This window comes from Arachis hypogaea, chromosome 8, assembly GCF_003086295.3.
Source record: "Arachis hypogaea cultivar Tifrunner chromosome 8, arahy.Tifrunner.gnm2.J5K5, whole genome shotgun sequence".
Lineage (NCBI taxonomy): Eukaryota > Viridiplantae > Streptophyta > Magnoliopsida > Fabales > Fabaceae > Arachis > Arachis hypogaea.
The window spans coordinates 6,877,699-6,949,787 of NC_092043.1; the positions used below are offsets into that span (position 1 = coordinate 6,877,699).

At 36.9% G+C, this 72,089-nt stretch overlaps 3 protein-coding genes and 1 pseudogene across 4 annotated transcripts; 1 reads left to right on the forward strand and 3 right to left on the reverse strand.

Annotated features, from left to right (window-relative positions):
• Nucleotides 1-40,250: 40,250 nt before the first annotated feature.
• Nucleotides 40,251-43,468, reverse strand: LOC112704934 (uncharacterized; annotated as a pseudogene).
• Nucleotides 43,417-47,667, forward strand: LOC112705874 (uncharacterized). 2 transcript variants are annotated; one of them, XM_025756870.3, is made up of 8 exons: nt 43,417-43,803; nt 44,662-44,806; nt 44,899-45,067; nt 45,464-45,734; nt 46,214-46,479; nt 46,566-46,781; nt 46,885-46,987; nt 47,122-47,667. In XM_025756870.3, the coding sequence occupies exons 1-8, from the start codon at nt 43,653-43,655 to the stop codon at nt 47,178-47,180; spliced, it is 1,380 nt and encodes a 459-aa protein (XP_025612655.1). In that variant the 5' UTR covers nt 43,417-43,652; the 3' UTR covers nt 47,181-47,667. The 2 variants fall into 2 exon arrangements, with proteins under 2 accessions (XP_025612655.1, XP_025612656.1); XM_025756871.3 differs by having other exon boundaries at nt 43,419-44,065.
• A 904-nt stretch (nt 47,668-48,571) lies between these two features.
• Nucleotides 48,572-50,231, reverse strand: LOC112705875 (uncharacterized). The gene is made up of 3 exons (XM_025756872.2): nt 49,871-50,231; nt 49,235-49,394; nt 48,572-49,028 (listed from the first exon to the last, which is right to left on the reverse strand). Exons 1-3 carry the CDS (start codon nt 49,947-49,949, stop codon nt 48,770-48,772), a joined length of 498 nt encoding a protein of 165 aa, XP_025612657.1. The 5' UTR covers nt 49,950-50,231; the 3' UTR covers nt 48,572-48,769.
• Nucleotides 50,232-51,250: 1,019 nt separating this feature from the next.
• On the reverse strand, nt 51,251-53,873 carry LOC112705876 (uncharacterized). Its single transcript, XM_025756874.3, has 3 exons — nt 53,366-53,873; nt 52,259-52,478; nt 51,251-51,741 (listed from the first exon to the last, which is right to left on the reverse strand). The coding sequence occupies exons 2-3, from the start codon at nt 52,379-52,381 to the stop codon at nt 51,289-51,291; spliced, it is 576 nt and encodes a 191-aa protein (XP_025612659.1). The 5' UTR covers nt 52,382-52,478; nt 53,366-53,873; the 3' UTR covers nt 51,251-51,288.
• Nucleotides 53,874-72,089: the final 18,216 nt, after the last annotated feature.

Consider the following 72,089-nt stretch of genomic DNA (forward strand, 5'->3'; position numbering starts at 1 on the left):
GAATTGATTTCAAGATGTAATTCTAATGATATAACTTTTTCAAAATTTAAATAGAATTCAAGTTAAATTAGAATTATTTCTCAATAATCACTAATTCTTAAGATGAAGAACGAAACCAATTCTTAAACAATAATCAAAACATTAATCAAGAGTAGAAAAAGAAATAATTATTAATCCATCAAAGTAAATAGAGCTCTTAACCTTAACAATGGAGGCTTAGTTTCTCATGGAGAAAATAAACCCTAGTAGAAAAAAGTATGAAAGTGTGGAAAACTAAAATTAGGAGGAGAGCCTAGGTCCAGATCTTTTCTCCTTTTATATCTAATCCTAATTAATGTAAAATATATTTTCTAAAATTAAATAATATCTTTTTCTATTTGTTAATAAAATAAAAGTTTTTATTAAAAATTAAATAAAATCTCCGTGCCAATGCTTGATGGATGTGGGGACCAGCATTTCTCTTTGAACTGGCGCCTAACTTCAAGAAAGTGAAGTTAGGTGCTGCCTTGACCGAATGGAACTTGAAGCTTCTCTTTTCATATGGCGCCTAACTTGGGAAATTCCAAGTTAGGCGCCACCTTGGTTGAATGAACTTTGAGCATTTTATGATCATGGTGCCTAACTTGGGAAATTCCAAGTTAGGTGCCACCTTGTCCATGTGTCCTTAAAGAAAGTATAAATTATTATATATTTTTGGAAAGCTCTGAAAGTTAGCTTTTCAATGCCACTAGAACCACATCAATTGGACCTCTATAGATCAAGTTATTTCTATTGGAGTGCAAGGAGGTCAGGGTTGACAGCATCATTCGCTTTCTTTCTTTTCTGCTACACAAAGTTGTCAAATCTACCCGAATGCTACCTGAAATAAATAAAATTGCACACAACTCAAAGTAGCATTTATAGTGGCTTAAATGTACTTAAATCTTGATTAAACTTACAAATTCAAATGCAAATTCATTAGGAAAAGATAGGAAAGATGCTCACACATCACTTCTCCAGAATTTTCGTTGATTTTGATTTTCTACGGAGGTAGAAAGTTCGTTTTAAAGTTAAAAGTTTTTAATTCATGAATTCTCAAAAGCTTAATGAGTAATTACAAATAATTTCTGACTGTCTAGACTAGTTGAATGGAGAATTTATGTTGGATTTGTGACTGTGAAAATAACTGAATTTGACGAATATGTGCTTGGTTCCTTGAATGTTTGAGGATGCTAAAAATTCTGATTTCTAGTTGATTGTGGTGAGAATTGTCAAAATTGTGGTTGTGAATAAATTATGTGTATGCTTTGGTAAAATGATGTATGAATTGAGAATAGTGTATTGATCGGAATTGTGTGGGACGGATGAAATGGCTGACTTGACTTATTTAGTAATTAATTTGATTGATTCTGAATTGAGTACTAGTTTGGAATGAGATAAGTTAAGGAATGATGGAAGTGAGGGAGTCGTGAGGGTGGTGAAGTCTATTTTTAAGAGGAGGCTCTGTCCGAATTCTTGTAAAAATATACGAAAAAAATGATTTTATTTTGGAAACCTGATTTACAAACTTATTTTGAGAAATAACTCTATGTTAGAAAAAGATTTGGTTTATATATTTACTCATAATGGAGAAAAGGGTTTTTGTATTAAAAATTTGATTTATTGGAAGTGATCTTTGAGAATTGAAAATGAAATGATGATAATATTGAATTTGATTTGTTTGAGTTATCAAGAAGGGTTTTTGAGAATTGAAAATGATTTGGTAACGACCCTTAAAGGGTGGTAAAGCCCAAATTTTAGAGGAAATGATGTAGAAATTTTTTTATAAAACTCCAAGGCTTGTTTAAAACGTTATTTAAAAGAAAATTTAATTTAATAATCATATTAATTGATTTTGATTTATTAAGAAAAGATTCTTATACAGTTCGATTTATTAAGAACAGTATAATATTTTAAGTTAAATCTATTGAAAAAATTTTTTGTTTCAGGTTAGGAATTAAGTTCGGTTTATTAAGAAAAATGACTTTTATCTTGATTAAATGTTAAAGAAATTTGGGTATTTGGAAGTTAAAGATTTTAATGCTAAGATTGAAAGTATACCTATAAGGTGATGTGGAGGTAAGAGTGATTGATTATTTGGTGATGTGTAGGTATGCTTGGTAACATGGTGATGCGAAAGTATGACAAAAAGAAAAGGAATGAGAAACTAGGAATGAAAGGATAATTGAATATTGTATGTTTGAATGAGCCTTTATGCCAAATTGCTAATGTGAAAGTGCCCGCCTGACTGATAGTCTAAGATTGCTAATGCAGGAATGTTCGCCTGACTAATAGACTATTTCTTACAGTGATGCCAAGATATCTTGACTGACATGGGTTAGCCCATGATAATAATTGTGCCTAACTAACACGGTAAAGAGACCATATTTGGGGTTCGCCCCTAGTAACGTCGAGTTGCGAGTAGACAACCGACGCATGAGCTCATGGTCTTCTTAGGACAGACATGCATCATATTGTTTGCGCATTTGTATTTGGTTGTGTTTTGCTTGTTGTATTTACCTTGTGATTGTGCTAATTGTCTTATTCTGCCTTGCTTGTGTGTTCAATTAGATCTTTAGTACTATTAGTTTATGTATTGAAGTGATTAAGAATTAATGTTGTAAATGAGTTTTGTTTTAACTTTAGAAATTTTAAAGAAAGAAATTAATTATCTAAAGTAAAATTAAAAAGTATTTTCAAAAGTTTGATAAAAGAACAGTTTTACCGAGTAAAGTTAATTATTCGCATTTCGTTCATTACTTTTACGGCATTTACTTACCCTGTTGAGAACATGTGAGGACGATGTTTTCACCCCCTATAGATTTTTCTTTCAGCAACAGGTTTAGAAATCCTTAGCGTGGAGCCGTGACTAAACATCAGAGCCTTATGTACATATGTATCCGTATCTTCTGTATTTGGTTTAGCCTTGGATTTTTCCCTCGCCATTTATTGTTTTTGATTTTTAGAGAGGTAGGGCTTGTATTTGAGAATCTTGGTATAATTCTAAGTATATAATGCTACGTGAATATATGTGTGAGTCATTTTGATTAAGTGGTTAAAAATGAAGACTCTACGTTTTCTTTATTAAAATTCTAGTTTGTATTCACAAAGACTCGATATTAAATAAAAATAGTATAAAATAAAAAGATTTAGAGATAAGTAATGCCTAAATTTTTATTACGATCATAAGGTGATAAAAGTTAAGGTGTTACAACTGCCAAGGCACAACTGTTGTCATTCTATTTCTGCCTTTACCATGGTATTAGAGAAGGAGGCAGTGATGGCAGTGATGGTGGTAATGACGACAATAATAGTCGTAGTTGGAGATGAGAGTGGTGGTGAGGAAGGATTTGAATGGTGATAGAATTTGGGATTGGAGGCGTGGTGATATAGAGTAAAAAGAGAAATTAAAGTTAGGTTATATTAGAAAATATTTTTAAAATTTTAAGTAACTTTTTATGGTTCGAGTAGTTTTATTATTAAAAGTCTATTTTTTATGAATAAAATTAATAATTTTATTTATTCGTAGATAAATTTATCAATATTATAAATTTTTATAAATAAAATTATGTTTAATTATTCTGTTGGTTCATATAGTTTCGCAAAATTTTTAATTAGTTTTCTATACTTTTTTTTCCTTTTAATTGGGTCCTTGTACTAATTTTTTATTTCAATTAGGTCCCTATTAATAATAATTAACTTAATTATATAGGGACCTAACTAAAAAAAATTAATGCAAGGACTCAAATAAAAAAAATATAAAAATTCAATTAAAAAAATTAATACAAAGACCTAATTAAAAAAAATTATAAGAACCTAATTAAAAATTTTATGAAACAGAATAATTAAACTATAAAAATAATAATTTACTTCTTAATTAATTATCAGCAATTAATATCATATATTAGTATATTGAACCGTGGATGTAGAGTGAATGAGGGTGGAAAGAATGGGATTTGAGGGAAAGAGTGGGCAAATTCCAAAACCTCGCATAAACGTGAGTGGTGTCAACTGTCAAGCATAGTCCACTTTCCACTTTGTGGGCAACCATAGACATACATCATCTATGGTTGGAAAAGAAAACAAATGGAAACGTTTATGGGCTAATAATGTCAATGTCTGCCATGATTTTTTATTTTCGGTCAAACTTTCAAGGCATCACAAACACTGACACACTAGCCATTCACAGGCAATAAATAATTTCATCCACTATTTATTAAATTTGGATTCTTTAAATTTTAAATTTTATTTTAAAAAATAAAATTTGATCTTTTATCATAGATAAAATTAAAAAAATATATAAAAAAATTATTTAAAAATAAAAAATCAAATTTTACTTTCTAAAATAAAATTTAAAATTTAGAGTATTCAAATTTCTATTTATTTATTGTCAAGTTTAAAATCCAAATATAACAACATTCAAAAACCATTCAACTAAAATCTAAACTGTTCTGCCATAAATTCATGACTATGATATATTGGTACATGACCACACTCGCACATTTAAAAGTACGGTTCCAGATCCATTTTGTGAGAATAGCCATACTACCGACATGTTATATAATTAATTAGTCAATATTAAGCAACTCTTCCAACAAAAATGTTAAAATCATTTTGTATAAAAATATTTATTTAATCATACTTAAACTTAATAAAGATAAAAATAAAGTTTTTAAACATATCAAAATTAAATTCAATAATTTACCATTCAAAAATTTAAAAAATATTTTTATATAAATAATTATAAAACTTTTGTTAGAATATTTATATATTATTATTATTTGGAAAAGGCTACCCACCCTATCATAGTCCGTTGTTAATAATACATGGAAAATTTAAAAATATCTTTAGTTGCCTCAACGTACATTGTATTGTATTAAGTCTCCAAAAAAAAAAAAAACGTACATTGTATTAAATGATCAACAGGAGAATTAGTATTTAAGTAAACATATTGTCTTCGACTCTTATATATGTCAAAAATTAATTCATCGCATATGAGTTATTATATGTTTTAGATGAAATTTAAATTCTAATACTTATTTAAATAAATAAATTAATTATTTAATTAATATAATATAATTTTTATTTTTTAATTTTAAAAAATACTAGATATATCATTTTTATTTGTATTTAAATATATATTATTATTTCTAATATATATTTTATATAAATAACTAATTTAATAAGTAATTTTAATATATCTGATTAATTTTCTTTTTGTTAAGCATGGTCAACAAGCATTATTATATTTAATTCAATAAAACTAGTGTAGTAGGCACTTTTCCATTGTAGGAATATTCATTTCATTGTCGTTATTTTTAATTAATCTGTTTAGTTAACTAACACCGCAAAGGATAATCTACCTTCTGTATCTCTAAATATCCAAAATAAAAGTGTGCCAACACTGCAGTTTCAACAAATAAGCAATCGACAAAAATTAAAATAAATAAATAAATATATATATATAGGGACCAATTACATGTATAAGTCAATTTGAATAATTTTATAAAAAAATAAAAAATTTTGATTTTAAAAATTTTAAATATTAGGACTAGGTTTAAAAACACACTCCATCTACATTCAACCCCAAACATAATATTTTTCTTTGTTTTTTCTTCTCACAGCGTGCGCCTCCACTTCTCCTTTCTCAATATTTTATCTCTACAGCACTGACCCCTCTCTATCCAACCCTAATCGCATGCAATACTTCATAAATTACGTTGCGCTGCGCCGTGCTGTTGGCACTTCCACGATCCGTGGACTCTTTCCGGGGCGCGCGCCTCCGTGTCCTTCCTCCACATCTTTTCTTGACAACGCCAGTCCCTTTCCATCCAATTCTGATCGTGCGCGACACTCCATACAACATGTCGAGCCGCACCACCGGCCCTTCCACGGCCCGTGATCACCACGACGAAAAGCTTATCCTTGCAACACGTCTTACCGCGCCGCTAGCCCTGCTTCTCGTTCTTCTTCTCCTTCTTCTTCTTCTTCTTCTTCTCCTTCACCTTCTCTTTCTCCTTTTCCTCTTTCTTCTTCTTGGTTTTGGATAATTCTTTTTATTAGTTCTAGATTTATTTTCTCTAATGATTTAGATTTTCTTCTTTTATTGATTTTGGATGACTTTTGTAATAGTTTTATATATTTCTTTTCTTAGTTTTCGAACGTTCTTTTTTCAATATTTTATTGGATGTCTCGTTTTGTTATATTTTGGAATTTTAAAAAGATTTTAAATATCTCATTTTTTTAGGTTTTGAATGTTTCTTTTTGTTACCTTTCAGATGTTTCTTTTTATTTTTTAAAATGATTTAAAAACTTTTAAAATAATTTTACAATGATTTTGGATGTTGTTATTTTTCAATGTTTCTTTCTCTTAAGTTTTGAATGTTTCTTTTTCTTATATTTGAATGTTTCTTCTTTTTGTATTACTGTTTTAATAGTTTTAGATGTTTCTTTTCTTAGTTTTTAGATGTTTTTCTCCAATATTTTGTGGATGTTTTATTTTGTTAGATTTTGAAATTTCAAAAAATTTTCGGATATATTATTTTTGTTAAATTTTAGATGTTTCTTTTTGTTACGCTTCGAATAATTTTTTATTAGAAATTTTTAAAATGATTTTAAAATTTTTAAAAGATTTTTTTATGTTTGTTATTATTTGGTTTTAGAAGTTTTTTTATTTTAGATATTATTTTTATTAGATTTTGGATGTTTCTTATGATAATTTGAATTCACGTAATCTTCGACAAAATAATTGAAAAAAAATTGTTACATGGTTGTACTCCTTGTTTGTTACCTAACGGATTGAATTACAAATATACAAAGCAAATTAATTTCTAGTAAATTGTCACGGTAAATTTTAGAATGTTAGATTTAACAGTATTTGTATAGTTTTTTAGAGTGTTTGAGAATGTTCTAGATGGTTTCGGATAGGGCTGGCAAACGAAGCGAAACCCATAGGGTCGGCCCACGAAATCCACCAAAAAAGACGGATTGGGCTGAAAATTTGAAATCGCCAAACTTAAAATGTCTGACTAACCCGCACCGCCTAATCCGCGGGTTTTGGCGGGACGGGACAGGCTTCCCTGGTGAGCTAGACTTTTTTTTGTTAATGCCATTTTTTACAAATTTTTATGATGTTATTGATCTACAAGAGGATAAAGATGATAACTGAAGATGTTCTAAGTTATATTTTAGATTATGTTTTATGTTTGATTGATTATTGTTACGGTGGGTAACCGGAGATTGTCTGAATGGATAGCGCTAGCTGGCCCGTATGTGTGAAGGAGGAGGTTTCCGTGTGAGTGTGCAACTCGGGAGACTCCGCCCGACTTGTGCTCGTGAGTGAATGGGGGGTGGTACCTGCAAAGACACTCCGATGCCTAAGTTAGCAAGAGTGTGAGCAGGTCTTAGAGTATTGGGCTTAGAGATACCTGAGGGGTGTCAGTGTATTTATAGTGGTGAGCCAATAACCACCGTTGGAGTAGTGCCGTATCTTTTGGGTGTTAACCACCCCTCTATCTTAGGGAGGTTAAGATATGGCTTGATGAAGCGGTTAGAGAGATTTTAGGGGCGGTTACTCATTCAAATGAGTGTTATCCGCCAGCTAACCTCATGTCCGACTTCTTCGAAGTAAGTCGTGGTCGACACCGACTTCTTATATGAAGGTCGGCGCTTAGCTGGGCTTAGCTCTTCGGATTGGGCCTTTCTATTTGGACCTGGGCCTTTATCATTGGGCCAGGGTATGAACAGTGCCCCTACTTGAGCCCAAGATCTCTTTAGGGCTTGGGTTCAAGTATTTTAACTCGGGTTCGTAGCCGACTTTCTTGGAGGAAACACGGGGTTTTTAAATCGACGTGATTTTCGCGACCTTTTATTTCTGACAGTTACGTCTATTCAAGCGTCGTGTCTGTTAGGGATGCACTTTGGGATTGATGGCTTTGGTAACGGTGCATTCTCATTAATGACTGCTCCGTTTTTACCATTATGCCCCTTAGCATGTTTATAAGTACTTTCCCTCTCTTTCCTTTTTCCGTTTCTGCAATCTTTCAAACTTCTTCTTTCTTTGTTCGTGCTGTATTCACTCGTACTACATTCTCGTGCTCCGGAGACTTTTACTTCTTCCTACCTTCATTTCCAGAAGGTTAGTTTCTTTCTCCTTCTTCGCACTTTCCGTACGACTTTACTTTGTAGAGAAATAGGTTTGTAGACTCTTGCTCGGTTCCTTTTTCTCCTCTCTAGAGACCTTTGTTTTTGATTTTGCCTTTTCTTTTTCCTTTTGTAGGTTTCCTCATTTTTCTTAAAAAAAGAAAATGGCCTCCGTAGATTGGGTCGATGTTACTGTTCTAGGGGAGGAGCCGTTGGTTGATGCGGAGTTTATTACTCACCTTCGCACCCACCATCGGCTCTGTGCTTCGGATGAAGATGAGCCTAAATACGAGTTACTTGTTCCCGGTTTAGAGGACCGGGTTTGTCATGGGAGAGCCGACGAAATGGCCCCCCATTTTTTCTTCATGTATGAGTGTATGATCACCCGTCTGGGCGTCTTTCTGCCCTTTTCAGATTTTGAGATGTCTGTTTTGCAGCACTGTCGTGTTGCCCCTACCCAGCTTCATCCCAACTCCTGGGGTTTCTTGAAAATTTACCAATTTATTAGCCATGCTCTGGATTTCCCGACTACTTTGAAAATCTTTTTCCATCTTTTTCATATGACCAAACCTTTTAGTGGGCTGAATAATAAACAACAATGGGTTTCCTTCCGAGCCATACAAGGTCAGAGGATTTTTACCCTTTTTGATGAATCTTTTCATGACTTTAAAAATTTCTTTTTCAAAGTGCAAGCGGTAGAGGGTCATCATCCCTTTTTCCTGGATGATAATTCTTTTCCTCGCTTTCCTTTATACTGGCTGGAGGCCTCCCCTTGTGAGAAATATGGTTTGGATGACCTGGATGAGGTAGAGGCTGCCGTCGTGGGGTTCCTCCGAGAAGTGTGGGGGAGGGCCCCCTATTTGAATACTAAAAAATTTCTCCAAGGATCTCTGACCTTTGTCCAATCACAGCTAGGTAGTTTTTTCTAGTATGCTGATTTTCTGACTTGTTAACCCGATATTCCGACTTGTTTGATTCTTTAGCTTATTGTTTTCTTTTTCAGAAATGGCAAAGACAAACGCTCAAGAATCTTTTCAGAGGGTCCAGGAGGCTAAAGCTAAGTCTCGCGCTCGGTCTGGTGGTGCCAGGGTTATCTCTCCTCCTCCTCCTCCTCGTAATGTTGGAACTCTTTCCAATCCTATGGTGATTTCTTCTTCAGCTCCCTCTCAGCCGCCACCCGTCGTCCGACCTTCTCCTGATCCTAAGAAGCGCAAGCTCTTAGAATCTGGCTCTTCTGGGGAGGTTAAGGCGGACGCTCTTGCATTCGTCCGAAAGAATATCTATCCTTATGCCCGTATAGGCATGGATGATATGTCTGTTCGGGGCCACCTTACTACTATGGTCGAGGAGAGCCTTAAGGCGGCGGGGGTCTGCGGTAAGCTTTTAGATATTTTTGATAGGGCTCCTCTCAGCTCTTTAGGGGCGACCTCGAGGGTCGAGGAGCTAGAAGGGAGGCTCCGTGTATATCAAGAGCATGAGGGAGAGTTGAGGAAGGAAATTGCCAAGATAAAGGAGGAGAGAGATACCCTTCGGGAAAAAGGGAAGGCTTTGCAGGCCCAATGCAACATGGAGATGGAATTGAGGAAAACGGCACAGGCCAGCTATCAAAGCCTATTCAAGGATCTTGTGTCTGTAAAAACTGACCTGTTGAATTCTCGGAAAGCATATGAGGAGTTAGAGGACTCTATTGCTGATGGCGCCGAGGAGTCTTGGAGGATTTTCCTGGAGCAGGTCAGAGTCATTGCTCCTGACTTGGATCTTTCTCCTTTACATCCTGACAAAGTTGTCATCGACGGTGCCATTGTAGATCCTCCTGTCCCCGTAATTGTTTCTGAATCAGAGTTGAAGACTCGGGGGCAGAGGATCATCGAGTCTCCTCCTCGCTCCAAAGATGCTCCGAGTACTTCGGTTATTCCTCCGACTTCCTCTTCTTCTCCTGTGGGTGCTTCTCTTCCTGGTCCCGGCGGTGCTCCTCCTGATTCTGGTGGTGGTTTGTTTACTTCTGCTGCGAAAAAATGATCTAATGACCTTTGGCTATTTGGGGGTCCGGCTTGTGGTCCCCCCCCCATTTTTGAACTCTTTATTTATTTTGTTCTTGGTTGTGCAGTTTGAACAATTTCTTTTGGCCTTTTAAGGCCGTAAACAAAATATTTCAGTAAGTGCCCTTTGAATAAGGGTTTAGATTATCACAGTAAATGCCCTTTTTTGGATAAGGGTTTAAGTTACCTTATGCGTGTATGCTTTTCTAATTTTGATATTTCAAAACCCTCTTGATCTTTCCCTGAAAACCTTTTTATTGGCTTGTCTTGTTTTTCCGAGCCTTTTAGTTTAAGGGCTTTTATGCAGCCTTTAAACCTAGGTTTTCCAATCTCTTTTTGTTATCCTTTATACTCAACTTTGCTTTAGTGAGTTTTTATGACTTAGGTTATTTTTGTGATGCGTTTTTGATCTACTCGGAGTATTTCTGAGTTTGTTTTACTCGGGTTCTCATTTCGACTTAGGAGTCGGATTGTTCCCGAGTTTTTTACGATCAACTCATATAACCTCTTTACACCGACTTGTACCTCGTCGTTTTACTGTACATGCGGTATTATAAAATCACACGCTGCCATTTAAGCTTGATTATTGCAATTACCTCAATCTTACTGCCGCAATCGGCCCGCATCCTGACTCTCTCCCTGTTGGCAATTTCTTGATACATGCCCTGGTAACCCGCACTTGTAACATACGCCTAACCCCAATCGGCATGGCCTATTTGGGTGATGACTTCCACACCTCTGACAGCTCAGAGCATTAGAAGCAGCCGCTGCCCGTTTTCCCTTACCATTCCTTTGGGACTCCTCACTCGTCGCAAGGTCATTTCGCCTTTGAGGAAAACGTTGTGGGTATCCTCTTCTCTTAAACTCTTGACCCCTTGGTGCGAATCCTTGGTTGTGCTCTCTATGACTTCCTGCCTCTGCAACCCTCCTTTTCACACACTCTTCAGCAAGTCTGCTCTTATTCACCAACTCTGAAAAAGTTCGGACCTCCATTGGTCCCACTGAACTCAAGATGTCGCTCCGGAGCCCTCCTTCATACTTAATGCATTTCCATTCCTCAAAGTCTCCCGGAGCTCCCTGACATATGCGGAAAAACCTAAATAGCTCCTCAAATTTGTCTGTATACTCAGATACAGACATAGCACCTTGCTTCAGCTGTAGTAACTCCAATTCCTTGGCTGTCCTGGCGGAATTTGGAAAGTACTTCTTATAGAATTCCACCTGGAAGGCATCCCAAGTGATAGGATCATTCCCCTGTTGTAGGAGACGTCGAGCCCCTTGCCACCAATGCGATGCTTCCTCTGTGAGCAGATAGGTAGCAAATTCAACACACTGCTCTTCAGGCACCAACTGCGTTTGTAGTGCTCGCTCCATGGCCTGAAACCAAGTATCAGCTTCAGTCGAATTGGTGGTTCCCTTGAACTTAGGTGGATTAACCTTTAAAAAAGTTGCCAGTGTCATCGGGCCCCGAGCTTCCCTTCCGCCATTGCCATTATTGTTTATCTGTTGCCCAAGAGCCTCTGCAGTGGCTTGCATAGCAGCAGCCATATTCTCCAACGCCGTCATAAGGTTTACCGGGTTATTCAGGTTGACTTCCGGTTCCTGCGTGCTAGTACGATCTCTCTCACGTCCCCGACTGGGTCCACGAGGCGCCATCTGGTTCCTATACACACCAAACAATCGATATCAAGTTGATCAGTCTCAATATCGGAAGTATAGTGCTTCAAAGTACCAAAGGTACACTCATGGACTTCATGCTAGATGTATCGGTTAGATACCCTAACTAGCACAGGCACAGACTCAGAGTATGCATTGAAGCATAAGCAGTTCCATCCCTCAGGCTCACGAGGACGAACTGCTCTGATACCGTAATGTAACACCCTAATATTCAAATCCTTATGCTCGAGTCATAAGTCAATGATATTACGGTGGTACGACTCTCAGGTGGATTTTTAAATATATAAACATAGGTAATTTCGAAAGGAGTATTAATCGAGAAGCCTGAAAAGAGTAGAAATAAAATCGCGAAGACGTATCACTCACGTTTCGACAACGAAAAGATAAAACGTGAAGCCGAAAGTGATATACGGACAAGGCATAAAGGAGATTAAGAGATAGATAACAGATAGATATATATAACATAAGTAAATAGCCACTAGTCGCGACCCGCGAAGTTTAGGCCGGCTAGAGTTCAATACATAATATAATTATTTCAAAACAAAGGTGGAGAGATTCTAAGCAAAACACAAGGTAGAGAAAATAAATATCTTCGTCGTCTCTCAGACGAACCACAGCTCACTTCTGAGCACCTGGACCTGTATCTGAAAAACAAGAGATATATACGGAATGAGAACCCTGGGCCCATGGGTTCCCAGTACGGTAAAAGTGCCAAATAAATACAATGCACTGCAATAAAAACTCACTAAGCATCCTAAACTCCTTTTCACCAAGTATCCAGCCTAGATTCTCACTAATCCATAAATAGGCATCTGTCGTAAGGGGATACTAAATCTAGTTCATGTTACACATGTTTCCCAACTCGCTGATTCTTCCACGAATCAGACTCAGAATCATAAGCAAAACCATCACCAGTTGTTCTACCTCAGCAACTCTATATCAATACATCATACCCTCGCCTGGAGCTAGTGAAATCACATCACTGCGTCTACCCAGGGGGCACATATTATCTCATTCAAAAATCATCATCATCATGCAATCGCATTATCAATTCATCTCATCAAGAACAGCCACCAACATCCACCGACACCAACATGAGGGATCTCTCAGTTGTACAAACACAAGCAATACAGACAAGTAATACACAAATAAGGTACAAGTAGAACAAGTAGCACGTAATCAGGTAACATAGCATATATGATATAGAAATCCAAAACAAATAGGCAAACCCAAACAATTCAAACATATGCAAATGATGTATGCCTGTCCTATGGCTGATGATATCATCTGTCGGTTATATAGCCAACCCGACATATCCTGGTAGCTAACCATTGGACAGAAACACCCCTTGCGGAGCAAGTAGGTTTGAGCTACAACCCCCTTGCTACTACCCGCTCAGCCCAGAGCCAGTGGAATAACCACTACTGCGGCTACTACCCAGGCAGGTGTTTAAAAGCTCAACCTGGAGCGAGTGAATTCACCACTACTGCCGCTACTACCCAGGCGTCACAATCTCTGACCTGGAGCAAGTGGGACGAACCACAACCCTTGCTACTGCCCAGGTATCTTAAGCATTGACCCGGAACAAGCGGGACGAACCACAACCCTTGCTACTGCCCAGGTATCTCAAGCATATATTCATTCAATCTCAATTCATATTATCAATCCTCATTGTTATCAAATCTCAAACATTAACCTGGAGCAAGTGGGACGAACCACAACCCTTACTACTACCCAGGTATCAGAGCTACATTCATTCAAAACTCCATAATTAACTCATTTATCATAAACATCCTTTTCCGTCTCATACCCGGAGCAAGTGGACAATGCCACTGCCTACTACCCGGGGTTACACATCACATTTCAACATTTTCCATTATTATCCATTTAACACATTCATTCATTAATCATATATGTATTTATACTCAGCCATAATCAGTAATGGCTTTGCCGTAACCCGACAATAACTCAGCCATCCGGCTCATGGTTCAATCAAGAACCAGCCATTTATCAATAAATATAGCCCTTCGACTCATGGCATACACGGTACTTCCACCGTCATCCTCCATATCTCATATAATCATCATTGATCATCATTGATCATAACTCTTCCCCTTGCTTCACTCGCAAGTTACCACATCCCCTAGCTCCTTTCTCATTGCTAGGCATATCATAATGATTTAATACATAAAGGGTGAGATCGGAGGCTTAGAAGTATGAGATTTGGCTTTTAAAACTCAAAAATCAACTTGGGCATGAAAGCAGAGCCACGCGTACGCGTACTCCACGCGCACGCGTGGATGCCCACAAAGCTAATCGATGCGTATGCGTCATACACGCGGACGCACGGATTGAAACACAGCCAGACAACGCGTAAGCGTCAGCCACGCGTACCCGTGGGTGCATTTGCGCCCCAGGCACAAAACTGGCACAATTCTGGCACAACTCTCGAGAAAATGGCTGGGCATTGGGTGCAGCGCATTGACGCGCACGCGCACGCGTGGATGGTGCCTTCTGGAAGAACGACGCGTACGCGCCAAGTGTGCCTACGCGTGGAGGGTCATTCTGCTAAAAATTTTCTAAGTTAAAAGCTGCAGAATTCACAGATTCAATCCCCAATCTTCCGACGGACATAACTTTCTCATTTTAAATCGTTTTTCGCCCGTTCTTCGAACGGCATGGACATCCCGGATCCAATTTCACTTCTAAATAAGTTTGGCACAAAACGAAGATCCAGAGTCCAAGTTATGTCCCATCAAAGTATGACCAAAACCATGTTTTTATACAAAACCACAAGGTGCCCTTTTCAAAACAAGCCATTTTCAACCCTTTTTAAAATCAACCAAAACATGCTAGTTTCAACCCTTTTTGAAATCAATCAAGATATACCAAAATCAACATCAAGCCTCCTCAACTCATACATTAACGCTTTGCCACGATTCACAAAACCGCCATATAACCATTTTTACCCATTTCAAACAAATGGCTAAATTACAAACACATTAACATGTCATACATCTTTCCTCATCCCAATTTCCAACAATAATATTTCCAATCAATCATCATTACACATAATCAATATTGTACTCACTGTCACATGATTTCACCCACAAATCAACCTTAATCATTTCTCAAATATATATCACAACATACATATCTCTTATGCACCATCATACCATCAAGGCATCAATAATCATGATCACATATATGACCACATAACATACCTCAACCAAAATCAAACATACCTCATCTATACAATTTCACCCAAAATTACCAATTTCCACACTTCTACTCCTCAAACCTCATCATTCAATAACCAACCCAATCATTCATATATTCATTATCTAAAATCCATCCAATCACTTGTGTCATCATACAATGCACACATCAACTTACCTTCCTTACCTCTTACCGGCCTCCTACCCAAAATTTACGGCCTCTGGCCTAATTTCACAATTTAGATGCATAAACCACAAATCAATACTCATTATCCAATACATCAAATTTTCAATACACCAAACATACAAGGCCACACAATTCTCAATCCAATCATTAATTTCACATTACATACCAACTATGCATATTAGCACCAACCATTTACACAATCCAAACTTAATTCTAGGGGCATCTAGCCTAGGAATTCTCATCACACCACACGGTACTTAAATGAAACTTAAACCGTACCTCTTGTAGCCAAACCAATTGAGCCTCTTCTTTAGAAGTCTCCACCAACCTTAGTCCCAAGCCTCACTAAAGTTCCTCAAGCAACACCAATCTCCCAATTGTGCACCAAGATCATCAAATGCACTAACATAACCAATATCACATACATACATCAACCTAGGGCTCATAAAAATGACAAATTACAAGGGTTTGAGCACTTCTTACCTCAGCCCATATGAAGTAGGGATAGAACCCACTTGGAATCCATGTTGGAGTATCCCTAAATACCCAAAATCACAAGATTTCAACACTAACTACCCAAAAACGTATAACAGTGGGGAATTTCGAAAACTGGGCAGAGATGAATGGAATACTCACCACAAAACTTAAATAGAATTGTAGAGGATGAAAAGAGCGACGCGTGGCCGCAAACGGCTCGTCAATCGGAGCTCCGTAGCTCAAGTTATGGTAATTTGAAAATCAAAGAGAGTTAGGTTTTCTCTCTTCTCTTCTCTCTTCTCTATTTCAGCGCCCCAACCTCTCTTTTAGGGTAAAATGAGCTGAAATGCTCATAACTAATATTTATATATGTTGGGTCTTGGGCCCACTTAGACCCAGTTCACTTATTTTTGTCCGTTGGTCCAATTTTGGACCAAAACCTTTAAGATTAGCGCTCTAAATCGCACTTCAAATATTTCTACCTCCCCTAATTATAATTCCTCATTTCTTAATCTTATTTACTCATAATCAATTTTCTCAGCTGCAGTACCAGACAGGTCTCAGCCGGTACTGCCGGTCAAAATTCCACTGCACGCTTTTACGCAGAAAACTATGTCTTCCGACTCGGAAAAATTCACTGAATCCAAATATCACATTGAAATCATCAAATTCCAATCGCCAAATCTTCCAACCATATTCACTCCTACTTAACTCATTATTTAATTAATTTCGGTTAGACCGGGTATTACAGATTTCTATTGGAATCATGGCTTCTACACCATAGACTAATCGGAAAGGTGTTTCTCCTGTGGCGGATTGGGGGGTTGTCCTATAAGCCCATAACACCTGAGGGAGCTCTTCAGCCCAAGCTCCCTTTGCTTCCTGTAGTCTTTTCTTTAGTCCTGCTAGTATGACTTTGTTGGCTGCCTCGGCTTGCCCATTGGCTTGTGGGTGTTCTACCGAGGTGAACTGATGTTTGATTTTCATACTGGCTACTAAGCTTCTGAAGGTAGCGTCGGTGAATTGGGTTCCATTATCCGTAGTAATGGAATAAGGTATCCCATATCTTGTGATGATATTTTTGTAGAGGAACCTGCGACTTCTTTGAGCCGTGATAGTGGCTAATGGTTCTGCTTCTATCCACTTTGTGAAGTAATCTATTCCCACGATCAAGTATTTGACTTGTCCTGGTGCTTGGGGAAAAGGACCTAACAAATCCATTCCCCATTTTGCAAAAGGCCATGGAGAAGTGATATTAATGAGCTCTTCTGGGGGAGCCACGTGGAAATTTGCATGCATCTGGCACGGTTGACACTTTTTCAAAAATTCTGTGGCATCTTTTTGCAAGGTCGGCCAGTAGAATCCAGCTCGGATTACTTTTCTGGCTAGTGATCTTGCTCCGAGATGATTTCCGCAGATCCCGCTATGTACTTCCTCCAATACCTCGGTGGTTCTTGAGGTCGGTACGTATTTTAACAATGGTGTTGATATCCCTCTTCTGTAGAGGACATTTCTCACCAAGGTGTAATGCTGTGCTTCCCTTCGGATCTTTTTAGCTTCTTTCTCCTCCTTAGGGAGGATGTCGAATTTCAAGTATTCGACTAAGGGATTCATCCATCCGAGGTTTAAACCGACTACCTCAAGTACTTCTTGCTTATCTTCTGTTTTTGCTACCGAGGGCTCTTGGAGGGTTTCTTGAATCAGGCTTCTGTTGTTTCCTCCTGGTTTGGTACTTGCTAACTTGGATAGGGCATCCGCTCTGCTGTTTAGATCCCGAGTTATGTGTTTGACCTCGGTTTCTGCAAAGCGCCCAAGGTGTTCCAAAGTTTTTTCCAAATACCTCTTCATATTAGGGTCCTTTGCCTGATATTCTCCACTTATTTGGGAGGTCACCACTTGTGAGTCGCTGTATATCATCACTTTTGTAGCACCGACTTCTTCTGCCAATTTTAGTCCGGCTATCAAGGCTTCATATTCTGCCTGATTATTTGAAGTCGGAAATTCAAATTTTAAGGAAACCTCTATCTGGGTTCCTCTTTCATCTACTAGTATTATGCCTGCGCCGCTTCCCGTTTTGTTGGAGGATCCGTCTACATAGAGTTCCTATGTAGTCGGTTTTTCCTCTTGGTCCCCTGCGTATTCTGCCACGAAGTCGGCAAGGCATTGGGCTTTAATTGCTGTCCGAGTTTCATATCTCAGATCGAACTCGGAGAGCTCTATTGCCCATTGAACCATTCTCCCTGCAACATCCGTCTTTTGAAGGATTTGCTTCATGGGTTGGTTTGTACGGACTCTTATTGTATGAGCTTGAAAATAAGGTCGTAGCCTTCGTGAGGCTATTACCAAGGAGTAGGCAAACTTTTCTAGTTTGTGGTACCTTAGTTCAGGGCCTTGTAGGACCTTACTGATGAAGTAGACTGGGTGTTGTCCGACCTCGTCTTCTTTTATCAGGGCCGACGAGACAGCCCTGTTTGCTACGGATAAGTACAGAACGAGGTCTTTTCCTGGTACTGGTCGGGTTAGGATAGGAGGTTGGCTTAAAAACCTTTTGAACTCTTGGAACGCCTCCTCGCATTCCGGAGTCCATTCGAATGGGCATCCATTTCTTAATAAGGAAAATAGTGGAAGGGATTTTAGTGTCGACCCTGCCAAAAATCTGGAGAGGGCTGCAAGTCGGCCATTGAGCTGCTGGACCTCTCTCAAATAAGTCGGACTTTTCATCTCTAGGATGGCTCTACATTTATCGGGATTGGCCTCAATCCCTCTTTGTGTTAGCATAAATCCTAGAAATTTTCCTGCTTCAACCACGAAGGCGCACTTTGCAGGATTTAGTCTCATCCCATGCAACCTTATGGTGTCAAAGACTTGTGAGAGTCGGATAAGAGGTCGACTTCTTCCTTGGTTTTTACTAGCATGTCGTCGACGTATACTTCCATTAGGCTCCCCAGGTGGGGGGAAAACACTTTATTCATCAACCTTTGATATGTGGCTCCTGCATTCTTTAATCCGAATGGCATGACCACGTAGCAATAGTTGGCTCTGGGTGTGATGAATGATGTTTTCTCCTGGTCGGGCTCATACATCGGGATTTGGTTATATCCCGAGTAGGCGTCCATGAATGATAAGTATTGGTACCCCGAGCTGGAGTCCACTAGGGTATCAATACTTGGTAAGGGATAAGGGTCCTTAGGGCATGCCTTATTTAAGTCGGTATAGTCGACGCACATTCTCCATTTACCATTCTATTTTTTGACTAGCACTACATTGGCTAGCCATGTTGGGTACTTGACCTCTCTAATAAAGCCGGCTTCCAGGAGCGCCTGTACTTGCTCTTCTACTATTAGGGCTCGTTCCGTGCCGAGCTTGCGTCTTCTTTGTTGTACAGGTCGGGACCCTGGGTAAACCGAGAGCCTGTGGGACATGAGCTCGGGATCAATCCCGGGCATGTCAGAGGCTTTCCAGGCAAAGAGGTCGGAATTGTCTTTTAGGAGTTTAGCCAGCCCTTGTTTTAGAGTTTCCCCTAGGTTGGCTCCTATGTAAGTGTTTTTTCCTTCCTCTTTACCAATCTGTATCTCCTCGGTCTTTCCTCCCGGTTGTGGTCGCAGCTCTTCTCTGGCCCTTGTGCCGCCGAGCTCTATAGTGTGGACTTCTTTGCCCTTTCCTCTCAGATTTAGGCTTTCGTTGTAGCATTTTCTTGCCAACTTTTGATCTCCCCTCACCGTTGCTATTCCCGCTGGGGTCGGGAATTTCATGCAGAGGTGGGGAGTGGATACCACTGCTCCGAGGCGATTAAGGGTAGTCCTGCCAATTAAGGTATTATAGGCTGACCCTTCATCAATGACTATGAAGTCTATACTCAGAGTCCTTGATCTTTCCCCTTTTCCAAAAGTGGTGTGAAGGGGCAAAAATCCCAGTGGTTTTATTGGCGTGTCCCCTAATCCGTATAGGGTATCGGGGTAGGCTCTTAACTCTTTTTCATCTAACCCTAGCTTGTCGAAAGCGGGCTTGAAAAGGATGTCCGCCGAGCTTCCTTGGTCTACTAGGGTTCTGTGGAGATGGGCATTGGCTAGGATCATAGTTATCACCACTGGATCGTCGTGCCCGGGGATTATCCCTTGCCCATCTTCTTTTGTGAACGAAATAGTGGGGAGGTCGGTTGACTCTTCTCCGACTTGATAGACTCTTTTGAGATGTCTTTTGCGAGAGGATTTAGTGAGCCCCCCTCCCGCAAATCCTCTTGAGATCATATGGATATGTCTCTCTGGAGTCTGCGGCGGTGGGTCTCTTCTATCCATATCATCTCGCTTTCTCTTTCCGTGACTGTCCGACCTTTCCATGAGATATCTATCAAGCCGACCTTCTCTAGCCAGCTTTTCTATCACGTTCTTGAGGTCGTAACAGTCGTTAGTGGAGTGACCATATATTTTATGGTACTCGCAATAATCGCTGCGGCTCCCCCCTTTTTTATTTTTAATGGGTCTAGGGGTGGCAGCCTTTCAGTGTGGCAAATCTCTCTGTATACATCCACTATAGAAGTTTTTAGAGGAGTATAAGAGTGATATTTCCTGGGCCTCTCGAGACCGAGTTCTTCCTTTTTCTTGGCTTCCCTTTCCCTCTCTTTAGTTGAGGGAGGGGGTCCAGGTCGCCAACTCAGGTCCCTTAATTTGGCATTCTCTTCCATATTGATGTACTTTTCAGCCCTTTCTTGTACATCACTTAGAGAAATGGGGTGTCTTTTAGATATGGACTGTGAGAAGGGACCTTCTCTAAGTCCATTGACTAACCCCATTATGACTGCCTCTGTGGGCAAGTCTTGGATCTCCAGACATGCTTTGTTGAACCTTTCCATGTAGGCTCGTAACGACTCTCCGACCTCCTGTTTTATTCCAAGGAGGCTCGGTGCATGTTTTACCTTGTCTTTCTGAATTGAGAACCTCATCAAGAACTTCCTTGAGAGGTCTTCAAAGCTGGTGATCGACCTCGGGGGAAGGCCATCGAACCACTTCATCGCTGCTTTCGACAAAGTGGTCGGGAAGGCTTTGCATCGCGTCGCGTCGGAGGCATCAGCTAGGTACATCCGACTTTTGAAGTTGCTCAAATGATGCTTAGGATCCGTGGTTCCATCGTAGAGGTCCATGTCTGGGCTTTTGAAGTTTCTCGGAACCTTTGCCCTCATTATGTCCTCGCTAAAAGGATCCTCTCCGCCCGAGAGTTGTTCTTCTTGTTCGTCGCGGGAGTTGTGACTCTTGAGGGAAGATTCTAGCTTTAAGAGTTTTCTTTCTAACTCTTTTCGCCGCTCCATCTCCTCTTTGAGGTACTTTTCAGTTTCCTTTTGCTTCTCCCGCTCCTGCTCTAATTGTTCCAGGCGGCTGTGGACTAATCCCATTAGTTCAGCTACGTGGGATGGTCCGCCTTTTTCTGATTCGCGCCCATCTGAGGAATTTACCTTCGGGTTTTTTACCCCGAAAGTGCCCTCTCTGTGTTGATTGTTAACTTCCTGGTGTAGGGCTAGATCCGCATCGTTATTACTCATGTCCAGATTCTCTTGTTCGGAATCTGTTTCCACATGGCCTTCTTCGCGGGATCTGTCCGCCATCAAGGGATGATCTCAGGTTCTCCGGCAACGGCGCCAATGTTACGGTGGGTAACCGGAGATTGTCTGAATGGATAGCGCTGGCCGGCCCGTATGTGTGAAGGAGGAGGTTTCCGTGTGAGTGTGCAACTCGGGAGACTCCGCCCGACTTGTGCTCGTGAGTGAATGGGGGGTGGTACCTGCAAAGACACTCCGATGCCTAAGTTAGCAAGAGTGTGAGCAGGTCTATAGAGTATTGGGCTTAGAGATACCTGAGGGGTGTCCGTGTATTTATAGTGGTGAGCCAATAACCACCGTTGGAGTAGTGCCGTATCTTTTGGGTGTTAACCGCCCCTCTATCTTAGGGAGGTTAAGATATGGCTTGATGAAGTGGTTAGAGAGATTTTAGGGGCGGTTACTCATTCAAATGAGTGTTTATCCGCCAGCTAACCTCATGTCCGACTTCTTCGAAGTAAGTCGTGGTCGACACCGACTTCTTATATGAAGGTCGGCGCTTAGCTGGGCTTAGCTCTTCGAATTGGGCCTTTCTATTTGGACCTGGGCCTTTATCATTGGGCCAGGGTATGAACAATTATAAACTTGAATAGATGTTTAATTAAATTTGGACAATGTTTGTTTTGCTTTGGATAATGTTGGTTTTATTATTTTATTTTAAAAAATTTGGTTTATGATTATATTTATTATATATTTATAATTATAAAGACTATCATGTTTGTAAATTTAAAAATTATAATTTGTTATTTTTTTTAGAAATTATAAATTTATTAAAATGGTTGTGAAATTATATATATTGTTTAATATTTAATGGTTCATAAAAAAAGAGAAAAATTTGATAGGTTTGGCCTGCCAGCCCGCCGTTAGGTAAAGCAGTGGAGGAATTCAGGACTGCCTCACTAGGCAGGACGGACAGCTTTTAGCAGGATTGGGCGGGCTTTCCCGTTTGCCACTCTTAGTTTCAGAACATTTTAGAATGTCCTAGAAGGTCCCGAAATATTCTAAAAGGTTCTAGAAGACTCTAGAAGGTCATAGAGTATTTTAGAAGAGTGTGGATGTATATAGAAGTATGAAGAGTAGTATGGAATAATCTAGAAGTATTTCAAAAAATGTGGTATAATAGATATTTGTAGTGAATGTTCTAGATGATCAATATGGACCGTTGATTAGATTTAATCCTAACCATCTATTGAGGAAGTGGATAACTATAAATAGGGGGATTGAGTTTGGGTGTGTAAGTCATTTGTAACAAACACTTGAAAAATAAAGCGTTCTTTTCACTAAAACTTTATTTCTCTTGTGTTTTTAGCTTTTTTACTAAGTATTGAGAGTTATGATGATTTGGTCTTAACTTAGGAGGTTGAGTAAGTTCGAATAACAACACAGTAGCATTGGAATGTGTCCAAAAGCGTGTTAAAATATATATAAAAATATTTAGTAGAAGAATAGAAAATAAAAAAAATAAAAATAATTGTTATATAGATGTCGAATTAACCTATTTGGATGTGTAAATTCATCAACCAAGCAGAAATGGATCCCTTCAAGAGAAGTCTAAAGCTTGGTGGGAGGAAGATACGATATGGTGAAAGTTAAGTTTATTATCAATTATCATGAAGTATTGTTTATTTTGATTATGCCTATCTTTCTGTGTTTATTATACTGAATAAATAGTAATTTTTAACGCGCTAATAAAATTAACCACTAAAAATTAAAATTGACTTTATATCTATAAAAGATAAGTTTTTACAAATAAAATTATTTAAATTCTAAAAAAATAAATAAAATTTTTAAACTATTCTTTTAATAGAACTTAATCCTAATTTCTGATTTTATTCTATATTATCATTCTTCCAATTTCAAATTCTACTATTCTCATTTTCAATTACTACCATCACTATAACCATTAACATCCTTCCTCCTCCACCTGAGTAGGCTTTATTTTTAAGACTCCGAATTGAACCATTTAAAAAAAATAAATCATGTTTTTGCTTTTATTGCAGGACAAAGAAAATGAATGGTGGCTATTGCAAGTGATAGATGCAGGAACAATATGCTATCAATGCATAACTTAACATAAAATGCCATTGTGTCAATCATTTTGTTTTGCTTTGTCTTCATAATAATTCGTCAAGTTTATTTGGTATAAACTATAAACGTAACATAACCTCAGACATTTCATTTCAGAAAAGACTAAAACATTCTCCCCAATTCCGTTCTTCACAATTTCATGTTGCCGTGCTTGAAGTGGGGGAGTCAGCGCTACCTATGCTGCATGAAGGTGTCTTCCACCAATGCTGCCAAAGATCGTCGATCTCCGGCGCCACTCACACCGAAGAAGAGGCAGTTTCGTGTGTCAGTTAGCATTGAGGTCGCCAGGGGTTTGGAGAAGAGGATATGGCTGGCGGCAGCAACGTTGAAGCATTCCCCGCCGTGGTCGGGGACGATGGGATCCATGCAGTGAGAGGAGAAGCTGATGCTTGATCGGAAGACTGGGGCTGATAGGATGAAAGATGCAATTTTGAGGAAGGAGACGGGGCGGTGGTGCGAAGACGACGATGTCGACGTAGTGGTGGAGCAAAGAGCGTGGAAATTCGTGCTGACGATAGTAGTTACTGTGACGGCGACAGTGATGGAATGGTGGTTGAAATAAGGTCGTGGAATCTGAGGACGAGAAGGGTTGTATATTAGGTTCCGGTGGTTGTCTGTGGTAAGGAGGAAGGGTGGTGATGGTGATAATGCAGTGATGGTAGTAATTGGAGATAAGAGGGATAGTAGGATTTAGAATTGGAGAAGTGAGGACGTGGAATAAAATCAGAAATTAAGGTTAGATTCATAGTTGTAAAAAATCGAATTGGACCGGATAGTCGATCGAAAAATCGATAAATCGGACCATAAAATTGATTCGGTTTGTTTTTTAGACCGTTCAAAGATAAAAACTGACATGAACTAATGAGAATCGACAAAAATCGGTTAAATTTAGTGGGAACCGAAAAAATTGGTCCAACTAACTCGGTTTGGTAACTGTGCACTCTGTGGTGCTTTATAGCACCGCATTTTCACCTGTGATCCAGTGTGGCCTACGGTCCTCCAACGTGCCACTTGTTCACTTGTGATTTAGTGTGTGTTATTTTGGAAAATTCCAAAATGGTAGAGCCAGGGTTCAAACAAGGAACCTCCTAGTTGCAGTGTCTTCTAATTGTATAGTAAATCCTTGAATTAAATAATTTTATACATATCTAATTTAATTTTAATTTTAATTTTATATTCTCTATTTTTTGAATTAATTATATTTTTAATTATGTACCATTATTGATAAAAATATAAACTTTACTAAAAACTTATTAATCTACTTTATCTATTTCAATATTAGTGTTGTGATTAAAGTTATCTAATTTGATATTAGTATTGAAATTTATTGATTTTATATATTGCTATTCTTATTGTGTTAAATTAAGATACTATTATAGTAGTACTAACTAATTTTTGTCTATCTTTGTATTAGTTGTCTTTAAAATTTGAGACTTAGTTATTTTTAAAATATTGGTGAAATTTTTTAAATTTCTTACTATTTTATATTTTTATTTACATGGGACCAATTTTATCGGTTCAACCAGTAATTTATCGGTTGAACTAATAAACTAGTAGTTCGACTGGTTTGATCATCGAGTTGGTTCTTATAATTATGGTTATATTATATTATATGGTAGTTTAGGAATTTTATTTAATTTTTTCGGATTTGTTAGATAATTTTATTTGCCAAAATTCATCTTTCATGAATATAAAGTCAATTTCATTTTTTTGTGGTTAGTTTTATCAGCACTCATCACATTTTTTTTGTTGTTAATTATTTTAGATCATTACATAACTAAAAATAATCTGATCTATAATATATATTAACATACGAAATAAATATTAAAAATATATAAAATAAATATTTATGAATATATAAAAATATATGATAATTATTTTTTTTTTGGTAAAAAAGAAGGGTCAAAGACTCCAAAAGCAAAAAAAAAAAATAAAGCAAAATAAGCAATATAAAAAAGACACTTAACAAAGAGAAACCAAGACTAACCTCACCCTCTTAGTCTAAAACTTCTTATTCCATCCAGACGCAACGCTAATTTTATATCAGAAGTGGGATAGTCAAACACATGAAGGCCATGAATAAGTTCCTGGCCTTTCTTTGCAAGGATGCCAGCTACTGAGTTGGCTTCACGCAAAGTATGTCTCCAGTCGATATGTTGAACACGACTCACTAGGATTTGACTATCTTCTATGAGGAGGGCAAAAAGGTGGGAGTTGGGGCACCTTTCTCTTACAAAATTCAAAGCCATCAGTGATCAGATTCAACTAGAATATTCTGCAGACCATTAGTTATAGTAAGTTGTAGCCCTTTGACAATAGCCTAAAGTTCTGATTGCATAATAGAACAACTCTCCAAATTATAAGCAAAGACTTTAACAAATTTATTCAGATAATTCCAAAGCATTTCTCCACAAACAGCATTATTGTTATGGCTAAAGAATGAGCTATCCACACTCATTTTAATTATTATTTCTGGCGAGAGAAGCCACCGAAACAAAACATCAGTAAACAAACCCACCTCCAATTTTTAGATAAATTAGTATTAATACACTCTTTTATATTAGTAGTCAAGAATTTGTCTTTATAGATATAAAGGTTTAACAGCTGCCAAGTTCTTTTAGCTACATAACAATCACAAAAGATATGATAATTAATTTAATATCTAATTTTAGTGTCTAATAATTATTTTTTTCAATTACTTTGCGTTGTTATAATGACAGCAAATATGCTAATTTTTTTATTTTGATATTTTAATGCCCGGAAATTGCTTCAAAGATCATGAATGAACAACACAACATATAACAATACTTTATAAATTTTTCATATAAGAAGATTCATTCTAAATAGGAAAAGTATATGGAACCAAAAGGTTACCAGCCAAAAACAAAACAAAACCACATTAATTTATATTAATAATTAATTAATTTTAAATTTTTTAAATTCAAAATTTAAAAAATTTAAAATTGATTAAGTAAACCTAATTAAAATCTATAAAAACCTTTCTCTTCTCTCTCACATTAACCTACTCACCTCTAACAATCACACACACAGACCCCTCTTTCTCACCGTCAGGCCCTCTCCGCTTTTTCACCGCGACCCATTCTTCTTCTATCACCGACATCTGGAGCCGCCGTTGCAGTTGGAGTTGAACTTGAGCTCGATCCCTATTGTCGGTGGCGCATCGCACGGCGGCAGATTCGTTGCCGCAGTTATCGCAAATCTGAGAGCGCACGTGCTTGAGTGACGGTAGGTGATTCTATCTGAGCCTATTAAAGCTATGACTTGATGACCGAGATCGTCTTGAACATCGGCGGCGATGATATAGGCTCCGTTTTTGATGAAGAGTTTTACCATTTATTCTTCGATTTCACTGGCTGCTCCCATGATTAAAGCCACCTTACCCTCCAACTTATTTCAAGGTCAAAAAGTCAACGAAACAGACAGAACAGAACCAAGAAAGATTTGTGGGGTTTATTATTAATTACCTTTGTTTCTGCATTTGGACTGTCAGTTTCCTGGTTTGATGGAAGAGCTTTTCGTGTCCCCAAACTGGAAAGAAAGCTATTAGCTCTTGTGATATATGTTGCTCTCTGCATTTTAGGTGTCGTTTTGATGATTAAAGAGACTGCAAACTACACATTTGATCTTAGCCAAAAGGAGTCTTTGAACAATTATAAAAATATAAAAAAAATATTTATTTAATATGAAAAAAAACATCCTAATACTTAACAAAAGAAACATCCAGTTATATTTTAGCAAAAATAATTAAATATCTATAAAATTTAAAAAAAATTATGAAATTTTTAAAGAAATAGAAACATTCACATTTGTAATACAGAAAAATTTGAAAAATATATAAAAGAACATCTATTTAGTATGAAAAAGAAACATTCTGATACTTAGTAGAAAAAACATCCACATATATTAACTCGTAAAGATTTTAAATTCACATAAAAGTATTTGGCTGATTTTTAATTAATATCCTTTTGATTTTCTAGCGTTGCTCTTCTAAATATTGAGTAATGAAATATCAATTTTACTTTCGTTGTAGATATAGTGGTCATTTAACTACTTATAATTAGAATTTAGAAGAGAACATCATTAAAAGAGTTCTAGTAAAGGCATTTGTTTATGATAAGTTAAAGTATACATTAGTTAAGTTACAAATTTGAAATGGTCTCCTCCTAATAACTTATAAAATATTCATTAACAAAACTCTCATTAAAAATATTTATAATGCGTATACTATATGTATACATGCTCGTTGATGTAAAGAATTCGTAGTAAGAGAATACTCAAGTTTTATTAAAAAAGAAAAAATACCAAAACCAATCATCATGATATATAATCAATCATTCATCAGTTAATGCATAGAAAATTAGAAATGTTTGATTTTTTTTGGTGACTAGAAATGTTTGATTGATATTCATCAAAGAATCTGATTATTTTTCTGTAAAATTAAATGTTTGATTATTCTATTGTAATTAATTACTTTATTAAAAATTTACAAAATAATATGTATAAATTTATATAAATACGTTATGTCTAATTTAATAGATAATTTTAAATATTTATAAAACATTTATATAAAAAAATATTAATAAATAAGGAAGAACTAATTAAATAAAATTAAATACTCAAATAAAGATACCATTTTCCTTAAATATTAGTAAACAATAAAACTTATTTTATTAATATTAAAATTAATAACTAAATTAATTATCATGTACATAACTACATATATATTGAGATATGTATGTAGGGGAAAGTAGAAATTTAGAATGGGTCCAGGCAACTAGTTTTTCAGGAATTTTTTTTCTAAAATAAATTAAAAAAATATTATTTTAAAAACAAATTATTTTAATTTTAAATACTAGAATATGTTTTTTTTTATTATAATTAAAGGTAAGTTCGTCGCACCCACAACGAATTTCATTATATTCATAGAGTTCGTCGCATCTCCAACAAATTTCACTCTGAGTTCGCCGCAGTATATAAACCCGGCCTGTGGACTTTTATTTGTCGCTTTTAGAATTTTTTCTCTTTCAAATTTTGTTTTTTCCTTCTTTATTTGTTGCTTTCATACTATCTTTTTTTTTTGAGATTCTTTGTCTTTCAATATTTGTAAAATCTTTTATCTGCTCTATCGTCAGTTTTAGGTGAGTATGTTCTTTTGTTATATAATTTTCAATTTGAGTTATTATTGATAACATATTATCTATAGTAGAAAGAGCTCAACACAATACAGTAGAGCAGTCAAATAGAACTAAAAACCAATTTAAAGAACATAGTAACAATAAAAGAAGCCCCCTTGTCATCTCCGGCATTGCCATCAACAACTAAAGGAGTCTACACCACTCCACTCGTTGTGGCTCAACACCGTCATCTGAGTGATATCTTCAACACCTTTGCTTCTGTTCTGAAATATCCTTCTATTTCTCTCCAACCAGATGTTCCAAACGATCGCACAGAAGCATCTCTGTCGTTGCTCTCTATACTCCCTCCTCCTTGGCCCCTCTGTCCAACTCAGAAAGTGTTCTCTCATTGATCCTGAAATAGACCATTGTTGTCCAATTATCGCTAACCAAGCACTCCACACCTGCTAAGTAAATTCATAATATAGAAACAAGTGGTGCACGTGCTCCGCACACTTATTACATAGAACACAGATGTTATCGTCCTGGTTAATGATCCCCAAACAGCTTAACCGTTCTTTTGTATTCACCCTACCTAGTAGGACAAACCAAGCAAATAGTTCTACTCTAGGTGGAACTAACCCTTTCCAGATGGTCTTTGTAAAGCTGTAGCTTGTCACCTTCTCCGGGAGTATCGCCTTCTGCAAAACTTGAACAAATGAGTTAGTTGTATAAACTCCTTGTCTATCATATTTCCATACTATCCTATCCTCTCTGTTAACTACAAGTTACACAGGTCTCAATGTCTCATGTAATTGACCCAGTAGTCCCAACTCCCATTGAAAGAGCTCTCTCCTCCATTGGAAGTTCCAAATCCATTCTAACCCGTCCCAAAACCCACAATCCCCTATAACAGATCCACATTGGTTTGAAACAGAGAAAAGTCTGGGAAATTGCTCTTTTAGAGACCCACAAAGTAACCAAATATCTTTCCAAAACCGTGTATGGCACCCATCACCAATCTCCATAGACAAGCCTGTAACCATCTTATCCCTTATCTGGTCATTCGTTATATGTAGCTGGCAGATATCCTTCCACGGTCCCCCTCTAGTAGGTAGCACTTGAGTTGACAGCATCTCATGAGGATTCAGATTATAGCAGGAACAAACTACCTTCTTCCACAATGAACAATCCTCCTTAGCAAACCTCCACCACCACTTAAACAACATAGCTGTGTTCCGAACCATAGCATCCCCAACTCCCAACCTGCTTAGTTTTTTCGGGGCCTGCACCACTTCCCATTTGACTAATGCCATTCCATTACTACCATCCTCTTTACTCCACAAGAACCTTCTTTGCAGTGAAATTAATTTCTCAGCAACAGCTTTCGACAGCTTGAACAAACTCAAATAATACACAGGTAGACTATTTAAGACTGATTTAATCAGAACTAACTTTCCAGCCTTATTCAGAAGTTTAGCTTTTTACAGACTGAGCTTCTCCTCGATTTTGTCTATTATAGACTTTCAGGTCTTCACTAACCTCGGGTTTGCACCTAAGGGAATACCTAGGTATTTGACTGGAAGGGTCTCACCTTTACACTCCAACAACTGGCACATATTCTAGATCCACCGTTCTTCACAATTAATCAGAATCAAGCTCGACTTGTTAAAATTAATGCTGAGGCCTGACATCAACTCAAAGCATCTCAATAGCCGCTTGTAATTCTTGATAGTGTCCTCCTCTGGTGTGCAAAATAGAATCGTATCATCAGCAAACTGAAGATGTGACAGTGCTACACTATCTTTGCCTATCGACAAAGGTAATATACGCCCACTCCTGATTGTCTCTCCCACCAACCGATGTAGAACATCCACAACCAGTACAAATAAGAACGGAGAAAGTGGGTCACCTTGTCTCAGACCTCTTTCCATCTTGAACGGCTTGGAAGGCGACCCATTTATCAAAACCGACGTAGATGCTGTGGAGACACACTCCATAACCCACAATCTTCATCTATGGCCAAACCCCAATTTTTGTAATACTATATCCACAAAGCTCCACTTGACTCTATCATATGCCTTCTAAAAATCTAGCTTGATTAGTGCCGCCTCCTTTTTTTCTCAGTTTAAGCCAGTTTACCGTTTCACATGTGATAAGTGCCCCATCATGTATCTTCCTGCCCCTTGCAAATGCACTTTGAGTTTCCCCTACTAATGCTGGCATCACTAGTCTCATCCTCCTAATCAACACCTTGGAGATCATCTTGTAAACACATCCTACCATGCTGATAGGTCGCAGATCTTTAATCTCCTTTGCCCCTATGAACTTTGGTGCTAACGCCACCCAAGTGATGTTAGAGTCTGTCGGCAACCATGACGTCTGAAAGAACCCCAGCACTGCAGCCGTGAATTCAGGCCTAATCTCACCCCAACATCTCTTGACAAAATTCATGTTGTACCGGTCGCACCCTGGTGCCTTAGATGACTCACAATCCCACACAGCTTCTCTGATCTCCTCAGTTGTCGGCATCGCCTCCAAATTTACAGAATATTCCTACTCTATCTTATTTACCAGACCATCTCTGAAGCTCAGCATAGGAGAATTATCCTGGTGATATAAATCTTTGTAGTATTCCTTAATAGCAAATTTTATTCTAGCTTGGTTCCTGACCAGTCTACCGTCGATTACTAATGTATCAATCCTATTGTTCCTCCGTCTTGCTGAAGCTATGTTGTGAAAGTATCTTGTATTTTTGTCCATCTCCTTTGCCTGACGAGACCGGGACATCTGTTTCCAATAGATTTTTTTTTTGACATACCACTTCTCACAGCAAGTAACCAACACCTTTGTTCTAGCCTCCATCGTTCCATCATACACCCCATTACTTACCAAGTCATCAATCTTCTTGATTTCTTCCTCAAACTTCGTAATCTTCTTGTCGATATCCCCAAATTTAGTCTTATGCCAATTCCCTAACGGGACCATCAAAGCCTTCAACTTGTCAGTAAACTGCATCTCCCCCAAACCTCTCCACTCCTCCTTCACGAAGCTAAGAAAGCCTGCATGTGTAAACCATGAATCTAGGCTTCGGAACGACCTTGGACCTCCTCCCCGCTTCATGTACTCTAAGATGATAGGACAGTGATCTGACAAATCCCTTGGTCCACGCGTATCCGAGTCTCAGGAAACTCTTCTAACTACTCCACGCTAACCAGCGCTCTATCTATACGACTGCAAGAACGTCTCCGGAACCATGTGAACTTACGATCTGTAAGCGGCAGGTCCACTAGATGCATGTCTTGTATCCAGCTCCTGAAGTCTTCTGTCATCCTAGGTAGAACATCAGTACCTTACCTTTCTTCCACATGCACAATTTCATTAAAATCACCCATGTAGCAACTAGGGACCTGACGTAAACCAGCCATATAACTCAACTCTTCCCACACCTCAATCTTCGCATCTCTATTATGTGCACTATAAACCAAGAAAATAGCACAGTTGTAATTATTCATTACCAGGACCCCTTCAACACACAACCATCTCTCCCCGTTAAAACAATTATTCCTTTTAAACACTGAATTATCCCATATTAACAAGAGTCCCTCCGCTGCACCATCAGAGCCTACAAACTCCCACCCAGTACTATCTTGCCCCCAAACTCTTGTAACATCAAATCTTGTCACAACTTGTTTTTAGTCTCAATCAAGCCCAACATATCTAATTTATGTTTTTTCTTCAATTTCTTCACCATTCTTATCTTACCATCACCCCGTAACCCCGTAACATTCTAAGAGCTAAAAATCATTTAAAATTCTTTTTACACACCTGTTTTTGTTTTTGGACATGCATCGCCGCAATTTTTCCTTATGCTTCACCAGTTTTCTTTTGCGTTCAATTTCTTCGTTCTCAGATTGGAGTATTGTCATAATGTCATCTTCCTCGTTGACCAGTATAACGCCCGACTCCTTTGCTAACTCCCAGGTCCTACGGTTCTCCAGCATCTGCTCATCCAGCTTTAAGGCCTTTGGGTCACTGTCCTCTGCCACATTCCTACCTTCATCAAACCCAAGCTCATTCCCTTCAAGGCTCCCCTCACTCTGTCCGGAGTTCCTTTTCAGACCGCTTTGAACAAGCACCTGACCTCCACCCATATTCGAATCAGGACAAGCACTAGTTACTTCGGCAAAAATTGGTCCTGCATTAACCACTTTAGAGATATGAACAGCAACATTATCTTCTTCCGTTGCTTCCGCGCCGTTAAATATGACAGTCTCACTGATCCCCTTCCGCACCGGCCCAATCGCACCATTACACCTAGGGCAGAAACTCGTACCAAGGTTCGCTGCCCTGTCATCAATCGCAGCGTAAGCGCCGTGCCCAGCAGTCCCGATCTGCTCGCTTGCCACCCCGTCATCAATCGCAGGTAGAGAGTCGTTTCCAGCACTCCTGCCCTGGTCACAGTCGCCGGTCCGTGCAGAGTCAGTGTCGTGCCCAGCAGTCACGATCTACTCTCTAGCCACCCGGTCATCAATCGCAGGTACAACGCCGTTTCCAGTATACCTGCCCTGGTCACGGTCCCTGGTCCGCGTGCATGCGGCCTTGCCAAAACGCAGTCCTCTTCGTTTGCCCCGGTCAGCCTCAACGAGCGCGTCGCTCACATCCTGGAGGAGGATCACGCTGTTGTGACACACTCGGTCATCCTTTTTCCTCAGTGGACCGCACCGACCCGGCTTCTCCAGCACAGGCCCAGTTGTGAGTTAGATGTTAATTAATTGAATATGTAGTTAGATTGGAATATGTATCGCTAGTTAGTTAAATTAAATTTTCAGTTAATTATTAATTAGTATGTTTATAAAGTTAGGTTATGTGATCATGTAGTTAGTTTACATGTTAAGTAAATTTATAAACTGATTAAGATGTAAGATAGACAATTAGTTTGAATGTGTCTAACAAAAATTTATATATGTGAAAGAAACTAAATTTAATTTATTTTGTTTTATTATAGTGTAGTTAGATGGAGCAGCAGCTGTTGGGCTACGAGCATATCTTTTATAGACAGGATTAGGCTGACAATATAGTAGGCAGACTTGATCAAGTGGTACGTTTTTTATCATTCTTGTTTATTATATTGTAATGAAATGTGAATTTGTAATTTTATGTGTTGACCCTCTTTTTTTTAATTTATTTATTTTGTTTGGCAGGCCCCTCGGATCTTACACACTAGACGTAATTCGATAAGACGCCCGCCTGAGCAGATTAGACCATATCTTAGATGAGTTGGGTTTGAGCATGTCGCTTATATGGTGGAGTTTGAGCATTATTGGTTATTGGCATCAGCGTTGATTAAGAGATGGAGACTTGAGTCTCATACATTTTGTCTGCTATGGGGAGAGATGACTATTATCTTACATGACATGGCGTACAAGTTGGAACTCAGGATTGATGGTGATCCAGTCAGTGGCTGCATTGATGGGTGGGAGCAGCACCATGACGGACGGTCCATTGAGGACTTCTACCAGCAGCTACTAGGTGCTGTTTTGGGCCTCCAAAAAAGACAGTCACAGACAAAGTGGACTGTTAAACTTAGTTAGTTTCAGAATACCGTTTGTAGAGATCTGGAGGAGGACGCGACTGAGGAGTGCCTATTGTGCTTTGGGGTGGAAACATGCCAAGTTAGGCCAGACTTTGCTTTTAACATATCTAACCTGTCATGTAGTTAATTGGCTTGAGTCTAGCCTGTAGCCTGCTATAGGCTTTTTTAAAGTACTAAGTCTGACTTGTTATTCAGCCTGGCCTGGCCTGAAACTTGTTAAAAAGTCTGATAATATTTTTTACAAAAATAAAAATGTTATTTAAAAAAAACTATTTTTAATAAAATTATTTATGTATAATATGTCATATTTAATATTTATAAGAATTTTTAAACTTTTAAAGTATTTTAAATATATGAAAATATTTATAATAAGATATAATAAATTTAAGATATCTAATAATTTTGTTAATAATAAAAAATTATTTATATATTTAATTATGCGTTAATAGTCTTAGACAGTCCTACACAGGCCAATAAAGCTAATTAGTGAGTTTGGACCTGACCTATTAATATATTAAGCCTTTTACAAGAGTCTAAGCCTGTGTTTATTTTATAACAGGGCATGCTAGGCCAGACTAAACACATGTCAGGCTGCAGGCCTCTGGCAGGCTGCCTAACCTTTTTCCATCCCTAGTTATACTACACCAAAGGGTATATCATGCAGGTGGTCAGGAGCATCTTATTCCCAGCACATTAGGTGGCTGCCATTGTAGAGGACCTTGACACATGTGGCAGGTTATCATGGGGCTCGGCTGTGTTGGCATGGCTGTACCGCCAGATGTATCGTGCCACGGAGCGTAGTCAGCGCAATTTGGGCGATTACGTCAGTTTGCTGCTCTCTTAGGCCTATCATCATATTCCACTACTATGGCCAGATAGATTTGAGACTCGTTGATTTTCGCTAGTTGGGAGGTATTATTCGTTCATACACTTTTCTTCTTTAGTTACTGAAATGAATTTGTGATGTGTAATCATTCGCGGTATATTAGATGGGTCGAGTACCGTCAAGATAATAGCATAGGCGAAAACGTGCTTAGATATTACAGGCGTACGCTGAATGGGATCGGCGTCCTTTACGTAAGTGATAAAGATATAAGAATTATAATTTTATATTAATTAACTTTCAAACTTGTATATGATGCCTCTTGCGTTTTGTGAACAGGTTAACTGGACGGCCTATGCTAACCTGCATCTGTAGGGAGTAGGGTGTAGTTCCACTAGGGATAGCTGAGTTGAAGCCTTTGCGGGGGGCTGTATGTCCGCTCCTTTACTTCATTATCGTCGAGTGGCATCAGGTTGACCGGGTAGTGCGTCAGTTTGGTGGCCTATAACATATTTCGACCAGACCACTGAATATCGACAAGATGCATCATCACAATGGGAGATTCAGGCGAGACGAGTGGTTTTCGTATTGTTTGGGTGGCTAGCATGAGATGTGGGATGCTCATGCAGACCATCAACTCTATATATACCATCATATCGACTTGTGTCCATCACGCCCATGGATGTGTCACAAATTGAACCCAACCTATGATGCTCTTGGCCCATGGATGTTTGCATACAAGTATGAGAACCATTGTATCTCCTAACCTCCCATTTTTCTTACTTTCAGCGATATGCTCTGTGTATGTTCCAAGTACAACTGGGGCCGAACCGGATACATTGTACATCATACTTCAACTAGTCACTCTCTAGTATTTTATACTCCACAGCCCTCCTGATGTTGTACCTCTTAACTGTCAACATGACTTCCTTCTTGTTTTCAAATTGTTATCCAATCTCAAACTCATTGATTGGATCCTCTTCGGGGCCACCGTGGGTAAATGACCAATCCAAAGTCATTGCATCGAGATTCAACCTAGAGAAGTGATCCAGCCAGTCATATGGTCGAGAAATAGCAGGCTATGTCAGAGAGATTTAGGTATCACCAAAATAGTTCATCTCTTCTTCATCATCACCCTCATCAGGAATTTTCGTTGGTTCATCATCAGCATCGTCTCCGTCATCCGGGTTAATTTCAAAAGAATCTATCATCAGATCCCTGATAGCAAAACCCTCGTGACTTTCAACATTATTTTGCATCATGTTAGCATTAGGAAGTTCAACATTTTCCTCTTAACTACCTTCAGGTGGCATATTTATATCAACTATTGTCCTTCTAATATTTCTCCTAACAGCTCCACTTAATAGACTATCATCAATAGTATCCGCATATGATCCTCGTCCACCCAACTTAATTAGAAATACGAATAATTTCAACAGATGAACATTTGTCCATCGGTTGTGCCACGACCTTATAAGACGTACGTTCTCGTCGTCACGTAACCGATACCTAATTCAAAAAAAAAAATTTAAAACTGTGGTCCAATAAACATAATAACAACATAACAAAGACAATTGTAATATATCTTTTATAAAACAAATTGTCATCTATTTCGGTCGGATATCTGTAATAAATTTTTTCACTCTTTTCATCTATGGTTGTCTAACGGAATGCAATATCAAATTTTTCAACGATGTTAGATTGTTAACTTCTGGTGCCATGTACATAATTATTGGTTGCCCAGACTTACAAACGATAAAATCTTTTTCATCATACACTATTTTATCAACATAATAAATGGATAACAACGAATTTGTTGATATTGTAAAAAAAATGCTAAGATGAGAACAAAAAAGAAGAATAAACTGATAGTATTGAGTTCGATTCTCTACTAGCCATATTTTTATTTAGAGAGTTTAGAGTAAAGTTTGTCAAAAATACAATAAACTCTATAAACATAATGAAGTTTATCGGAGATGTGGTAAATTTGTCTTAAATTAAAAAAAAAACATATCCTAATATTTAAAATTAAAATGATTTTTTTTAAAATAATATTTTTATATTTTAGAAAAAATTCAGTATTGCAGTGTTAGTAGTAGAGACTAGGGAGTACACTACAAGTCTACAAGATCCGAGACTTCGCCGCTAAAAGCATCTCTCTCTCTCTTTTTATTTGCGCTAATTTGCCATTAACCACCGACACCACAGGACCACCCCCACCTCCATCTGTCAACCACGTGTCAACCCCATCTAAATCCAAACGACGATTACCGCGTTGTCGTCACACTCCCACCTCAATGATCCTCTAGAACGCCACCTTCCCTTCACCGTGTTTGTACGTTACTAGCTTCTTTTGTAGCTTTTAGCTTTCAGTTCCAAGTCGTTCGCACTTCGCACTGTCGGTGCTGTGAATTTTCAATTTTCCGTTGTCTTTTAAACATAATATTAATAATATAAAATATATATTTATTATAATTATAATAAATTTTATTTATTTAATATTTATCATATAATATGTAATATTTTTATTTGTTATAAAAATATTTAATCTGAAATTTTTATATCAATAAAATATTATACAAAAATATATTTTATTACATTAATAATAGATATACATTTTATATTATAATTATTTGATCAATTAAAAAATCATTACTAAATATATATAATTATATTATAATAATTATTAAAAGATATTTTAGTCAAATAAATTAAAAATATATTATTTTAATCTTAACAAAGTTACATTTTATAATTAAGATAAAAGAAAACATGATTTAAACATCTCTTATAAATATTTAAATATCACGTCATCTCTCGCGCTTTCTCTCTCAAAATTTAAATACTACTACTGTTGCTCTTTTTAGATTATTCATTATTGCAATTGAAACCTACTCTTATCAACACTATAAAATCGACGAAAGAAAAATAAATGAGATGCCACAGTTTAATGACTAGATGTTTCCATGATAGGCGTTAATGCCTTAAATGTAACATGTAAGTCAGATTAATTAACTAAAATACTTGCGGCAAGACTTTAGGGGCCAAAGTTATTAAGATTATTATAAGTGGGAGGTTTTTTTTTTTAATTTTTCTTTCAACAATACATAATACATACATTAAAATTTATATATTTTGTATTTTTATAATTTTAACTTAGAATATATATTAGCTGAATTCAATTATTTTTTATTGGTTTCTGCTTGAATTTATTATTTTTTTATTAAAGATAGAGAGACTTAAATCCGCGATCTCTTAAATGATTATGGGGAGATTATGTCATTTGAGCAATAATTCATTGGCGCTTGAATTTATTACTTATCGCAAAAAATACAATATTATATATAATAAATATATAATTATAAATATTACATGCGTAAAATTATAAATATTGAATTAAATAAAAAATTTTCAGAATGAGCTTGTCGAAAATGAAGATGCCTACATACATGGACATGTATCAGAACTTTTTAAGGTAAAATATACCTCGAACGGGAATTGGCTAAAGGGCTGTACAAGAATTTTTCTTTTATCCAATGTGTTTTGCATTGGGATGCGAATAGTTTGCAATATGGAGATATTGAATTATTGATTTTGGTTTGGGGAAGTGGTTACCGTGAAATTGTGTGTAAGAAGGACAACTTAAAAAGCTTTCCTTATTTTACAACTTTTTAGACCTTATAGGCAAGCTGCATATATGGACTTAACTCAAATGATTCATGAAGTATTACAATGGAAAGGCTGGCTGATGAGGTGAAAAAAATAAGTAGCAGATGCAGTGGCCAAGCACGTTGTTCTTAACGTGCTGATGAATTATACATAATGGTTGAAGTCTTGGGTTTAGGGCTCAAAATGAGTCAAGTCAGCTCATGAGTCTATTCGAGTTCGATTCGTTAATAGTTCGATAAACTGAATTCGTGAGTTGATGAATCGAATTTGAGCTTGAAATTAAACTCATAAATTAAATGAGTCGAATTTGAGTTTAAATAAGCTCAACTCATTAGCTCTTGAGCTGATTCAATTATATATATATATTTATATATATATATATATATATATATATATATATATAATATTAAAAATATAAATTAAATGTATATAATATATGAGTATTAATAATTTAATATATATATATATATTAATATTTTTATTTTTTTATTTATAGTTATTTTTTATATATAATTTTAATGAAGATATAAATAAAAAATTTATGATTAATAAATAGATAATATATAAAATTTATCTTTTATTAAATTTATCTTTTTTAATTATATATATATATATATAAGATAATTTATTAATATAGTTTATATTCTTATTATTTGAGTCAGCTTATGAGTTTGAGTCAGTTTGTGATCTTTCATTGAGTCGAATTTAAACTTACGAAATATACTCAATAATTAATAAGTGGAACTATGAGTTTAGCTTAATTTTCATGAGTCAAATTTAAATTTAGTCTACCTCAACTTGATTCGATTCACTTTCAGTCTTACTTAAAATATCTAGTAAGTAGCAACAATTCTCGACATCCCTTTTCTCCCTTAAGCTCGTTTCTCTTCTGTTTTGATTTTTCTTTTTTTTTTTCTTTTTTAGACACCAAAAAAAATATTATTACTAGCCCGTAATTATTTTTTTTTTAAAGAAAGATATTCATCTAGAATATTAAATTTTGTTATAACTAATAGTTTGATATCATGACATTGGTTTTAACAAAATGTAATTTTACAAAAGCTAACATGATTTGTCATAGTGTTACATCGGTAATATATTGATAATGAAAATTAATTTATATATTCAGTTAATTAAATTATTTTATTTTATTTTATCTACTATATATAATAAAATTGGAGAAGAGTTTGGCATATATTTTTTTCTAATACTCTCCATATTATATATAAATAAAAAATATATGAGTTAATTTTTAAAGTGGTCTCTGAAGTTGAACTCGAATTTCATAGTAGTTCATGAACTTAAAAATTATCCATATTCTTTTTTGAAATTGCATTCTGGGACTCAGACTCGTCCTTCCAGTACATTTGTCCATCTAGCACTACCGAAAAGTTGAGTTGGCCTTCTTCGTAACATGTTGGCAAAGAAACGGCTAGCTAACGTGTTAGAATAAATTTTTCTGACTCAATTTGGTCCCTCAATTCAGGTTAAAAATTCTAATCCCCAATTTTAAAGAATCATATCCATAGTGCTCACACTCTTCTCTTCTCTTCACTTTTCTTCTCTTGTCTTCTCCAACTTCAAAGGTAGACGATTATGGCCAGCGCGACCAACGCAGTTGAGAGCTCGAACAACCTACGATGGACACCCCATGCTTAATAGCTGCCTCTCGAAATAACCAAGTAGCACGCATCTGTTTCTTGACTAATCGCTCACCATAATCTGAAACTTTATTTTGTCTCTATGAGAGATCAGGATCATTTGATTGTGAGCATTCATTAATAAATAGAAAGGCATCCAATAAACTCTCTTTTGCTAACCCAAGCATGTCATAAGCTTGTGCTCTTCTCCAAAGGCTTTTGGCATGACGGTTGAGAGGTTTATAAATGCACAGTGCACGGATAGCATCACTGATGGCAGCCAAATGTTACTGTAGTAAAAGATGGCATTGACCTCAATTACTATGTAGAACAACTCTCTCCTTCTTGGATCTCATTGGACATAATGACAATGCTTCTGAGTATTTTGATGTAGCTCTAAAAATATTTTCAGATGAGAATAGAGAATTTTCTTCAAACTTGACCTCCAGAACTACAGCTTGCTTAATATGTAGATCTTCCTTAGGCATATTCTTTTTCCATTTTAACCTTTGCTTTGAATTTAATAGGTCCTCAATTTGTTCACTAGTGCGACCACTAATTGAGCTTCTTTCTGATCTCTACGACTGGATGTAGTCCTGAAGAACACCAAGAATAGAATCATCAAATTTTTTGTGATCACCAAGAGTTGTAATTTCGACAAGGTCAACTAATGTAGGAACCACTTTATCAATCATCTACATAATACACGGAAAACTTTTAAGTCCAACATGAAAATCCACTTCTAATACTCAAATTATATAAACAGATAACTGATGCTTGAATAAATAAAAGCATTAGGCATATAAGGAGAAATTGCGTAAAAAAAATCCAGTAGACAAAGATTATTGTGATTATGCATTTGGCTTATAAATTTATTGGTATCCTGACAACTTGACAAGGACCAGGCACCTGCCAATGCTACACTGAAAATTTTTACCTTGTGACATGTATTGGGATCTTGAAGAAGCTATAGGAGACAATCAACTGCCATATACTGCCAATCATTCGAAGACTGTGCAATATTACACAAAGCTTCAATAATACTGGGACAAATAGCAATAGGTCCCCTACCAATATTGCAACTGACTAGCCCATTTCTCAGCCTTCTTGGACTCCATTTCAACACCACTCATGTCACGTGTAAGCAAATCACAGTGATAACTTAGCCTTCCATCAACATATTGATAAAAGTGCGAATAAACTATTTTCAGGAACTCATTGCTAACTGAATAGAGAGCTCAAGAATTTCACCATAATTTTCTACAGTAAAAAAAGTGCTGGCATGTGTAGCTAAATGTCCTAAAGTTCATACTGCTACTCTCTGCTCAACCCAAGTTAATCTACTTCTTAAAAACTCAACCAGAGCAGGAATGACCCCAGCATGCACATCACTTTCAGCAAATTCTTCCATATTCATTATGTAGGAACCAAGTATATGAGCTGCATAATAAGGAATGTAAATATTTTGGTCGTGAGAAAGCCAGCACCAATTCTTCAGTCCCTTCCATATTAGAGCAGCCATGCATTCAAAAATTCCTAGCTCTATGAATTCTGGGTCACTTGGATGTGCCATTGTCGTGTTCCACAAGCCACTGATAGGGAGCACCTGACCATCATCATCCTAAGATGGAAGTTTTTGAAAAAATTTCAGTATACTTGCTCTATATTTGCTTGGATTCCCTTCCTTCATAACATAAAAGAAACACTCTAGGTATGGACAGTCTGATGAAATCCATGCTTGGTAAACTTAAAACAAAAATTTATAAATCAGCAACTTGCAAAATCAGCTCCTCATAAGGTGGCTGAACAAGAAAATTAATTTAATACTGCACCAAAAGTGAAATACAGGATCAGTATATTTAGTTAACATCTGATAAGAACAAAATCACATAATGCCAAAGACTAATAGGCAAGCCTACTCATGGATTTACATATAACAAGTAATACCAAACTAATTGGCAGTTGCTTATTTGTAGTTCTCTAAATGACATTAGATTATCAGCAAAAAAAGGGTAAAAATGTCAGACTTTGAAGATGGAGAAGACAAGAAAAGAGAACCGAAGAGAAGAGAAGAGTGTGAGCACTGTGGAGATGGTTCTTTAAAATTGGGGATTAGGATTTTTAATTTGAATTGATGGATCAAATTGAATTAGAAAAGTTTCTCTGCCACATCAGCTAGCTGTTTCTTTGCCAACGTGTTACGAAGGAGGCCAACTCAACTTTTCGGTAGCGTCATATGGACGGAATGTGCCGGAAAGACTAGTTTGAGTCTCGAAGTGCAACTTTAGAGATAAATATGGAGTAACTTTTAAGTTTAGAGACTACTATAAGACTCAAATGTAATTTCAGATATTAATTTAAAGTTTAACTCAAAATATATTTATGATTTATAAGTTTAAATTTAAAAATTTCTAGGTTAAAGAGTAAAATATTTATTATATTTATTATAACTTTATATATTTAATAACTAAACTATGAACATGATGTCTACAAATACAATATAATTAGTCAAGATTTAGAACAAATTTTATATTACAGCCATGCTATTTATAAAAAATACTTAATTGACTCATCATGCAAAACTATTTTACATTAATATAATTCACATCGCTCAATAGAAAAATAAATTGTATTATATATCGAGAGTTAATATGCATTTGTTTTATTTTATTTTTTAAATAGATATCATGAACCGTGAGTGAAACTTGACTATTATAATCGAGAACAAATATAAGAGAGGAATAAAATTGAAAGAATTTAATTTTAATATATTATTAGTATAAAATAATTTTATATGTATATTTAATTATATAATATTAAATTAATAAAAATAATTTTTTTATATTAATTATATAAATAATTATTTAAAAATAAATATAAATACATAATTATATAAATTTTATAATTTCGGTATATCAAAATTAAACCCAAATTAAAAAGACTCATATTTATTTGCCATTTGCCACAGTCGGAGTCAAAGAATGAATAAAACATAACATTAATAATTGAATACTACTTTATTAGTTTTATTAACAAGTAAATCAACCTGAGATTAATTAAATATGGCAATATTTTAATTGAATAAATAAATAAATATTAGTAACGTACAAGGCATGGTGCGAGGGCGAGGGAGTAGCAGGATTAGTATAGCAGCAGCGTAACACAGGATCATAGCTCCCTCACTGAGGCAGAAACACTATTATAAGTATATATATATAATCTCACCTCCCATTGTTTCTCTCTCTCTCTCTCAACTCTCACAGAACAAGAAAGAAAATCGTCCGTACTCTGCTTACTGCTTCCCCTGGGCGTGTTCTCATTCTCATTCCTTTGTTCCTTTTTCTTCTTGTTCGAAAATGGAGGTGTTCTACTACATGGTCTTTGGTGTATTGGCCGCGGTGGTGGCGGCACTGGAGCTGAGCAAGAGCAACAAGGACAGAATCAACACATCTTCCGCCTTCAATTCCTTCAAGAACAATTACCTTATCGTCTATTCCCTCATGATGGGTACGCTTTTACCTTAGATCTGCTTTCTCTCTTCCTTCTTCTCTCAGATCGAGAGGGATCTCGCGCCATTGCGCCATTTCTCCTTCTCGATCTGTACGTCCTGTCATTTTCCTTCCTTGATCTGTCTTGAGGTTTTCGTATTCACTTTTGATCTGGACGTGCTTTTTCCGCAACACTGTCTGGATTCTTAGTTTCGTTCCTGAAATTGAAATTGAAATTCGATCGAACGGGGACAGGAAGAGAAAGAGAATGAGTGAGTTAGGTAGTGTTTTCTTCGCCATTTAATTGTTCTAGGAAAATAAATAACTAATGCTTATCCAGTGTCTCATATTTAATTATTTATTTATTTCCTTTTTGTTTTCTTTCACGATGGCAGAATATTAATTATTATTATTTTATAGATCTTTACAAAGCAATTGTGTTTTTGCTACTCGACTTACCGTCAATTTCATTGTGAAATTGTAAGGGAGGAATCAAACATTTCTCTGAGACGGATCTTAATTATATCTGAGCGAGTTTGGTTCCTGCTGATAGTAGTGATGTATCTCGTGATTGTGGCAACTGTGATTTGTATTTATGTTTTAATTCTACTTCTTTTTTTTTTCTTTTTTTTTATGTGAAAACTGAAAAGGATGTGGAATTGTAGATACTACAATTCGCTTATACACTGTGCTTAATTATTTTTTCTTTTACTAAGATTGTTAAGTTTTGCCACTCTATTTATGGATAGATAAATCAAACTATAGTAATGTTTGGTGAGGGATGAGGGGGATGCTTAAATTGAAATTCTTCAAGTACCCGAGTTACCATTGTAAGTGTTTTTGGTAATCTAACAGGTTGCTGTTTGTATGGTTACAGCTGGAGATTGGTTGCAAGGTCCATATGTGTACTACCTTTACAGTACATATGGCTACGGGAAAGGAGAGATAGGACAGCTTTTCATTGCTGGTTTTGGGTCTTCCATGCTCTTTGGAACAATTGTGGGATCTCTAGCTGACAAACAGTGAGTTTTTTTCTTTTATCCCGAGTGCATCTTCTTGTGGAAATGTCATAGCACTTTTTCGGGGTATCTCATGCTTCTTACTCGAAAATCAGGGGGCGTAAGAGGGCCTGTGTGACCTATTGCATAACCTACATCCTGAGTTGCATCACCAAGCATTCTCCACAATACAAAGTACTCATGTTGGGCCGTGTTTTGGGAGGTATTGCCACTTCACTTCTGTTTTCAGCATTTGAATCGTGGCTTGTTGCTGAGCACAACAAGGTGAGGAATAAATGTTTTTAACGGTTGCCGGGTGCTTCTTTGATAATATTTTTCCTCCAGATAATTTTGACTCACAAATAGTTCCTTGTAATCTGAATGCAGCAGATATGAAAATATAATTTGTATGTGGAGGCTGTATATGATTTGAATAATGCATTGCACATGAGTGGGTTTTATATCCGCAAAATAACAATTTTGATTTGATTGTTTTGGCTGGCACACCAAATTGGATTGATATAGTTTTTTGTATATTTGTCAATACATATTTACAATCAAAATATGTGGCTGATAAACCATTTCTGCAATGTTCTCAATTATTATAGTATATCCATGATGCATGTAAACATCTTGCATTTGTGAGCCTCAATTCAGCTTTTTGTTAATATTATCTTTCAGAGGGGCTTTGATCAACAGTGGCTATCATTGACGTTTTCAAAAGCTATATTTCTTGGAAACGGTCTTGTTGCTATTGTCTCTGGGCTGTTTGGAAATGTTCTTGTTGATACGTTGTCTCTTGGACCTGTCGCTCCCTTTGATGCTGCTTCATGTTTTCTTGCAATTGGTATGGCCATCATCTTATCTACGTGGACTGAAAATTTTGGGGATCCTTCTGAGAACAAGGACTTGCTTACCCAATTCAGGGGTGCTGCTGTGGCCATTGCATCAGGTAGATTCTTAATTTTTGATAATTTTTTTCTTGGTATGTTTATACAGTAGTTCCATGTAAATGCTTGAAATTTGAAACTGCACATTACACTGTCCACTATAGTACTGCAATGGTTGCATTGCATTTGATCACATCCTAGCAGTGAAGTGTGTAAATGATTAACCATAGGAGCCAACTCTGCTGTTAAACACGAGGCAGTTGCTTGGAATATTTGGTATCAGAGTTGTGTCTTGTCCCTGGTGTTTAACATGCAGTTAGAAGCTGGTCCTAACTAACATGGAATCTATATTTACTATGCAAATCTAGAAGAGAAATACTAACTTCTCTGTAACCGTAAGGCAGTTGTTATTAAACATACCTCAATAATTATGCAAGCAGATGTTTTATCTGGTTCTACTTTTTATGCTGTTATCATTGTACTTTGTTCATCTCTTGCTAGTTTCCCATGTTCATCTATTAATATATATTGTGTGTTTCAGATGAAAAAATTGCCTTGTTGGGTGCCATACAATCTCTCTTTGAAGGTTCAATGTATACCTTTGTGTTCCTATGGACTCCTGCATTGAGTCCAAATGATGAAGAAATTCCACATGGTTTTATTTTTGCAACATTCATGTTATCTTCAATGTTGGGAAGCTCACTGGCATCTAGGTTGATGGCTCGAGCATCACTCCGAGTAGAGGGCTACATGCAGATTGTTTTTGCAGTTTCTGCTGCTTCTCTAATACTTCCCATTTTGACCACTGTATGCTAGTCTTCTCTGCTCTATTTAGTATTGTTATTTGCATTGCATACTATTCTGCTATAAATTGACTGGTTTGTTGGGAACAGTTCGTTGTGTCTCCTACAAAGGAGAAAGGTGGAGGCATCTCATTTGCTGGTTCCATTCAGCTTCTTGGCTTCTGTACTTTCGAGAGTTGTGTTGGCATATTCTGGCCATCTATTATGAAGATGAGATCTCAATACATTCCGGAGGAGGCTAGGAGCACAATCATGAACTTCTTCCGCATTCCTCTAAACATTTTTGTGTGTGTTGTGCTGTACAACGTAAGTTGCTAATTTTGCCACTTTCTTTTATATATATATATATATATATATTCAAAACCTTTGGTTCAAGGTAATTTGACTATTGTGTATTTTGTCTGTGCAGGTTGATGCATTCCCTATCACTGTGATGTTTGGCATGTGCTCAATTTTCCTGATGGTTGCCTGTATCTTACAAAGGCGACTGATGGTCATTGCAGAAAAGCCAAGTAAGATCCTCACACTAAGATACCCACCCTTTGGCAACTTTATTTTAACCTTGAAATGATTTTATCCATAGCCCTTTCTCTTTTGGTGGAAGAAAAGCTTTCTCACTTGGGGATGGGATTTGTGTTTGAAACAGAAGCAGGAGAATGGCAAATGAAGGAAAGGGACACTGAATCAGAGCCATTGAACATCTAACTGGTGTTATCTTAAGTTTTCTGTGGAGGCACTGAACGCGGTTGCTTCAACATTTACTTACATAAGGCAGTTTTCTGTCTAATTGGCATAAAGATGCGATCTAAGTGTGAAGATAAACCTGTTGTCCACCAACCAAGGCAAAAAGGGAATTCAAGCAGAAAAAAGATTAGTGGAGCTATTTCTTTTCTTTTTGTTTTTTTAAGTGTTTTTGGTATCCATACCGTAGTGCATTAGATTCCTATTGACTATTAATATTACTTGGAGGAGAAATCTCCGTTTTGGTAGTTCTCATGTTATTCTTTTGAGGGCGGGATCCACGCTTTGTCCCGTTGGGAATAGTATATGTTACCTAATGTGCCATACTATCTCTCTCTCTCTCTCTCTCTCTCTCTCTCTCTCTCTCTCTCTCTCTCTCTCTCTCTCTCTCTCTCTCTCTGCTTTTGTAATGAAAAATTGCACTCCATTCAATTGATGCATCCTTTATATAGCCTTTACTTTCGCCAAGTACTTATATGATAGTGGAATTTGTTCACTTAATACGTAATATTTTATTGTTGATTCGATGAAACTTGCTGTTTAAAGTTCCAATGCGTTTTCTCCCAGTAATAGGCCAAGATTAACCATTAACAGTAAGCCACTATTCGTTGATGAAAAATGGTTTGTGCGGTGAAGGAAGGAAGTTGGTTGTGGTATTGAACATGAGTGTGACAGGATGCATGTTATCATCCGAAGGTGCATTAACGACTGGATGTAGTGTTAGCCCTGAGCGATGGTTCTTGGTGGCTTTGAAACCTTTTTGAGGTGGACACTTTGCCACAAGAAGTTCTAAGTTCTTCCGATGGTTGTATACCCTTTATTATTGTTTTGATCCAGGCTTCTATTCTCTTCAAAGTTCCAACTAACTAATCAACTAATCCCTACCAAAGAAAAAAAAAAAAACCGTTAACTAGAGGTTTCTAACTTCTATCATACATTCCAATATAGTGGGGGGATACATGGTATATCATTTAATAGATAGTATAATATAAGCTTAAGCTTAAGGGGAAATTTGGTAATTGTCATTTATAAATTGAAGAATGTTAGAAAGACCATCAGAATTTATTTTTTTATTAACAGTTAATTATTAATATTTAAAAATATAGGAATAAAATATGATATTAGATTATTAGACTAAAGAAATTGAATTGATAATTAGATGATAGCAAAAAACAATAAATATTGATGACTCCTAGCATTCCTCTAAATTTAGACGAGTACAATAATACAAAATTATACGAGAAAGGTATATAGATATCGTCAAATACTTAATGATACCAATATTACAAGAAATGGCTTTTTAAGGAGATGGCAATTTAAACTAACTAATAAAATTATACAATACTATAATGTTCTGCGCATGTATAGTAGCATTAGCTATCATTTATCATTAGTGTGCTTATTATCTGAAAAAGCTACAAATTAAAATTCTTCACAAGAACTGAATACATTTTTTATCGTACAAATAATAAGTGCATAAATATATATACATAAAATTAATGGTTACATATAGAATAGTTTTACAGTGAAATTGAATATTGCAATGAAGATATTCAGAGTGGACGCCTGCGTTTTGCACCAGCAGAAGCAACTTCCAAATCCCCAATGAAGAATAGGATCTTGTCCAGAATTCCGCGGCGAGATCTCTCTTGAATCAGAGAACCTTCTCCAATGAAGTCATTTTCTGAACAAAAAGTGTGGCTGCTGCGTCCATTAACATGTTCTTGATTCTTTCTTGAACCCAGATGTCGCTGGATCTCACCTTGGTGAACAAGATAGTAGTCGCTACCTTCTCTAATAATCTTCAAACCCCTAATTTTATGGGGAGAAAAAAAAAAAAAAAACAGAAAGAAATCACTCCCTTTGCATAAGACTTCAATAATTTTCCAAATTCATTTTAGTACTGCAGTATCAAACTCACGAATTAACTCTGTGATCTCTTACGACTTACGGGTTTACAAATTGAGCATTATGATTCAAGTTTACCTAAGTTGTACGAGTTTGATTAAACCACTTACACTCCAACTCGATCGCAGCGGTCTTGAACCTCATATACATCCTTCCAAGATTTTGAACCGATTGGAGCATAGAAAGCAGCATGATCTCCTCCCCATCTTTCCTTAAAAAGATTAGACCATAGATCGTTGTCGGAGGCGATGAACTTCCACTTCCTGCACACTGCGGGAACAAATTGCAACATTCCAGCAGTTATATTTTACTTCCCAAATTATGAAAACCACACTACAACCAAATCATGTTGCTGTTTTGCATTAACAGTTAATATCAGAAGCCAGAATATTCAATTCCAATTAGCGAGATCCAAACATACATCGTAAACGATTTTTCTTTCACTGATAATAAAATGGTATTAATTCTACGGTTAAGAGAAAGGCAGAGTAAAAGTCAATGGCATATTCATATTCATTTTTAATTTCCAAGCAACTTTCCTATCTGATTCAATTCCAATTCCAATACCATAGAAAAGCGGAATAGATAATCCAAGGCAAACAATGTACAGAAACGAACAAAACCAAATTCAGATCCATCCTATTCCATTGTGAATTTCAGACGTTAATTTCAAGAAAAAAATTGAAAGAGAAAAGGATGTAAAATCGAAGAGGAAGAAGAGGGTAATGAATGAGTGAGTAACTGACCTAATTGAGCAAGAGCAAGATGTTGGTGATCCAGAAAACAGAATACCTTGAGACAGATTTCGGGAGGTAAAGTCTCCATCTCTCTCTCTCTCTCTCTGGGTTTTGTTTCAACTTTTCACTTTCATCACAGCCACAAAGAGTTGGTTGAAACTGAAACTCATCTATCTATCCATGTCTCTTGTGTAATCTTACTTCTAAGTTCTAAGTTCTAAGTAAGAAAGAAACAAACAAGAAGAGGCATCAACCGCTCAAATCAGACGTTCGCGCGTATCGCCTACTCGCTCTCTCATCTCTTCATCATTTTTTCGTTTAAAAAAATTATATCAAAATGTTAGACTTAATTCTTATTTCTTTTTTAAGTGTTACAAATAGAATTATTTGATACGACTATATAAAAATCTTATAGACAAACAATGTACAAAAACTAATATCTTAATTCAAAACCAAACACATAATTAAGATTTATTAAAATCATTATATAAAAAAATTAAATGAATTGGCACCTTTATGTTGCCAATAAAATTTTGAATTAATAACTTCTTGACATTAATTATTAGATAAACCAACATTTCCATAATTATAAAGCTTTAAACTTTATGAAAGCTAGTTATATGGATTACTATGTGAAATTAATTCCGTAATGTGCAATTATTCATGTTTTTTTTTTAAATTCATTTACATGTTTAACAACCTCACAATTTACAGAAATGAATTCTCTTAATTTTTTTAAATTTTTTTGTAAGCATGATCTCTTATTATTTATCATTTTTTTACATATTTTTTTGGTTCTATTTAAAGTGTATAATAAAAAATCACATTTTACAAAAAAATTAAAAGAATCTCAATTTTACCTGTAAATTACCATAACATATGAATTACATCAATTGAGATAAATTCATATAACTCAAATTCATATTAATAAAAACTCAATTTCAAGATATGTATTTTGATAAGTAACTATAATCTCAATAATGATATATAGACATATTATGAAAGCTTAAAACACATAAGAAGGTTATTTTCTTATTTGATAACGTTTTTACTTTTTAAAAATGATAACATTTGTTTGATAAACAAAATTAAAAATACTTTTCAATAAACACAAATAACAATGATTATATTTGATAAAATAACTTTTAAAATTTAAAAAAATTATATAGACATAAATATAAAAACAAATTTAAATATTTATCAATATATAAAATTATATTATATTTTTAATTTTAATGAACATCGACAACTTTAAAAAACTTCCTCTTACATGCTTTCAGAGATGCTTGATCTTTTTTATTTTCCAAACACAACAAAAAAATATATATTTATATTTTTTTAAAAAACTTTACCAAACCAAGCCTACATCCCTAACTAAAATCTCAATAATTTAGTAGGCAAGTTTTGCTCAAATAGATGTTAATAACTCAATCAAGATAAACCTTGACATCAATCCCATTATCAATAAGTGATTGAACTACAGCTCTGATTTTCCCTTCAAATTTATCCCTATCCCTTGGAGTATAAGAGGCAGTGTAAACATCAGCTTCTCTTGCTCTTTCGGCCAAAATCCTTCCAATTGCTATGCAAGCTGGTATGTCTGAACGAGATTTAAGAACAGCTTTTATGTCCTTGGAGTTGGTGCCAGAAACTGCAACCTGTTTGCTTGTCACTCTATGGGTGAGCGAAGCCGACACAAAACGCTTTGAGATGAACACATCAAGGGTAAAAGGCTCCATGTATGCAACAGTTCTTTGTTTGAACGATACATGTTTATGTGGATTCTTTGATTTCTTCCCTTTCTGGTAAGTGTAAGGTTTGCTGTTGTCATCATCAAGGAAATCCTCAACACCGAAAAAGCTTCTAGGTGCTGTATGAGCCTGGGAAAAACAAGTGAACTGAAATGAGGATTTTTTTTTTTTTTTTTTACTGCATATATTTTCTTAGTTCATAATTTTAAGAACTATATCTTCATCAGAGAGCTATTGATTTCCAATTTCATCTTTTTGAGTTTTGATTTCAACTTCAAATATGATTAAAACCAAATCATCTGACTGGTATGGTAACTATTCATTTAGAGTGTAAAAGTCACTAGACAAATAGACTTACATGTAGAATGAATGAACTTGTGAAACAAGTGCTTTACATGAAGTATACAAATTACAGAAATAATCGAGGAAACAAACTGAGTTAACCACAATTAATCATGCCCTTGTGAGTTCACACTATCGATAGTATCTCTATTTGCCAAGAACGATGCAAGAACACTGAAATTCCTATTTTGATTATACAACTGAGATCTCCCTAACATCGTGATAGGCAATACACCACAGCCAGCAAATATTTCCCCCAGAAAGAAAACAAAAAAGAAGTTATGATAGGCAGCAGAGAGTTTACTTGTGTATTGTGGAAATAGATCGAAGGAACATAACTCCAAGCCAAAATTTTTGTTCCTCCTTCTAAAGCATAACCACTGCTGCTTTTCCAAATTCTTCCGACTGCTTGCTTCAACATATTCATCAAACTTGACTCTTTTTTTTTTATCTCCTTAAAATCCAGGATTGAGCTACATGTGTCACTATATCCTTCTTCTTGATGCTTGTTTGCTTTCCTGTAACTATAGGAATTGGCCTCATTTGTCAGCATGTGCTTTAAATATTCGCATTGAAAAGACACCAAATGTGATGAAATCATAGTTGTCAGAACTGACCCAGTGATCGAACCAGTCAGGCTACTGAGTCTTTTGTTCAACCAATAGGTCACTAATTGAGACCCAGTCTTATTTAAATAAAAATATAAAATAGTAAAAAACTTAAAGTTAATTGAAATACATGTCTTCACTAACATTTTAACAACAATTAAGTTTCAACTTCTAAAAATAACTAATACGAAAATAGGCATAAAATTAGTCAGTACTACTACAATAGTATCTTAATTTGACACAATAAGAATAACAATCCATAAACTATGTCCAAGGAGATTGCACACAATAGTATCTTAATGCTAAAAATAACTATGTTTCTGATGGTGTTTCTGACGAAGCCATCTTACAATCCCATAAAAGAAAAAAAAAATCAATCAACTAAATAACTAACAGCAAAACCAATCAGAATCGTTACAGCAGCAACAATCAACAATCAACAAAAAACCACTACATATTCATAATCAAACATATACATATTCATAAACCAGTTCAACAATCAACAAAACCTCATCACATTCATAATCAGCAAAACCACTGCATATTCACATTCATAAACAAATTCATAAACTAATTCAACAATCAACAAAACCTCAGCATCTTCATAATCAGCAAAATCACTGCATATTCATAAACAAATTCATAAACCAATTCAATATTTCAACCACTGCCATATTCTAATCAGCATCATAAACCAACCAACAATAAAATTAACGGCAATAACATCAATAAATCAACTACTTTAAATTAATATAGCATATAAAATATTAGAATAAATGGAAAAAAAAAATTAAAATGGTTACCTCTTGTTGCAGAGGCAAAATCAATTCCAGAAGGTGGACGACACACGGCAGCGTGCAGGCAGCAACAACCACGGATGCACGGACGACGAGGGACGAGCAGCAACAACCGCCCACAGAGACGGAGGAGAGGCGGAGGGAGGCGCGGTGAGACTCGAGCAGGAAGCAAAGTCGAGCAGAGACGTGAGGAGGGAGAGAGGCGAGGTTGGCGCGGCGGCGATACGAGCAGGAAGCACAGCTCGAGCAGACGCGGAGGCGAGAGACGCGCGAGCAGCCGAGCTCAGACGGAGGAGAGAGGAGCATACGACGCGGAGGATCCGGCAAGAGGCGCAGCGACGTCGGCGAGCATGCAGTGTCGGTGAACCGAGGCGAGCTCCCAGCTCTGCCTGTCTGTGAGGTGTGCCGTTAGAGACGAGAGTGTGAGAGCGAGCTGGGGGTGTGGTGGGGCTTCAGATTCAGCTAGGTTTTTTCTTAAAAAAAAAGAAATTTAAAACGTCAACATGATGTCGTTTGAGGTGGGGGGTTAAGAATAAATAAATACTAAGCCGATTCGGATTTCTCAAACCTGCCGGTTTACTGATCTTTTCAAAATCAGGCCAGGATAAATCGATTCTCACGAAGGTTTTGAAAATCGAACCGGTTATCGAACCGTTTTAGTCATTAGTTTATTGGTTTATTAGTCTAACCAATTGAAAATTCAATTATGGTCCAACCAAAAAAATTGTTATAATAAAATAATAAATAATTATAAATAAATATTTTAAAACATAATTTTAGTCTAATATAAATTTTAAGATGTCTTCTAAATTTAAAACACTATACAAATATCATCAACCAAAGTCTTATAAACTTATTTAAATACAAACTCAAAATTGAAACACACAAAAATAAAACAGCAGCAATTTAATTTCTAGCAGCACATCACTAAGTAAAGAATCACAAAACACTATATAACTAAAATCAATTAATCATGAAGATAATCACCATGTAAGCATAAATAAGTCACAAAAATAGTAAAACACAAACACAAAACAGCAGCAATCCAGTCTCTAGCAGCACATCACTATGCAAAAAAACACAAAATCCTACATAATTAAAATCAATAAATCATGAAGACAGTCACCATCTAGGTATAATTAAGTCTCGAAATAGTAAAACACAAATACAAAATAGCAGCAATTCAATCTCTAGCAGCACATCAGTATGCAAAAAAATCACAAAATCCTATATAGTTAAAATAAATAATCATGAAGACAGTCACCATCAAAGCATAATTAAATCACAAAACAGTAAAACAAACACAAACACACAAAATAACAGTAATTCAGTTTCCGGCAGCACATCACTTCACAAAGAAATCACAAAACACAAAACATAAGCACAACAACAACAAAACAGAACATATGCTAAATTAACTAACTTAACAATCTAAGCACAATTAAGCCCAAAACATAGTTTTGATTGACTTAATAAAACACAAAAATGATCATCAGTGAACAACAGAGAGCCAAAAAATACAACACAGCAACGAAGAAGACACAAACCAGAGTACAACACAGCATAGCAGTAGTGAGCAGAGCCATTCAGTAATCAATATTAATTTGATCATTTATGAACTAAAAAACAAACACGAACAGCAGGCACTAGTAGTGAGCTATGTGATGCAAGTATTCCTTTATGCAATGAGCACAAAACTTATCATCAAGAAACTTTAACAAAATTTAACAATAGAAAAAAATAAAAGCATGTACAAACCAGTAACAATTTATCGGTATCAATTTATCATCAATCAGTAGGAGGATTGGCGTTGAGGGTGCCTTCGAGCACAACGAAACAGGAGGATTGAAGAACGACCACGATGAACCAAGCGGTGACAGTGCGACCAACGACGGCGCGATGGAGGCTAGGGTTATGTCTTGGGGAGAGTATGTATGAGACTGAGGAATCAGGAATGGGGCTCGAGAGGGGGCAAGGGTTTCAAGTCACTCAGGACGACACTGCGCGACGGCAAGGAGTGGTGGCGGTGGCTGCGATTTCCACAGCTGACTTCACGACGAAAAGGGTTGCGTGAACCTCCAAGCTGGCTCCACGAACTTGCGACGGTGATTGACTTCGACGAAGGTGTTACGGCGGCAGCGGTAGCTGGACGGAGGTTGCACCGGAAGCTCGAGGTGGAGACCGCAGGCGTGGCCACTGAGTGCGAGAGGTGAGAGTGGAGGGCTGCAGGGTGGAGGTTCGAGAGTGGTGTCTGAGTGAACTGAAGACTGAAGGCTAGGGGTTCGTTTCTGGATCTGTGGGCAAAACGTAGCATTTTTAGCAAAATTTAGAAAACAGGCCAGGTCACGGTTCGGTTCGACCAATCGATTTTTGACCGGTTCAACGGTTCAATTTCGGTTTTTGAATTTGGCGGTTTTGCCTTTTGTTAATGGTTTTTGATTTGACCGGTTTGATCGGCCGGTTCAAACCGATTTTCAGATTATCGGTTTTAACCGATTTTGCTCTTTGTGGAGTCCAATGCCAAGAGGTCAGTTTATCAGTTTTTTTGTCCAATTTTTTTAATTATAGATGAAACTAGAACTAATCTTATAAATTAAAAATTTAAAAATTGAACTAATATAAATGTTCAACAAATGAAGTCATCAATGTCCTTAAGCAATGGCGCGTAAGGATGATAATGTCTTTGAGTAATGACGCACAAGGATGATAATTGAGGCCCCTACTTTTAACAATTGAGGGCCATCTATGATTTCAATTCAATGATGACTTGTTGAAGCTCATCTGTCGTCATTATTTGAAGGCCTTTGATTATGACCCATAATTATGCATGCATTATGGAGCAGTTTCCAAGGTTGCATGAAAAGCCTTTATGAATCTACCCCAGTGATCTATGAAGATTTTGTCACAGATGGCATTGTTGTTATGTGAGTAAAATGAACCGTCTACATTGATTTTTATCATGCTCTTCGATAGTGGTTTCCAGCGAATGAGGCAGTCTGACCTACTAGGATTCTCCCTGAATAGATTCCTCTTCAAGCAGTTCAGAACTTCTGTCTTCCGTTTATGGATAAAAATAGCAACCGTTCCTAGGGCAGAATTCTTCCCTTCGAAAACTAACTTATACCTATCAAACCATAATGTTGAAATTCTCATACCAAAGGTGCAAGGCCAGTCTCTTCTTTAAGATAGATTGAGAGAAATCCACTCTCGCAATCATTAGAAAAAACTTGAGGTACTAGAAATGTCCACACATTTTTGGCAAACTGGCAATCCCTCAAGATGTGGATTGTGATTTCCTCCTTAGCATTACATCTTAGGCTATTTGAGTTTTTTTTATCATGTGACTTCTAGCTCTTGTTGCGTTGGTAAAGATAGCTTCGTTCGTTATTAACCAAAGAAAATATTGAATCCCTTCAGGGCTTTTCGACTTTGATATCATCTTGAAAACCTGGTCTGGCGTTGATGGGTTAAGATCCAGAGAGTTATATGTTGATCTAAGGTTGAAAGCTCTGTTAGCTGGGAGGCTCCAAGCAAGTTGGTCATTATCTTTCCAGAATGAGGGAAGTGCCATCACGATAGTCTTTTTTAGTACCTCATCCGGAAGCCAAGATTTGGTCTTACTAACATCCCTATCTCCTAAAACTAACAAGAAGTCATTCAGAGATATATTTGGATCACTTAACTCACTTACCTACGGAGCATATTGACTGAGGCAGCTGGACTTAGGCACCCAATTGTGCTCCCAAAAATTGATTTTGGAATCATTTCAAACTCTCCAGATGAAGTTACGCTCCATATCTTTCCAAGGTCGAACAGATATCTTTCCATATGTTAAATTCATTATTCTTTCTTCTAACAATAGGAGTGATATCGTTTCCATATTTGCACTTAGACCTCAAAACTCTTACCCATAAATAGTCCTTCTTAGTTGTTGAACCCCATCCCATCTTTATCATAAGGCTCCAGAGTTTTTCAATTTATTGACATTCCTCCAACTCGAGAGATGAGTCTTTCTGCTTTACCAATTTCACCCCAAAGGAATTTCTTATAATTCAAATCAATCAAGTTACAAATAGATGAATGAATCAAAGCAATTTGCATAGTATAAATAGGTAAATAATTTAGGACAGATTTTACCAGGGTAGCTCTGCCAGCAAGCAAAAGAGTTCTGGCTTTCCAACCATTTAACCTTGCCTCCATTTTGTTGATGATCCCTTTGTAGGTACTCTTGGTCACCTTGGAGTGAAGCAAATGCACTCCAAGATACTTTTCCAAGTCATTAGTTCTGTAAAACTGTAGCACCTCATTGATACTTTTCCTCACATTATGGTTGACATTATTGAAAAAATAAATACGGGTCTTTTTATTGCTACCTTTTTTACTCGAGCTATTGTAAAAGGCTTCCAGAACTTTCTTAATAATACATGCTTGCTCCATACTAGTTTTCACAAAGAGATTGAGATTGTCTGTAAAGCATAAATGAGATAACTTGGGCCTGTCGCGGCTTAGGCTTATCGGCTTTCACACATCCATATCAATAGCCACACTAATGAGTTCTATAAACCCCATAAAATTAATGAATAATTAATCAATTAATAAAAAAAATTATAATTTGTGAATTTTATAGTTTAATGAATAAGCTAATTAAAATAAGAATTTTGACACTAATTTTAAAGAAATCAATTCAAGATTGAGCCGAACGGGACAAACCGGACAAATCGAACCCAAAACGGACCCAACCCAATCCATAAACAAAATGAGCTTCAGCTCATCTCCTTCTCCCCCATTCAGCATTCCAAAACACAAGGGGGAAAGGGGAGAAGCTTCAAATCCTTGCACTTACTTCAAGTTGTTATAACTTCCTACTCTAAGATTCGATCGCCACACCGTTTGCGGCCACGCGTTCACTGCGTCAATCTCTACAAATCCTGGTAAGAAATTTGGTAAGGAACACTCATTTTTATTCTCAATCTCACCTTTTCCTAATTTTAAAAAATTAGAGCCATTGTAGTATCGAAAATTTGATGATTTTGGTGTTTAGGGTCAAGCTAACTTGAGAAAACCATTTAATTTTGTCCCATTGGTGCTTGGGTAAGATGATAATTCTTGAACCCTAGTAGATTTCTTGATTTATTGTGTTTAAATATTAAATTGGTATATTTAAATGTGACAATGTGAATTAGGTAGTGTATATATGTGAATTGGAGTTTAATTGTGACTATTGGACGCTTGGTGGAGCCTTGGGTGCTATTATCTTGGAGATTGAGAACCTTGGGACTAGGTTTTGTGCCAACTTGTGGTGTCCTTAACTTAGGAGAGAAATCGGCTAAGTATGATTTTGATTTCTCGTATATAAAATATAATGTCTTGTGAAAACTTAGGCTAGACGACTTAAGATAAGTTAAATTGTATGTTTGATGCATGTTTGATGGTTCTAGTTAATGCCATGTGTGTTGGGTTGTATGTGGATAAATGGGAGTGATGTTGGATGATATGAATGTGGTGGATAGTTGATTAGGTAATGTGTTGAATGAATAATGAAGCTATGTTAATGAGTAAGTTTGAGACTATATTGATATTTAAATTCTTGGAGTTGAATTGAGGTATATGTATATTAATGAGTAATGGAATGATTGAGAAGAATTGGGATTAATTCAGTTTGTTTGAGGTTGGTTTGAAAACTTGAAAGGTTGATTTAAGTTGAAAATGTGGTAAGGATAGAGGTTTGGAGTTTTGGATGAAAAACATGATTTTAATGAACTTCGGAGGTCCATAATTGGAGCCTCAAATTTTGGATGGGAATGAAATTTGTTTCAAATGAAAGATAGTTTTACAAGCTTTAAAACGGTATAAATTTTGTGAAAAATGGAATTTTGTAGAAAAGGTTATGGACGTCGGAAATTTTGTTCAAAAAACTGATTTTTTTCAAGTTACAGCAAAACCAGAACTTCTAGTTTGTGTGCGTACGCCAATGTTCTGAAAACTGGTTCGAACCGGTCGATTGAACCGGTCGAACCGTGAACCGATAAGAAAAATGATTCGGACAAATAGTATAACCGTTCATTTCAAAAACCGGAATTGGACCGTTGGACCGGCCGATCGGACCGAACCGGGACCCGACCGGTTTTCACATTTCAACTCACCGTTTTGAATTTTAAATTAAAAAAAAAAGAAAATTGAAAAAAATAAAAAGAGCGTCACCAACACCAAGTCACCGTCTCCCTCTCTGTCTCCCACTCATCTTCCCTCTGCATCCCTCTCTCAAAAGAAAAAACCCTAGCTTCCAACGCTACTCTCTTCTTCAAGCTATCACTGCCGCCGTCCTACCATCGCCGTCGAATCTGGTCTAGCTGTCGCCCCACTGCTTTAGCGTTGTCTCCGCTCGTCTCATCCGTCGCGTCGCATCACATCGCATATGCTCGAAGCCGCCGTCCCACTGCAACTCGTCTCGTGTCGTTTCTCCGTGGAGTAGCCGCTGTTTCGCCGCGTCGGTTCTGGTTCACCGCGCTCCAGCCCTCCTATGCTCCAGATCTGCTGCGCTCCACCCTCCTCTGCTCCAGTTCTGCCGCGCTCCACCCTCCTCTGTTCCAGTTCCACCCTCCACGGCTTCAGTTACGCGACGGTCCAGCCACCCCTTCTCCAGTTCCGCGACGGTCCAACCACTCCTTCTCCAGTTCCTCAACGGTCCAGCCACCTCTTCTCCAGGAACCCTATGTCTATACCTTCATCATATAACTATTTCAATTTAGAAGATTCATATGCTTCACCCTTTTACTTCTGTTATGTTGTTGCTCTGTTTACTTTAATATTTTTGGTTTTATTGTGATTTTTTGTTATTGAACTTGTTAAGTTGATAATTTGCTAAATTATTGGGCTGCTGTTGTCTTAATTTGTTAAATTGTTAGGTTGCTGTGGCTAAATTTGTTGGATTTTTCTATTCAAGTTTTGTTGTTGTTTGTTTCATATACCTATTATTGTTCTTCAGATTATTGGGTTGCTGTGTTTTTTTAATTATTAATTTGTTGATTTTTTAAATTGTTATTGTGATTCTTGGGATATAGATTGCTTTTGTTTTTTGTTATTAGGTTGTTGGTTTTTCTATTCCAATCTTGCTCTTGTTAATTCATTAAATTATTGTTATTGAGATTGTTCTTGCTAGTGAGTATATTAATTTGGATTTGTTGAAATTTGTTAGACTATAACTATATTTGGTGTGTTTATAATAGAGGAATGGAGAAAGGGGCAGCTAGCATTGTTTGATTTGTTTCATTGATTGTTGTTTCAATTCTCCCTCTTTTCTGTTGTAAGAAGTTCACCCTCTCACTAATTCAATCTTCCTTCTTAATGGTTGTGAATTTGCTTATTTTATTGATGGTTGAATTATTCACACTATACCTTATACTTTTCCTAATTCAATATAATTGTTGAGTTTGCCTGCATGGTTATATGATATCAGTTTATTTATATTTATTATTTTATTATAAAACGGTTTTTTCGGTTCAACCACGGTCAAATCGGTTGAATCTATAAACCAGTGAACCAGTAGCTAGAACGGTTCGATGACCGGTTTGGTTTTCAGAACCTTGGCGTACGCACACTAATATGCGCACGCGCCGAGCAGGAGCTATGTTTTCGCTTATGTGTACGCACGAGCAGTATGCGCACACACACCCTGTGGTTTTCAGCAAACATGCGTACGCACACTATGGTGCGTACGCACACACAGGGACATGCTGTTGAGTGCGTCACACACCCTGGAGCGTACGGATACCTTTAAAAGTTTGTGCAAGTGTGCGCACACCCTATGTTTTAGCAACTTATATTTTATGATTTAAACATGGTTTCTAACCTCTAAGCCTCTATTTTTACCCTCTAGGACCCTAGAAATGAGTTATAGTGGTAGTGAAAGGGTTTAAACTAGGAATGTGAAGTAACTTGGAGGAGAAGTAAGCTTGAAATATGATGAATTATGTATGAAAGGTGCGGAGATATGATGTATATGTGATGTTTATGGCTATAATGAATTATTATGAATGATCATGTGGCTTATACACTTCTTTTATCTGAGATACGAGTTTCTCTGGGTTAAGAGCAGTGGCTTGCCACCATGTGCTCTAGGTTGAGACTCAATACTTTGTTGACCCTACGTCGCAAGGGTGATTGGGCACTTATAAATTTTTGGGAAGGTTCCCCCAATGAGCAAATTTATAAATGAATGAGAAAAAGCTATGCATAGACTCTTAGGGATATGAGGGACAATCCAAGGTTTAGCAGCTGGACTTGTCGAGTTGGCTTGATAACCGACATATGAGACTCATTAACCATAGGACAAGCATACATCATATGCATATATTTGAATTGCTTGCTTATGCATTAATTAGGAATGCCTATGTGAATTTAGCATGCTTAATTGTTATACTTGCTACCTACATTACTTGTATTCTAGTTGTGTTTGTCATTATCTGCTTGTTTGCTGTATGGTTCCACTAGAGTTGGAGGATTTGAAGGAAAGTGGATGATGGAGGGTTGGGATAGAGTTTTGATTAAGTTTAGGGACGTTAGAGAACCACCGAACCACCCTTGTTTATGGTTTTCTGTTTTAAATCTTTAAGCTTTATAATTTAAGTGTCGGAGTTCTAAGATTTCTTTTGGCTTTTCCGGGACCTTATATCTGGTGCGCGAAATTAGAACTCGCACAACTTAACCGGCAAGTGCACCGGGTCATCCAAGTAATACCTCAGGTGAGTGATGGTTGATCCCACGAGGATTGTCGGACTGAGCAAGCAATGGTTATCCTGTTGGACTTAGTCAGGGAAACACGAGGTTCTTTGTAGGTGTAAAACGCATAAACAATAATAAGCAAATAAATACGAAAAGCAATAAAAGGGTTGGCATAAAACAATGGTGAGAAAACAGTTAAGGTCTCGGAGATGTTTATCTTTCCGGATTAAAACGTCTTACCAACTATTTTAACAATGAGTGATTCATTCTATGAAAAATCGTAAGTGATTGAACCCTAATCTCTTAATGATTTAATCTCCTCTAATCCTCATCAAATGCCACTCTTGTGGTCACTCAATTCTAATTAGAGGGTTAAGTTCAGAAAATTAGTTTAGCGCCACAAAAACCCTAATTACCCAAAGCTAACAGGATTATATGTCACATATCCCAATTAGTTCATGTAATTAGCAATTTAGGTGGAGTGTTTTCAAGCTGTAGCTCAAGTGAGATAACTCTCTCAATAATCACAAGAACTCATGTCGAAAAGGGTCATACTCTCGTTCCACCCAATTCATAAGATTAAAAACGAAAACAACACCTTAGAATTGAATCAAACATAAATTAAAATAGAAGAGTAATAATCTTAATCTATAGAAATAAACAGAGCTCCTAACCTTAACCAGGAGGTTTAGTTGCTCATGACTTACAGAGAAAATAGGGTTCTGAAAAGTGCGAAAGGAAGAAGATCCTAAACCTAATTGATCTTTTCCTTTAAATACTAACCTAACAATAAATGCTAAACCTAAAAAGATATTATTTGTAAATAAATATTACAAAAAGAAAATAAAATAAAACTAATAAGTGCTAATCCACTTGGAGGCCCAAAGAGGTGTGAAACGGACTGCTGCTGGCGTTCAACTTTAGGATTGGGCGTTGAACACTCAAGGAGGGAAGCGCAATTCTGGTCTTGTGCCCCCTGTTGGTGCCAAACGCCAAGTGGGCGTTCAGCGCCCAGGGAGGGTGCTGCCAGCATTTTCCTTTCTTGCTCTAAGCTTCTCCAAACTACTCCGAATTTCACCTAAAACCATAAAAACATATGAAAAATTCAAAGTAGCATCCAAAGGTGATTTTTGCACTAAAATCAAGCAAAACTAAATAAAATCTAACTCAAAACCATATAAAAACAACTAGAAAAAGGGTATAAGATGCTCACGCATCACAACACCAAACTTAAACTGTTGTTTGTTCTCAAGCAACCAGAGCAATATAGGACCAAAGAAGAGAAAATGCTTCAGGCTTTGAGTTTGTCAATGAAGCTTAGGTCTAGTTACTGAATGGAGCTATTGACACTCTATTTCTGAATAGCTTTGACATCTCACTCTCCTTTGAAGCTTAGAAGTATTGGTGTCCTTAAGAATTGGAACTCAGATGATATTATTGATTCTCTTCTTTAGGCTCTAGTTGATTCTTGAACACAACTTTTCTTTTCTTTGGTGCTTTGCACCTTTGAGCCTAGCCATGACTCTAAGTGTTCTGTTTTCAAGCTTAACTTGAAACAAGAATACCACAAGAACTTAATTGGGGAACTATTTGGTTTCAAATGTTTCTTTTATTTCTCCTAGATAGTGGTGCTCAGAGCCTTAGGCATACTCTGTAACAGTATTAGGTCACAACTTTAGGTTACTTGACACTTTCACTCCACAAGCATATGGTTAGGAAAAACCACTCTTTTGAGCTTTAGATCAGTTTTGACCCTCCTAACTATTGATGCTCAAAGCATTGGACTTTTTTCTTTTGGTTCTAATTCTTTTTGCTGCTTCTTTGGCTTCAAGAATCAATCTTTTTCTTATTTCAGAGAATCAATAATACTTCTCTAAATTCCTGTTCCTCAAGAACCGATATACTCAACTCCAATATCAAATATGCACAGTTAATTCATACATTCAGAAAAATAGAGATAAGACCACCACATCAAATCAACTAGAATGACTCACAATATAACTCAAGATCTTACGCATTTTACTACTTCTTTTTCAATAGATTTTTCTTTTTAAGCTTGACGCATAATACATAAGACATCTTGGAAAAGTTTTCAGAAATAAACTACTAAACTAGAAAGCAAGGGAGTCCTACTAGTGATCATGTAAATTAGAATAGAAAGCAGGTAATACAATGAAGCACTAGAAAAACAGAGTTAAAATAGAGATATAGAGGTGAAACTAGACCACCTCAGTAACGGTGGTTGCTGCTCTGTCCGAGAAATCCTTTGGAGCGTTTAAGCTCCTCAATGTCATGCCCCTGCCTCATCTGCTCCTTCATCATTCTCCTTTGATCTTCCATCATCTGATAGAGGAGAGTAGACTGGTCCTGATGTTCCAGCCTCAGCTGATCAACTAATGATGTCAGCTCCCCTAAAGATGTGGTCAGCTGATCCCAGTAGTCACGGGGAGGGAAGTACATCCCCTGAGGCATCTCTGAAATATCCTGTGGAGGTGGTGGAACTGGCTCTTGCTGCAATCCTTGCACGGGCTCCCTTATGCTTGATGAGCGGATAATTTATACGCTTTTTTGCATTATTTTTAGGTAGTTTTTAGTAGGTTCTAGCTACTTTCTAGTATGTTTTTATTAGTTTTCATGCAAAATACATATTTCTGGATTTTACTATGAGTTTGTGTGTGTTTTTCTGTGATTTCAGGTATTTTCTGGCTGAAATTGAGGGATCTGAGCAAAAATCTGATTCAGGCTGAAAAAAGGACTGCTGATATTGTTGGATTTTGACCTCCTTGTATTCGAAATGGATTTTCTGGAGCTACAGAAGTCCAATTGGTGCGCTCTCAATTGCGTTGGAAAGTAGACATCCAGGGCTTTCTAGTAATATATAATAGTCCATACTTTTTTTGAAGATAAACGATGTAAACTGGTGTTTAACGCCAGTTCCATGTTCCATTCTGGCGTTAAACGCCAAAAACAGGTTACAAGTTGGAGTTAAACGCCCAAAACAGGTTACAACCTGGCGTTTAACTCTAGAAACAGCCCAGGCATGTGAAAAGCTCAAGCCTCAGCCCCAGCACACACCAAGTGGGCCCCAGAAGTAGATTTCTGCACTATCCATCTCAGTTTACTCATTTTTTGTAAACATAGGTTACTAGTTTAGTATTTAAAAAACTTTTAGAGATTTATTTTGTATCTCATGACATTTTAGATCTGAAATTTTGAATCTTTGATGGCATGAGTCTTTAAACTCCATTGTTGGGGGTGAGGAGCTCTGCTGTGTCTCGATGGATTAATGCAATTATTTCTGTTTTCTATTCAAACACGCTTGTTTCTATCTAAGATATTCATTCGCACTTCAATATGATGAATATGATGATCCGTGACACTCATCACCATTCTCAATCTATGAACGCGTGCCTGACAACTACCCCCATTCTACCTTAGATTGAATGAGTATCTCTTGGATTCCTTAATCAGAATCTTCGTGGTATAAGCTAGAATCCATTAGCAGCATTCTTGAGAATCCGGAAAGTCTAAACCTTGTCAGTGGTATTCCAAGTAGGATTTAGGGATTGAATGACTGTGATGAGCTTCAAACTCACAAGGGTTGGGCGTAGTGACAGACACAAAAGGATCAATGGATCCTATTCCAGCATGAGTGAGAACTGACAGATGATTAGCTGTGCGGTGACAGCGCACCTGGACCATTTTCACTGAGAGGACAGATGGTAGCCATTGACAACGGTGATCCACCAACATGTAGCTTGCCATAGGAGGAACCTTGCATGCGTGAAGAAGAAGATAGGGGGAAAGCAGAGATTCAGAAGACAAAGCATCTCCAAAACTCCAACATATTCTCCATTACTGCATAACAAGTATTATTTAATCCATGCTTTTTATTTACTACCAATCAAAACTGAGAATTGTTATTATCCTGACTAAGAGTTACAAGATAACCATAGCTTGCTTCAAGCCAACAATCTCCGTGGGATTCGACCCTTACTCACGTAAGGTATTACTTGGACGACCCAGTGCACTTGCTGGTTAGTGGTACGAGTTGTGAAAAGTGTGATTTACAATTTCGTGCATCAAGTTTTTGGCGCCGTTGCCGGGGATTGTTCGAGTTTAGACAACTAACGGTTTATCTTGTTACTTAGATTAGGAAAAATTTGTATTTTTGGTTTAGAGTCACTAGGATTGAATCTCTTATTATTCCTTTTAAAAAAAACCTTTCAAAAATATTATTTTTCTTTATTATATTTTAATTTTTCTTGGAGTCTTTTGTTTGAGTTTAGTTTCATATCTTAAGTTTGGTGTCAATTGCATGTTTTTGTTTTCCTTTAAAAATACCTTTTTTAAAACACGTTAAATTTATAGCTCAGTTGGTTAGAGTGTTGTGTTTGTGTTCTTGGTAATTGGGTATCTTCCGTTTAAAATTTTTTCAAAAATAATTTTTCTTTGATTAAGTCTTGTGCCAAACTTTAAGTTTGGTGTTCTCTTGTTAATTTTTCTTTAGTTTTCGAAAATTTTATTTTGGTTTTCTAAAAATTTTAAGTTTGGTGTTCTTTCTCATGTTCTTGTTGTTCTTGTGAGTCTTCAAAGTGTTCTTGAGTCTTCTTTGTGTTTTGATCTTAAAATTTTTAAATTTGGTGTTCCTTGGTGTTTTCCCTCCAAAATTTTCGAGAACAAGGAGCATTAGATTTAAAAATTTTAAGTCTTGTGTCTTTTGTGTGTTTTTCTCTTTCATCATAAAATTCAAAAAATCAAAAAATATCTTTTCTAACTATTTTTAAGCAAATATTTCAAAATTTTTCATAAAAACTCATTTTAATTTCAAAATTTTATCTTATCATATCTTAGTTGTCAAGTTTTTTTTTAAAAAAATCATATCTTTTTCAAATTATATCCTTTTTAAAATTTTTAAAAATCATATATTTTTCAAAACTCTCTAACTACTTTCTCTCTCCTCACTTTTTCGAAAATCTTCATAAAATATTTTCAAATCTTTTTTTATTTTTATTTTAGTTTTTATTTTATTTTATTTTATTATTTCAAATTTTTTTAAATAAATATAATAAAATAAATAAAATAAATCCACATCATCTCCCTTTCTCCATCATGGACCTAAGTGGAAATGAACAATCCAGAAGGACTCTAGGGTCATATGCTAACCCCACTACTGCTTCATATGGGAGTAGTATCTGTATACCCTCCATCGGAGTCAGTAGTTTTAAGTTGAATCCTCAGCTCATTATCATGGTGCAGCAAAGTTGCCAGTATTCTGGTCTTCCACAAGAAGAACCTACAGAGTTTCTGGCACAGTTTTTACAAATTGCTGACATAGTACATGATAAAGAAGTAGATCAGGATGTCTACAGATTATTACTATTTCCATTTGCTGTAAAAGATCAAGCTAAGAGGTGGTTAAATAACCAATCTAAGGCTAGCATAAGGACATGGAAACAGCTGTCAAAAAAATTCCTTAATCAATATTTCCCTCCAAAATGGATGACACAACTAAGGCTAAACATCTAAGGCTTTAAACAATGAGATAATGAATCTCTTTATGATGCTTAGGAGAGATATAGAGAGATGCTAAGAAAATGCCCCTCTGAAATATTTTCAGAGTGGGTGCAGTTAGACATCTTCTATTATGGGCTTACAGAGAAAGCTCAGATGTCTTTGGATCACTCAGCTGGTGGATCTATACATGAGAAAGACAATTGAAGAAGCTCAAGAGCTCATTGATACAGTTGCCAGAAATCAGCATCTGTACATAAGTAGTGAACCTTCCATGAAAGAAGAGGCTAAAACAGTAACTGCTGAACTCAGTCCTGCAGAACAAGTTATTGAATTCAACCAGAAATTAGATTTTCTAACAAAATAGCTAGCCGAATTCAAGGAGATACTACACGACACAAGAATGGCTAATATGAATATGGAAGTACAGTTGAAGCAAACAGAACAACAGTTATCAAAACAAATAACAGAAGAGTGCCAAGCAGTTCAATTAAGAAGTGGAAAAACATTAAATACATCACTTCAAGGCAGTAGGAAGCCAAGAAATGAACAAACTACTACCTAAAATCCCTCTGAGGACAGTAAGAGCCTAGAGAGGAATAATTCTGGCGCTCAAACGCTAGAAAAGGGTGGAGAGCTGGCGTTAAACGCCCAACCAATGCTCAGTTCTGGCGTTCAAACGCCACAAACAGGCAAGGAGTTGGCGTTAAACACCCAATGGAAGCTCAGTTCTGGCGTTCAAACACCAAAAACAGGTAAGGAGTTGGCGCCCAACGCCAATCCAGCTTCCAACCCTGGCATTCAAATGCCAGTGAGGGATCAGACACATACAAGTGTTGACAGCAACCCCTCTAAAAAGGCTTCTCCAACCACATTTGTAGGAAATAAACCTGCAGCAACTAAGGTTGAGGAATACAAAGCCAAAATGCCTTATCCTCAGAAACTTCGCCAAGCGGAACAGGATAAGCAATTTGCCCACTTTGCAGACTATCCCAAGACTCTTGAAATAAAGATTTCGTTTGTAGAGGCACTTGAGCAAATACCTTCTTATGCTAAGTTCATGAAAGAAGTCAAACCGACCCGGATATGTGATCTTGGAGCAAGTATCAACCTAATACCTGCATCCACTATCAAAAAGCTTGGTTTGACTGAAGAAGTCAAACCAACCCGGATATGTCTCCAACTTGCTGATGGCTCCATTAAATACCCATCAGGCGTGATTGAAGACATAATTGTCAAGGTTGGACCATTTGCCTTTTCCACTGACTTTGTGGTGCTGGAAATGGAGGAGCACAAGAGTGCAACTCTCATTCTAGGAAGACCTTTCCTAGCAACTAGATGAACCCTCATTGACGTCCAAAAAGGGGAATTAACCCTGATAGTCAATGAGGACGAGTTTAAATTGAATGTTGTCAAAGCTATGCAGCATCTAGACACCCCAAACGACTGTATGAGCATTGATATTATTGACTCTCTGGTGGAAGAGGTCAATATGACTGAGAATCTCGAATCAGAGCTAGAGGATATCTTTAAAGATGTTCAGCTTGATCTGGAGGAACCAGAGAGAATAATAGAACCTCTGAAAATCCCTCAGGAAGAGGAGAAACCTCCTAAACTCGAGCTCAAACCATTACACCATCCCTGAAATATGCATTTCTGGGAGAAGGTGACACTTTTCCTGTAATTATAAGCTCTACCTTAGAACCACAGGAAGAAGAATCACTAATTCAAGTGCTGAGGACACACAAGACAGCTCTTGGGTGGTCCATCAGTGATCTTAAAGGCATTAGCCCAGCCAGATGCATGCACAAGATCCTATTGGAGGATAACGCTAAGCCAGTGGTTCAACCACAGAGGCAGTTGAATCCAGCCATGAAGGAGGTGGTGCAGAAGGAGGTCACTAAATTACTAGAGGCTGGGATTATTTATCCTATTTCTGATAGCCCCTGAGTGAGCCCTGTCCAAGTCGTCCCTAAGAAGGGTGGCATGACAGTGGTTCATAATGAAAAAAATGAACTGGTTCCTACAAGAACAGTTACAGGGTGGCGTATGTGTATTGATTACAGAAGGCTCAATACAGCTACCAGAAAGGATCATTTTCCTTTACCATTCATAGATTAGATGCTAGAAAGACTAGCAGGTCATGATTACTACTGCTTTCTGGATGGATATTCAGGTTATAATCAAATTACAGTGGATCCCCAAGATCAAGAGAAAACAGTATTCACATGTCCATCTGGAGTATTTGCATACAGAAGGATGCCATTTGGTCTGTACAATGCACCTGCAACCTTTCAAAGGTGCATGCTCTCTATTTTCTCTGATATGGTGGAAAAATTTCTGGAAGTCTTCATGGATGACTTTTCAGTATTTGGAGACTCATTCAGCTCCTGTCTTAACCATCTAGCACTTGTTCTAAAGAGGTGCCAAGAGACTAACCTGATTTTAAACTGGGAGAAATGTCACTTTATGGTGACTGAAGGAATTGTCCTTGGGCACAAAATTTCGAACAAGGGAATAGAGGTGGATCAAGCTAAGGTAGAGGTAATTGAAAAATTACCACCACTTGCCAATGTTAAGGCAATCAGAAGCTTTCTGGGGCATGCAGGATTCTATAGGAGGTTTATAAAAGATTTTTCAAAAATTGCAAAACCTCTGAGTAATCTGCTAGCTGCTGACACGCCATTTATCTTTGATAAGGAGTGTCTGCAGGCGTTTGAGACTCTGAAAGCTAAGCTGGTCACAGCACCAATCATCTCTGCACCAGACTGGACATTACCATTTGAACTAATGTGTGATGCTAGTGACCATGCCATTGGTGCAGTGTTGGGACAAAGGCATGACAAGCTTCTGTACATCATTTATTATGCTAGTCGTGTTTTAAATGATGCACAGAAGAACTACATAACCATAGAAAAAGAGTTACTTGCAGTGGTTTATGCCATTGACAAGTTCAGATCTTATTTAGTAGGATCAAAAGTGATTGTGTACACTGACCATGCTGCTCTTAAATATGTACTCACAAAATAGGATTCAAAACCCAGACTCATAAGATGGGTGTTGCTTCTGCAAGAGTTTGATATAGAAATAAGAGACAGAAAGGGGACAGAGAACCAAGTAGCAGATCTCCTGCCCCGAATAGAACTATTAGAAGGGGCGTCCCTCCCTCTTACTGAGATCTTTAAAATTTTTCGGATGAGCAACTTTTTGCCATCCAGGAAGTACCATGGTTTGCAGACATTGCAAACTATAAGGCTGTGAGATTCATACCCAAAGAGTATAGTAGGCAGCAATCAAAGAAATTGATCTCGGATGCAAAGTACTATCTATGGGATGAACCATATCTCTTCAAGAGATGTGCATACGGAGTAATCCGTAGATGTGTGCCTAAAGAAGAAGCACAGAAGATCCTCTGGCATTGCCATGGATCACAGTATGGAGGACATTATGGAAGTGAGCGAACAGCCACAAGAGTCCTTTAATGTGGCTTCTACTGGCCTACTCTCTATAAAGACTCCCGAGAGTTTGTACGTAATTGTGACAGTTGCCAAAGATCTGAAAATCTGCCTCACGGTTATGCCATGCCTCAACAAGGGATCTTAGAGATTGAATTGTTTGATGTATGGGGTATTGACTTCATGGGGCCTTTCCCACCATCATACTCAAACACTTATATTCTGGTGGTAGTGGATTATGTATCCAAATGGGTGGAGGCTATTGCAACACCCACTAATGATACTAAGACAGTGCTGAAATTCCTCCAGAAACACATCTTCAACAGATTTGGTGTCCCTAGAGTACTAATCAATGATGGGGGCGCTCATTTCTGCAATAAACAGCTTTACTCTGCTATGGTTCGATATGGAGTTAGCCACAGGGTGGCAACTCCATATCATCCACAGACAAATGGGCAAGCTGAAGTCTCTAATAGAGAACTTAAAAGAATCTTGGAACGGACTGTGATTAACCGTAGAAGGGATTAGGCAAGAAGCTTGGATGATGCTCTGTAGGCATACAGAACAGCACTCAAGACTCCTATAGGGACCTCTCCACCAGCTTGTGTATGGAAAAGTGATGAGCGGATAATTTATACGCTTTTTGGCATTGTTTTCATATAGTTTTTAGTAAGTTTAAGCTACTTTTAGGGATGTTTTCATTAGTTTTTATGCTAAATTCACATTTCTGGACTTTACTATGAGTTTGTGTGTTTTTCTGTGATTTCAGGTAAATTCTGACTGAAATTGAGGGATTTGAGCAAAACTCTGAAGAAGGCTGACAAAAGGACTGCTGATGCTGTTGGAATCTGACCTCCCTGCACTCGACATGGATTTTCTGGAGCTACAGAACTCCAATTGGCGCGCTCTCAACGGCGTTGGAAAGTAGACATCCAGGGCTTTCCAGCAATATATAATAGTCCATACTTTATTCGAAGAATGACGACGTAACTTGGCGTTGAACGCCAAGTACACGCTGCTGTCTGGAGTTAAACGCCAGA

Bases quoted from the DNA above. Each gene is read 5' to 3' on its own strand.
- LOC112705874 (XM_025756870.3), top strand. From the start codon at position 43,653: ATGGAGGTGTTCTACTACATGGTCTTTGGTGTATTGGCCGCGGTGGTG. The intron at 45,735-46,213 runs GTAGATTCTTAA...TGTGTGTTTCAG, and splicing joins TGCTGTGGCCATTGCATCAG to ATGAAAAAATTGCCTTGTTG. The intron at 46,988-47,121 runs GTAAGATCCTCA...TGTTTGAAACAG, and splicing joins GGTCATTGCAGAAAAGCCAA to AAGCAGGAGAATGGCAAATG.
- LOC112705875 (XM_025756872.2), bottom strand. From the start codon at position 49,949: ATGGAGACTTTACCTCCCGAAATCTGTCTCAAGGTATTCTGTTTTCTG. The intron at 49,395-49,870 runs GTCAGTTACTCA...TTGTTCCCGCAG, and splicing joins TCTTGCTCTTGCTCAATTAG to TGTGCAGGAAGTGGAAGTTC. The intron at 49,029-49,234 runs GTAAGTGGTTTA...CCATAAAATTAG, and splicing joins CGCTGCGATCGAGTTGGAGT to GGGTTTGAAGATTATTAGAG.
- LOC112705876 (XM_025756874.3), bottom strand. From the start codon at position 52,381: ATGAATATGTTGAAGCAAGCAGTCGGAAGAATTTGGAAAAGCAGCAGT. The intron at 51,742-52,258 runs GTAAACTCTCTG...TGTTTTTCCCAG, and splicing joins TCTATTTCCACAATACACAA to GCTCATACAGCACCTAGAAG.